The sequence below is a fragment of the Ricinus communis genome, chromosome 6, assembly GCF_019578655.1.
Source record: "Ricinus communis isolate WT05 ecotype wild-type chromosome 6, ASM1957865v1, whole genome shotgun sequence".
In the NCBI taxonomy this organism is placed as follows: domain Eukaryota; kingdom Viridiplantae; phylum Streptophyta; class Magnoliopsida; order Malpighiales; family Euphorbiaceae; genus Ricinus; species Ricinus communis.
Window position 1 is genome coordinate 6,981,566 of NC_063261.1, and position 60,948 is coordinate 7,042,513.

Consider the following 60,948-nt stretch of genomic DNA (forward strand, 5'->3'; position numbering starts at 1 on the left):
TGCATTATTAGTTTTAGGATTTTTTATGTGAAGTTTCTATCTCCTGTTAGTTTATTTCTTTTTCTTTTACTTTTTATGTGTTTTGGCTCTGTTTAATTTAATTTATGTCTTTCTTTTGTTTTATTATATATACTAATCATGTTTGATGTTCTCTATACATGTGAATTGGCTTCTAAGCTATGGAGGATCGAAGATTGTGAGAAATTGACCTGAGGAAGAGTCTAAAGCCGATCGAATCAGTGACCTCGATGAAAATTGGCTTCTTGCCCTAATTTTGAACTTTTTTGGTGATCTTTTGTACTTTGAAACCTAGATTAGTTGTTTTCTTTAAGTTTATTAGTTATAGGAGAGTTGTAATAGTTAGCCTTAATTTCCTGCTTTTATTGTTTTACTTTATTTTAGATGAATGCTAAAAATTAAAATAAAGATATTAGGTCTTAAAATTAGACTTTAGCATGAAAATTATAGTCCATTAGTTAATAAGATGGTAAATTGGGCTTAAATTAAAATCCATATAGACTTAGTGGACCTTTGCCATATCTTTAATTAATTAATTGACCCATTTAGAATAATACCAGCCAACTAGGCCTTGGCATGTAAAAAAGTTAGTCCATTTAGGTTAAAGATCTTATAATCAAAAGCATAATTGTAATTAGGCTATACTAACAATTTAAATGGGGATTGGGCTTAGTAAAAATGGACTAGACCTAGATGGACCTCAGATGTTGTAATGGTTACTTGTAGAAATATAATTGTTGCATTTATATGGAATGACCTGTTAAATAATAAAATTAAAAATGAGGATACATAAATAAGAAAGTTACCTTCCGGATCCATCTCTAGATGTAGTGAAGATTCCTTATGGAATTGAGAAGCGCCCGTCAAGTAGTAAAAGCATTCCGAAGAATTACCTAGGTGGTGACTCCCATTTTCGCACTAGTTTCTATGACTAGTTAGCGTGTTCCCTATTAGGTTGAAGAGCCTTCTAGTGTCATAGTTGCTATAGACACTTGGGTGCATGCCCAAAACCGTCATGTACAGTGGCGACTCCACTAGGGATTAGAGAAGTTGATTCCAATGTATCCTATTTTAAATTTTATTATTTAACAGGTGATTCTTGCATCACTACATAGTGTAGTTTGGTCCCAATTGCCCTGATGGTGTTGGTTAGTAGTTTCTTTGGCTCCATTCGAACCTTGGAATTATGACACTAGCTAACCATCACTCACAAGTAATGAGTAAATTTCCTTCATCGTATGGAACCTTGAGTGGGGAGATGAGTAAAGGAAGGATACTTTTTACTTGTGGGAGCCTTTTATCCTTACCCAAGACTCAACTCATGGTAATGACAGTAGTAATCTCCTTTAGGAATCCATTTGCTTGCTATATGAGATATTTTCCTATGAGTGTTTAAGCCAACATATTGGAAGGCCTTGGCCCAAAACCTTTGGAGTCAGGCATTAGGCCCAAAAATGTGCAGGCTTTACTCTTATTTATCAACTTGTTTACTTTAATCTACTTTGAGAGCTTATGGCATGCGCGTCAAGACTACTATCCCCTCTTGATAAAAATCTCAGGCCTAAAATTCTAGGGAAGAAAGACTCGTCATAAACCATGTCTAGGAGAAATAAGGTTGGAAAGATGCTTGTATAATATCTTTTTGTGTTTGCTAACCTTTAATGCATACCATATATATCATGTATCACAATAACTCTATTTTTTGAAGCCATATAGATTCTCTTTTGCGTTGGAACTCTAAGTGAATTCGAGAAGGCCTCGGAATTCATACCGACAGATGAGCCTATGACATGAGAAGGCCTAGAGCATCAGGAGAACCATCCCTTAATCGCCTCACGAGAAGTAGGAGCCTGGCGAAAGAGCTGTAAATAAATGAACAAAAGAGCAGCCGTACACGAGAAAAAAGAGAACTCTAAGTGAATCCTAGCAAATACTTGAATAATGGCATCATCGCCAAGAGGTAAAGCCCCAATAGTTGAGGGATGAATGAGGTATAGTTCATCAATTGGGATTGAATGGTAAGGTCTTCGAGCTCATCATAACCATTTAAACACTCTACTAGCTCCTCCCTAGCAAGATCCACCATCCAAAACATAGAAAGAGGAGGAGATAATTGGAGTTGGTGCCTACTAGAAGATTGCTCCCAACCATAAGTCCTCTCGCCAACATACCACGCCCGACAGGCAAGCCCTACCAATAGTATCCTTCTCTGCTCGAGGTCAGCCAAAGACAACATATAAGGCTCCCATTGGCTATGCTTTCCTAGCCAATCGCTCTAAATCAACGAACCAGAAAAGGTAAATAATAATATAAATAAAGTTATGGATATGACTAATGAATTGTATCTACCATGTCCCAGGTCAAACTGTTGATCCACATGAGGTGCACGTGAACCTATAACCACTCTCTAGTATGACAGTCGTGCTTGAGCCCTAGCAGCTTAAGCGAGGGAAAGCCCCTGAAGTGTAGATGGGTTATGAGCCCATCAAAAGGCTGATCTTTAAGGCCTAAACTGTAAAATAAAGTGTCAGCATGCATGATATCTATAGAAAAGAGGATCTGAGAAAAAAAAGTCAGAGCATAACTTACATGAATCACGTGCTAAAAATTTCAAATCCTCTTACTACCTCGGACGATAACGTCCATATGAGGTATAGATATGCAAGAGCCGCAGACCACCAGTCATAAAAAGAGACTAGTCCAAGTCCCATAGAGGAGCTAGATAATGAAAGTTCAGCAAGTTCCCTGAGTCACTGAACAAGGTTGTACCAAAGAGGTACACTAGAAAAGCTTGGGCCATCTGGTCAACTTCCTAAGCATTCAGAGGAACAAAGCCCCGATAATGGTGATGGCTGCACTGGTAAACAATACATCTCAAGTTCTTAAATATCGGTAAGAACCCGAGTAAGTCGATGATGAAGCGCTCTCAGGCATTGGAACGCTGATGGTGGATCGCATCATCGAAGGGCACAGGCATGCTAGAGAAATCGATGCAGTAATAGCAGAGAAAGAAAGAGGAGAAAGAGTTAGCTCACCAACCGCTATGTGAAAGGTATGCGTTGTATCCATCCACCTCTCTAGTAGAGCATAGACTGAAGTGTGATCGACACTATATCACCTAGGAAGGTAAAAAAAATAGGTATTTGAACATCACATGCATACAAAAAGACTTCAAAGAGGTAAGTGTACGTCTCTCTAGTGTTATTTTTGTATAAATCCCTAAAAGACCTTTGTCCGGCTTGTGCACAACGATTTGCACTGTGTTGAGCCGATCAGCTCTATATGCTAGGGTTCCAAAATTTTTCTTAATTCTTCATAACTTTTCAAGTATTTTGAGTAAATACCATGCATGCCAAGTTTCTAAGTCACAGAAAATAAAGTTTAAGCCAAGAAGTTACCTCTCCGATAGCTAGAAAAGTACGTTGGGTGCTCAATTTTGGTAGAAGAGGAATCTCCTCTCCCTTCACAACTCCAAGGTCATTTTGGCAAAAAATTCGAGTAAAAAAACTCCTAATTTAGTGTGATTAGGGTGCGTCTAAAGAATCTAGAAGATGAACCTGCCATTTTGAGACTGATTTTACAGAAAACGGTTAAGAATTGAGTGAGAAATCAAAGGAAGAGAAAAAAGAGCTTTAAAGAGAAAAGTTAGGAAAATGGGTAAGGAGAAAAAAGAATATAGATATAAGCCTACTTATATGTCCTAAGGAAGGGGAAAAAACATCAGTTAGGTCCCCGACCTGTCAAAATCGAGTTTTAGTCCAAAAGTTAGTACAAGTTCAAAGAAGACACATGGAAGCCCAATTGATACCCTGAGGGGGAATTTCTAAGAAAATTACAAGTTTGGTCAATGACTCAATTACAACAATAAGCAAAGGTAGAGAAAACCCGATTACACCCTTGGATGAGAGTAAACAGCCCCAAATCCTTTTGCTCCAATTGAATCGATTCTTGTTCCTCTTGCTCGATTTGAAAATCAATCAACGAACCTTGCCCAATCTTCGATCCTTCAAGGAAATCTGATTGAAACCTTGATCCAAGTCTCCTTTTCCCTTGGTTTCAGCTCAGAAAACCCTTAGGGAGAGAAAAATTAGGGTTTTGGGACGTTCTAACCCTAGCCTCCTCTCTTTCTCTTCTTTTCATTCTTTTAATTAATACCCCCTGTCGCCTCCAACACGGCCGTGTTCCTGGCTGTGTTCTCAACATGGGATGGTGTTCCTAGCTGTGTTACTCTCTGTGGCCGTGCTCCCTAAAATCTACTTCTTCTTTGATGTCCAACACGACCGTGTTTTGTCCCCGTGTTGGTAACACGGCCCATGTTTGTGACCGTGTTGAGAACACGGCCAGTGTTGAGATCAACACGGCCATGTTCAGCTTCCTTATGCTCGTACTTAGCTCGTTTCGGCAGCTTTGACGTCCAATTATGCTCCAATTCTTTCCTTTTTCATCCTTTGACCTCTTTTGGACCTAATGCACACAAACATATGTATAAGGTGAGTGTTGAGACCAATTCACATCCAAATGTCCATAAAATCAATCTTAAAAACCCCATTTAGATGTGTGTATTTTACGCACATCAAATAACCCCACACTTAGCTCATTGCTTGTCCTCAAGCAATCAAAAGTAAAATAAGGAAAATAAACCACTAAGGAACAATACTTAAACTGACAGACAAGCTAGAGAGCTCCTACACATATCCTTAACAAGCGTAAGTCAAACAAAAAGAAAAGAAGCAATCAATTCAAGTATCACAACCAAGATGCCATTAATTCACACAATACTGTCTCAACAAAATTATTCAGAACCAACTCCTCACCAGATTCACTCTAAATCACTCAAAGTGTTTAAAGGGTAGTGTTTAATCGCTCAATGCATCAACTACACTTTACTTACTATATTCTTGTTTCTTAAATCCTACTCCTACCACTTATGGAGAGTCAACAACCATGTCAAGAGGTCTTTATAAGGGTTGTAATGGGGATTAGGTAGGGGTAGGTAAATTTGGTCGAGTTGAACTTATTGTGTTCGCGAATGAATTACATGACTGCACACAAGCCACAAAAATTATAAGGGATAAACAATGAACAGTAGTCCAAGGTGGGAAATAGGAATCAAGTCCAAATGTTTGGCTCACTTACTTTCTTTCTTTTCATCACCTTTCCCTCTTATTCTTCTATTTCTATATTTTTTTTCTTTTTTTTTTCATAAGGGAAGAACATTCACATAATAGAGTGAATTTCTTTTTGGATTGAAGTAAGCTGCTACAAGATTCCAAAGCTATTCCCAAGACAAAAATTCCCAATAAAAACAACTCATGTGCAAAATCATAACCCAAAGCAGAATAAAACTAAGTGGCAATGAAATATGATAGAAAATGGTGAAAGAGGGGGTTACCTACAGAATCAATAAACGAATGAAGGCTATTTGGCTAGAATGAAAAACCTAAGTGCCTCTATCATACCAAAGTGTTAAACTCTCCTTGTGGCCCTCATAAGCATTACCGAGCAAGTTCTAAAAGTAAAGACAGTACTTGGCACTCTCAAGAAGAAATAAATACAAGCATATAAAGTGTATGCTTACAATTTAGGCTCAATTTCTCACAAGTGTGCTTTTGAGTAGGTTCCAAACAAAAATCATCAAAACAAAATTAAATAAACCAAAGCAACTTAGTGCAAAAGTCAAACTAATTATCTTACACTCTTCCGCAAAACTCAAAACTATCGGTTTTACCCGATCACATGGACATAAATAGGATTTCAAAATCAAGTCAACAGTAAGAGCATCGAAACAAAGTGAAAAATTTTCAAAATTTTACAAAAAATTGCACAAAGAATAAACAAATAACTAATATGGGATAAATATCACCCACCCCACACTTGAAGGACACACTGTCCTCAGTGTACAAAATATATGAAATGAAAAAGGAAAAAGAAACTAATACTGCCCTGATTATGGCTCCGGAGTGAAAAGAGGTGCATCAACAGGTATATCAGGGGTCTGGCTAGTCTGTGGTGGAGGAGTGGCTGCTCTCTAAGGATCGGAAGTAGTGTCACATGCGAGCCGGTGGATCGCCAGGAGGCCACAATAGGAGGCCTGCCAGTCACTGTGTTGAAAGGTGCGCAGTCGGAGAGGGAGGGCTAGATCATCCGCTAGAGGGATGTCCAAATGGCTCGCTTTGGAACCCGGCTCGTAGGACAGCAGTGCAAAGTCAGAGTAAAAATATCATCGAACATGTCATTGGCCATAGAGGCCTCTAACCTACCTCCCTGCCAATCAGGGCTTGAAGCATCGCCCTCCGCCTCTCAAACCGAGCCATCATCCGGCTCAAACTCACCGACGGCCGTAAAAGGTCCCGTTGAAAAGCCTCTTGTCGAATGAAATGCCGCCGCTGCCTCCTCCGCCAACCTCTGCACTCTAAGCTACAGCTCTCTAAACTCAATTGGGAGACTCCTAAAACAAATTTCAAGAAGACCCGGAAGGAGTCAAGTAGACGGTCTAGAGGAAGACTCTGGAATATCAGAAAAAGGTGGGACATCCTGTGTACCATGGGCTCATGGGGCAGGTTTCTCCTCTCTGAGTGCTGCGAAGAGAGCATTCCTCAGTCTATACTCTGGTCCTAGCGGACCCTGCCTACGAGTCACCATCCCTATACTAACCATCTGGGGAAGTCCCAACGTTTCCATCACCCCCAGCTCTGTCAAATGTGGTATCGCTTCCTCCAAAACTCCTAAGCTCCTAGCCAGTCGAGTAATGTAAGTCCCAAAACAGAAAAATACCTTCTTTGAGTTATTGCAGAAGGCACTGATCTGTTTGGCCAATAAGTACCCCATGTCGACAGACTGGTGCTGGTGCATGCTATAAAGTATAAACAGGTCTGGCTGGGTAACTACACCACCACTATCTCCCCTGCCAGTGGTGGTCCTAGCCAGCAATGCATGCAAGTACCGCAGTCCCTCAGGCAAGTTAGATGCCTTGACCGGGCATCAGAACCCTCAAAGGTCATCAAATCTCACCACATCTATATGACACACCAGCGTGTGTATACAATGACTATAAACCTCTCCAAACTGCATCCTCCTCACCACAAGCCTAAGTGTACCCCAAACTGTTGTACACTCATCGTGAAAGTCTGCCTTGCTAGTCTGAAACTGATCGCATCCGGTTGTTGGAAGTCCCGCAACTGGCTTTGCAGAAAGAAAGTGCTGGCAAACTCCACAGTCAACTCCCTATATGTTGGTTCAACAATGTCAAAGAAATGTTGAAATGGGGGCCTCAAGATATCAGCATGATCGCACCGCAAGTCCGATACTCCAAGGCCGCCGCCTATCCTACGCCTTTCCCAAATCTTTGTGCCTCATCGATTGATATCTCTGCTCAAAGGTGGGCTGCCTTTGGAAAAGTAGGAATCGATGGCGCTGCGGTGGTCTAATTTGGCCTGAACTAGTCGATGCAGCGCCTGATGATCGAGAGGAAGAGGAACCATCGGTCCACGTCCTCTTGTAAATTCCTGATCCTCGTCTGGTGGACATGGTACCTGAAAAGGAAACTTTTAGTACTAAGGATCAACAAAATTATGGCAGCATAACGGCATAAAATGGATAAACCAAATGATTTAACTCGATAAAATTAAACTGCTCAATGTCCTGCAAAGAAAATTTAATCCACAACACTGCCAACCGATGCTAACCAATTAAATTTGCAATTCATCCATATGGAGTTTACTTCGCCATAATCCATAACAAGGCAAACCAACATGCTAATATAAAACAAACACAAACAGAATTGACTATCTATGACAGAGCCTATTGTTTAGCGACCGACAATAATAATAAAGAGAAAAATAAGGAATTAATCACAATCATAAATAATGGTAGAAAAGAAAAACGGAAAGTATGAGCAAGTTAAGTATATAAACTATATTAAAGAAAATAAAAGAAAATTAAGCACAAACATGAATGTAAATGCATACACCAAATAATAAAATAAGGAAATAAAAAAAAATAAAAAAAAATTGAAACACAAAATTCTAACACAAAGAAAATATAAATTCAAACTAATATCAAAATAAAATAATGAAAAATGAAGTTGGAGGGTACTTACTTGACAAACGCAATATCCAAAGCCTTCGAAATGAGAAATAAGAAGTGAAAGAGTAAGAGAGGAGATAATTGCCAAACTAAGGGGAGAGCAAATTTTTTTTTGAAGATTTTGAATGAAGTGGTATATATAAGCAGTGTGCGGAACACGCCCGTGTTCTCCAACAGGGGACGTGTTCATGAACACGGTCAGGATATCGGGCCGTGTTAAGCGAATTAAAACGTGCTGACTTACCACTTCTGAGAACACGCCCATGTCATGGACACGGTCTTGGACACGGGGACGTGTTATGGACATGGCAGGGCATAAATTACCGTGTTAGCTTCTGTGGACATGTTCATCTTAGTTTGATTTTCTTCAATTAGAACACAGGACGTGTTCACGAACATGGTCTTGAACACGCCCGTGTTGCTCTCCAGGAAATGCAAAAGTTGCGATTCTCAGCACTTTCTCACTCATTCTCACCTGCAAAACCAATAAGTCCTCAACTCATACACTCAACATAAATAAAACTTAACAAAAACCAACTATAAACCTAATCAACTAAGTTCACAATGCAAGGGTAAAGTATTCAAATTGAAAAATAGAATTTGGGGTGCCTCCCAAAAGCGCTTCTTTTTGATATGATGAGTCTTCTTAGCTGGACTCATGGTGAAAAGCAAATGGTGGGGATTGACGACCATCCATCCTTCCTCCAAGCAAATGGCTTCAAGTATCCGCTTAGAGGGATAATCATCGATTTCCTCTTCCCGACTATCAAGCAAGCTGCCAGTATGATGGGCAAGACTCGCTCCTCGTATAATTGAATGTAGTCATGATGTTTCAGGGCTCTTCCAATTTGAAAGTCGGAGTTTCAATAATTGGAAGGATCGATGGTTGGGCAATCTCTTCAGGAGTGTCGATGGTTTTCTTCAGTCCCTGGCTTGGTTCACTTGCTAGAAGAAACTCGAGCTCCTCCAAGACTTCATCATTGGATAACTCGTGCTCATCTTCCATCATCGAGGGGACTTGTGGAAAATCTACCAACAATTCCTCTAACTACAACTCAGCATCATCAACTGTACATTCCTGTTGATTTTGTTGTCATGGATATGAATGGTGAGAGTGATGTCCCATTGATCCTAGATAGACCATTTTTAGCTACATCTAAAGCTTTGATAGATGTTAGTAGCAGAAAGCTAGAACTTAGGGTAGATGATGAGAGCATTACATTTAATTTGACTAAATCGTTGAGATACCCATATGAGCATGATGGTACTGTCTGTTCGATTGATTTTATCAATGATATTGTGGAATCTCAATTGCAGGAAATAATGATTGATGATCCTTTGCAAGTGGCAATGCAAGAAAATGAGGATAATTTATCCAATGAACAAGTGTTGGAGCAGCTAGAGCACTTATTAGCTGCTGATGTTGATGATGAAAAGACTGATGGTTTTGTTGATCTTGACAGGTCAGGAGTAATGAAGCTAAAGCCTTCTTTGGAGGAGCCGCCCGTTCTTGAGTTGAAAGAGTTGCCAGCGCACTTAATGTATGCCTACCTAGATGAAGCAAAGCACTTACCGGTTATTATTTCTGCTCATCTCACACCTGAGGAGAGGGAGATGGTGCTGTGTATTTTGAGAAGGTATGCAAAGGCATTTACGTATAAGACGGCAGACATACCAGGAATAAACCTGAGTTACTGCCTTCATAAGATTTTGATGGAGGATGAGTTCAAACCGGTGGTGTAGCCACAAAGGCGGTTGAAACCTCATATGAAAGAGGTGGTTAAAAAAGAGGTAATTAAACTTCTTGATACAGGTTTAATTTACCCTATTTCTGACAGTGCTTGGGTGAGTCCTGTGCAGGTGGTTCCCAAGAAAGGGGGCATGACGGTGGTGAAAAATGAAAAGGAGGAGCTGATCCCTACACGAACGGTAACAGGCTTTCGGGTTTGCATAGACTAGCGACGCTTGAATGACACAACCCGAAAGGACCACTTTTCCCTTCCTTTTATTGATCAAATGCTTGAGAGGCTTTCAGGCCATAAGTATTACTGTTTCCTTGATGGTTTTTCTGGTTATTTTCAGATTCCCATAGCACCAGAAGACCAAGAGAAGACGACATTCACTTGTCCTTATGGCACTTTTGCCTATAGGAGGATTCCGTTTGGCTTGTGTAATGCGCCTGCGACCTTTCAGCGGTGTATGATGGCCATTTTCCATGACATGATAGAGGAGTCGATGGAGGTCTTCATGGATGACTTCTCCAGATTCTAGAACTTTTTTTCCCATTGTTTGCAAAATTTGGAAAGGATGTTAGCTAGGTGTATTGAAGCTAACCTTATGTTGAATTGGGAAAAATGTCATTTTATGGTCCAAGAGGGTATAGTCTTAGGACATAAAGTGTCACATGCAGGGTTGGAAGTAGATAGAGCTAAAGTAGAAGTTATAAGTAAACTACCTCCCCTACTCTTGCCAGGTTAGAAGTTTCTTAGGGCATGCAGGGTTCTATAGAAGGTTCATTAAGGACTTTTCTAAGATTGCTAGGCCTTTAACTCAATTGCTAGTAAAACATATACCTTTTGAATTTGATGATGATTGTTTAAAAGCTTTTGAGTTATTAAAGGAAAACTAACCACGGCTCCCATCATGGTTTCTCCTGATTGCGATCTGCCCTTTGAGCTCATGTGCGATGCTAGTGATTTGTAGTTGAAGCTGTTTTAGGCCAACGCAAGGAGAAGAAATTCCAGCCTATTTACTACGCTAGCAAGACACTTACGGATGCCCAAGAACACTATACAACTACAGAGAAGGAGCTCCTAGCTGTCGTGTTCGCTTTTGACAAATTTCGTTCCTACCTTGTGCTGTCAAAGACAATTGTTTACACGGATCATTCTGCTTTAAGGTATTTATTTTCAAAGCATGATTCTAAGCCAAGATTGATTTGTTGGGTTCTTCTGTTACAGGAATTTGACTTGGAAATTAAGGACAAACGAGGAGCTGAAAATCTTGCAGCAGACCATCTTTCTCAATTAAAGAACCCACACTTGGAGGAGCTTAATGAGAAAGAGATCGATGACTTCTTTCCGGATGAGCACCTATGCTCAATGCAGGTGGCAAATCTTATTCCTTGGTTTTCTGATTATGCAAATTATTTGGCTGCAAGGGTACTCCCAAAGGGTATGACGGGCCAGCAAAAGAAGAAATTCTTTGCTGACTTGAAGTATTACATTTGGGACGACCCCTTCTTGTTTAGAATTTATGCAGATCAAATTATCAGGAGGTGTGTATATGGGGAGGAGATCATTCAAATGCTCAAGCATTGTCATGAGGGACCAGTTGGTGGAGACCAAGCCACAAACCATACGGCCAGGAAGGTTATGGATGCTGGTTTTTATTGGCCGACTATCTTCCAAGATGCACGAGCATATGTCCAGGTTTGTGATGCATGCCAACGGTCAGGTAATATTTCTGCCCAAGATGGAATGCCCCAACATAGTATACAAGTGTTGGAAATTTTTGATGTTTAGGGCATTAATTTTATGGGTCCTTTTCCTTCTACGTATAGATGCAAGTATTTAATGGTGGCTGTTGAATATTTTTCTAAATGGCCTGAGGCACAAGCCTTGCCTACTAATGATGCTAGGGTAGTTGTGAGGTTCCTTAAGAGACTATTCTTTAGGTTTGGAACACCTCGAGCATTAATTAGTGATAGGGGAACCCATTTCTGTAATTCTCAACTTGAGAAAGTGCTTAAAAGATATGGAGTATCTCAACGATTCTCCACGCCTTATCACCCACAAACGAGTGGGCAAGTAGACTTAAGCGCATTTTAGAGAAGACTGTAGGAGCTAGTAGGAAATATTGGACTACAAAGCTAGATGATGCTTTATGGGCATTTAGAACTGCCTATAGGACTTCTACAGGGTTCACTCCCTTTAGGCTGGTGTATGGAAAAGGTTGTCATTTACCTGTGGAGCTAGAACATAAAGCGTTATGGGCACTTAAATCGTTTAACTTTGATTTGGATAGCGCAGGTAGACAAAGGCAGTGGCAAATAAATGAGCTAGAGGAGTGGCATCAACAAGCTTATGAAAATTCAACAATCTATAAGGCGAAGACCAAACAATGGCATGACAAGGGATTGAAAAATTTGAAGGAATTTAACGTAGGAGATAGTGTGTTGTTATTTAACTCTCGTCTCCGTTTATTTCCAGGGAAGCTGAAGAGTCATCTGTCAGGGCCATTTACAGTGATGCAAGTCTTCCCTTATGGTGCGGTTGAAGTGCATCATCCGGAAAAGGGAAAGTTCAAGGTTAATGGGCAGAGGTTGAAGCATTACCTTGGAGGGTCACTGGATGTGGAGGAGCGTGTGAATTGGGCGCTCCATTTCTGATTTAAAGAAAAGAATAAAGTCTAGCTTATGACTTTAAAGAAGCTTGTTTCTTTTATTTTCGTTTTAATTCTTTAGTTTTCATTTTTTTTTCTTTCCATTTTGGGTATTAATTTTTGTTTGAATTATGTGAACTTAGGTGATTAGGTTTTACAGTTGGTTTTTGCTCCTGCATGTGACACTACTTCCGACCCTCAAAGAGCAGCCACTCCTCCACCACGGACCGGCCCAAGACTGATATACTGGCGATGCACCTCTTTTCACTCCCGGAGCCATAATCAGGCGATTAGTTTCTTTTTCCTTTTCATTTCATATATTTTGTACACCGAGGACAAGGTGTCCTTCAAGTGTGGGGTGTGATATCAATATATACTTACTTTCATGTTCTATTATTTTGTATATGAAATTTAGATCCTTTTCTAGTGTATATATCGTATTTCATTTATTCCATCTCAGTTATTTGTTTATTCTTTGTGCAATTTTTTTGTAAAATTTTGAAATTTTTTCACTTTGTTTCGATGCTCTTACTGTTGACTTGCTTTTGAAATCCTGTTTATGTCCATGTGATCGGGTAAAACCGATAGTGTTGAGTCTTGCGGAATAATGTAAGATAATTAGTTTGAGTTTTGCACTAAGTTGCTTTGATTTATTTAATTCTATTTTGATGATTTTTGTTTGGAACCTACTCAAAAAGCATACTTGTGAGAAATTGAGCCTAAATTGTAAGCATACACTTTATATGCTTGTATTTATTTCTTGTTAAGAGTGCCAATTACTGTCTTTACTTTTAGAACTTGCTCGGTAATGCTTATAAGGGCCACAAGGAGAGTTTAACACTTTGGTATGATAGAGGCACTTAGGCTTTTCATTCTAGCCAAATAGCCTTCATTCGTTTATTGATTCTGTAGATAACCCCCTCTTTCACCATTTTTTTTATCATATTTCATTTCCACTTAGTTTTATTCTGCTTTGGGTATGATTTTGCACATGAGTTGTTTTTATTGGGAATATTTATCTTGGGAATAGCGTTGGAATCTTGTAGTAGCTTACTTCAATCCAAAAGAACATGTTCTTCCCTTATGAAAAAAAAGAAAGAAGAAAAAAAAAGAAAAAAAAAACGAAAGTAAGTGAGCTAAACATTTTGACTTGATTCCTATTTCCCACCTTAGACTACTGTCCATTGTTTACCCCTTGTGATCATTGTGGCTTGTGTGCAGGTCATGTATTTCATTACAGAACACCATAGGTTCAACGCTAACAAAATTTACCTACCCATACCTAATCCTCATTACAACCTTTATAAAGACCTCTTGACATGGTTGTTGACTCTCCATAAGTGGTAGGAGTAGGATTTAAGAGCAAGCATATAGTAAGTAAGGCAGTAGTTGATGCATTGAGCGATTAAACACTACCCTTTAAACACTTTGAGTGATTTAGAGTGAATCTGGTGAGGAGTTGGATCTGAATAATTTTATTGAGACAGTGTTTTGCGAATTATTGGCATCTTGGTTGTGATACTTGAATTGATTGCTTCATTTCTTTTTGTTTGACTTGCGCTTGTTAAGGATATGTGTAGCAGCTCCCTAGCTTATCTGTCAGTTCAAATGTTGTTTCTTAATGGTTTATTTTCCTTATTTTACTTTTGATTGCTTGAGGACAAGCAATGAGCTAAGTGTGGGGTTATTTGATGTGCGTAAAATACATACATCTAAATGGGGTTTTTAAGATTGATTTTATGTATATTTAGATGTGAATTGGTCCCAACACTCACCCTATGTGTCTGTTTGTGTGCATTAGGTCCAAAAGAAGCCAAAGTATGATAAAGGGAAGAATTGGAGCATAATTGGATGTCAAAGCTGCCGAAATAAGCTAAGTATGCCCATGAGGAAGGTCAACACGGCCGTGTTGGATTCAACACTGGCCGTGTTCCCAACACAGCCACCAACACGGCCGTGTTGGATGCAACAAACATCAAAGAAAAAAGGTTTTTAGGGAGCACGGCCACAGAGAGTAACACGGGCATCAACACCAGAACATGTTGGGAACACGGGCATCAACACGGCCATGTTCATGGCAGCTGGTCAAATTCATTTAAAAAGAAAGAAAAGAGAAAAAAGGAGGCAGCTAGGGTTAGAACGTCCAAAACTCATCTTTTTCTCTGTCTAAGGGTTTTCTGAGTTGAAACTAAGAGAAAAGGAGACTTGGATCAAGGTTTCACTTGGATTCTCTTCGAAGATCAAAGATTGGCGAGGATTGTCGATTGGTTTCAATCCGAGTAAGAGGAACAAGAATCGATCCAAAATTGGGCACAAGGAATTGGAGCTATTCACTCTCATCCAAGGGTGTATTCGGGTTCCTCTACCTTTACTTATTTTTTGTAATTGAATTCTTATTGGTTGTGATTATGAACATGATTAGCTAAACTTATTAACCCATTGGGGTTCTTTATCTAGGGATTTTTGTACTTCAATTTTGAATTAAATGTATTGATTGTCAATATTGGTTTGCAATGGAAGTATTTATTGATTTGTTCTTCATATCTTGTTGAATGATTTTTGAAATTTAAATGATCTTGAGAAAGACGTTTAGGTTTGGATTGTCCTTTGCAACCTAGAATTGAATTCGCCTAGAGATAGGCTGTTCGTTCTACCGGATTGAGAATTAACAACTCTCAATAGTGTTAAATGGTACATAATGCTAATTTGGGTAATTAGAGTTAGGAAGAGATTTCAACCTAATTAATCTAAGTTAAGATGTTAGTGTCCTTGAGAAAGGCATTAATTATGTAGAGATTTTTTGATGTGCGTAAAACACACACATCTAAATGGGGTTTTTTAAGATTGATTTTATGGACATTTGGATGTGAATTGGTCTCAACACTCACCTTATACATATGTTTGTGTGCATTAGGTCCAAAAGAGGTCAAAGAATGAAAAAGGAAAGAATTGGAGCATAATTGGACGTCAAAGCTGCCGAAACGAGCTAAGTACGAGCATGAGGAAGCTGAACATGGCCGTGTTGATCTCAACACTGGCCGTGTTCTCAACACGGTCACAAACATGGGCCGTGTTATTAACACGGGGACAAACACGGCCGTGTTGGACATCAAAGAAGAAGTAGATTTTAGGGAGCACGACCATAGAGAGTAACACGGCCAGGAACACCATCCCGTGTTGAGAACACGGCCGTGTTGGAAGCGACAAGGGGTATTAATTAAAAGAACAGAAAGAAGAGAAAAAGAGGAGGCTACGGTTAGAACGTCCCAAAAACCCTAATTTTTCTCTCCCTAAGGGTTTTCTGAGCTGAGACCAAGGGAAAAGGAGACTTGGATCAAGGTTTCAATCAGATTTCCTTGAAGGATCGAAGATTAGGCTAGGTTCGTTGATTGATTTTCAAATCGAGCAAGAGGAACAAGAATCGATTCAATTGGAGCAAAAGGATTTAGGGCTGTTTACTCTCATCCAAGGGTGTAATCGGGTTTTCTCTACCTTTGCTTATTATTGTAATTGAATTCTTGTATATTTTGAGAATGAACATGATTAGCTAGATTGATTTAATCCATTGGGATTTCTTTACTATGTTGGCTTGATATTATATTGTTGGATTGTTCGAGTTGGTTTTGTATTCTTCTTGTTTTCAGTATTAATAAGATTATGCATTATTCATGAGACGTTGTGAATTGTGATGTTTAGATTGCTTTATGAGATTGAGAAATCCGTTTGGCAATTGAAATTTTGAATAGCAAGAACTGGTTAATAATCGCTTAGAGATAAGGATAATTAACTAGCCGGATTAAGAATTAACAAAGCTTAATAGAGGCGGATTAAAGCTTAATGCTAATTTAAGAATCAATCGTTAGGAAGATATTCCAACTTTAGGTTATTAGGTTTAGAAATTCGGTTATCTCGAGAGAAACCGAATTTGCTAAGAATTAAATCCACGGGTAGCATAATTAGACTCACCGATCCTTTATCTTTTGTTCGGATGCCAACTAGTTTAGATTCCCTTTGGGTTTTTCTTCTTGTCTTGATTATTTCGTTTATCAATCACTCTTGCATCTCCCTTAGGACTTAGCTTGTAGTTAATAGTTAGTTTAGAATTTATTCATCATCCATTTTAGGTTAATATAACAAAGAACAAAGGAGTAACTCTGGGCTTTTGCTTTCCCGAGGAATACGACCTTGATACTCGCCATTAGTGCTAGGCGACCGATGGGTACACGCCTTAGATTGTAGCTAACACGAGTAGCACCCATCAAGTTTTTGGCACCGTTGCCAGGGAATTGTTTGAAAACTAGAGTGAAATTTGCTATTTGTTAATTTAGCCATTTTTTTTCTTTCTTATTATTTTATGATTTTTATTTTTATTTGTTTATTTATTTTATTTTATTTGTACATATTTATTTAGCTTAAGTTTATGATTCAGATAGTGAATGATAAGGAGGTTCAATGCTAAACTCAAAATCTTTGTATGACGCATTGGAAAATGGGATTAGGAACCAAGAGAGTGCTAAAAATTAGGATACCCGTGCATCTTTAGAAGCTCGAGTGGAATCGTTTTGCAGGGCTACCGATCAACTCTCCACTCCTATCCTTTCATCTCAAGTTTTTTATGAATTTTATTGTGGTTTACATTTGAGTAATGATTGTCCATTGTGCAGTGATTTTACTCCTTATTCTTATAACGTGAGCGAATGTGAATTATACGGGCAATTGGCCAAGTGACTCATATGGAAGCACCTATAATCAAGAGTGGAGTACTCATTCACCCTATGGATGGAGCTTAGATGGCCCGGAACCACCGGAATCTCGAAGAACTACATCAAGAAGCCTACTCTTGCACCTTCGACTCAAGATGAAGAGTGAGTGTCGGAGGAGAGCCGATGATGAGGTTCATTACAAGTCTTGATGATAGATTCCAACAAACAGAGAGGATACTTGAAGATCAACAAGCCTCGATTAATAACATAGAGCATCAAGTAGGCTTAATCTTCAAGTTACTAGCTGAAGAGCAATTGAGAACTCTATCAAACGCTACTGAATTCGAGGAACATTTGAGCGTCGTCACTTTGCGTTCAGGTGAGAATTTTTCTAGTTTATCTATTATGTTTGACGATGATGCTTATGTGCAGGACGACTCTTTGAACATGGAGATAGAACCAGAAAGGAAGAGGCAAACATGATCCTCCGAAAGACTATCAGCGGGAATGTACGATTGATGATGCTGAGTTGCAGTTAGAGGAATTGTTGGTAGATTTTCCACAAGTCCCTTCGATGATGGAAGATGAGCACGAGTTGTCCAATGAAGAAGTCTTGGAGGAGCTCGAGTTTCTCCTAGCAAATGAACCAAGCCAAGGACTGAAGAAAACCATCGACACTCCTGAAGAGATTGCCCAACCGTCGATCCTTCCAATTGTTGAAACTCTAGCTTTCAAATTGGAAGAGCCCCTAGAGCATCATGACTACGTGCAAATATATGAGGAGCGAGTTTTGCCCATCATACTGGCAGCTTGCTTGACTGTCGGGAAGAGGAAGTTGACGATTATCCCTCTAAGCGGATATTTGAAGCCATTTGCTTGGAAGAAGGATGGATGGTCGCCAATCCGCAGCGTTTGCTTTTCACCATGAGTCCAGCTAAGAAGACTCATCACATCAAAAAGAAGCGCTTTTGGGAGGCACCCCAAATTCTATTTTTCAATTTGAATACTTTACCCTTGCATTGTGAACTTAGTTGATTAGGTTTTGTAGTTGGTTTTTGTTAAGTTTTATTTATGTTGAGTGTATGAGTTGAGGATTTATTGGTTTTGCAGGTGAGAAAGAGTGAGAAAGTGCTGAGAATCGCAACTTTTGCATTATCTAGAGATCAACACGGGCGTGTTCAAGACCGTGTTCATTAACACGTCCCGTGTTCTGATTGAAGAAAATCAAACTAAGCTGAACACGTTCACAGAAGCTAACACGGGCATTTATGCCCTGCCGTGTCAACAACACGTTCCCGTGTCAAAGACCGTGTTCGTAACACGGGCGTGTTCTGAGAAGTGGTAAGTCAGCACGTTTTTATTCGCTTAACACGGCCCAATATCCATACCGTGTTCATGAACACGGCCCATGTTGTCGAACACGGGCGTGTTCCGCACACTTGCCTATATATACCACTTCATTCAAAAAAATTTTGCTCTCCCCCATCTCTTACTCTCTCACATCTTATTTCTCATTTCGAAGGCTTTGGATATTGCATTTGTCAAGTAAGTACCCTCCAACTTCATTTTTCATTATTTTGTTTTGATATTAGTTCGAATTTATATTTTCTTTGTGTTGGAATTTTGTGTTTCAATTTTTTTTTACTTTTTTTTATTTCCTTATTTTATTATTTAGTGTATGCATTTACATTCATGTTTGTGCTTAATTTTCTTTTATTTTCTTTAATATAGTTTATATACTTAACTTGCTCATATTTTCCGTTTTTCTTTTCTACCATTATTTATGATTGTGATTAATTCCTTATTTTTCTCTTTATTATTATTTTCGGTCGCTAAACAATAGGCTTTGTCATAGATAGTCAACTCTGTTTGTGTCTGTTTTACATTAGCATGTTGGTTTTCCTTGTGATGGATTATGGCGAAGTAAACTCCATATAGATGAATTGCAAATTTAATTGGTTAGCATCGGTTGGCAGTGTTGTGGATTAAATTTTCTTTACAGGACATTGAGCAGTTTAATTTTATCGAGTTAAATCATTTGGTTTATCCATTTTATGCCGTTATCTTGCCGAATTTTGTTGATCCTTAGTACTAAAAGTTTCCTTTTCAGGTACCATGTCCACCGGACGAGGATCGGGGAGTTTACAAGAGGAGGCGGACCGATGGTTCCTCTTCCTCTCGATCATCAGGCCGCACCGACTAGTTCAGGCCAAATTAGACCACCGCTAGCCATCGATTCCTACTTTTCCAAGGGCACCCACCTTTGAGCGGAGATATCAATCGATGAGGCACAAAGATTTGGGAAAGGGCGTAGGATAGGACCGAGATCGCTTGACTTGCGCGATCACCGATATCTTGAGACGCCCCCATTTCAACATTTCTTTGACATTGTTGAACCAACATATAGGGAGTTGACTGTGGAGTTTGCCGTACTTTCTTTCCGCAAAGCCGGGCCATGGGACTTCCAACAACCGGATGCGATCAGTTTCGGATTAGCAAGGCAAACTTTCACGATGAGTGTATGCAGTTTGGGGTACACTTAGGCTTGTGGAATGAGGAGGATGCGGTTGGAGAGGTTTATAGTCGTTGTATACACACGCTCGGTGTGTCATATCCGCAGATGTGGTACGAGATTTCCCGATGACACTGAGGGTTACATTGCCACGACAGTACAAGGCGTCTAACTTGCACGAGGGACTACGGTACTTGCATGCATTCTTTGGCTAGGACCATCGGCGGGGGAGATAGTGGTGGTGTAGTTACCCGAGCGGACTGTTTATACTTTACAAGATGCACCAGACCACCGGTCGACATGGGGTACTTATTGGCCAGACAGATCAGTGCCTTCTGCAATAACTCAAAGAAGGTATTTTTCTGTTTTGGGACTTACATTACTCGACTGGTTAGGAGCTTAGGAGTTTTGGAGGAAGCGATACCACATTTGACAGAGCTGGGGTGATGGAAACGTTGGGACTTCCCCAGAAGGTTAGTATGGGGATGGTGACTCGTAGGCAGGGTCCGCTAGGACCAGAGTATAGACTGAGGAATGCTCTCTTGGTAGCACTCAGAGAGGAGCGACCTGCCCCACGAGCCCATGGTACACAAGATGTCGCACCTTCTTCTGATATTCCAGAGTCTTCCTCCAGACCGTCTACTTCAGCTCCTTCTGGGTCTTCTTCAGTTGTTTTAGGAGTCTCCCCAATTGAGTTTAGAGAGCTGCAGCTTAGAGTGCAGAGGTTGGGAGAGGAGCAGCAGCAGCATTTCATTCGACAAGAGGCTTTTCAACAGGACCTTTTATAGCGTCAGGCTGAGTTTCAGAGCCAGATGATGGCTCAGTTTGAGAGGCAGAGGGCTATGCTTCAAGCCCTGATTGAGCAGGGAGGTAGGTTAGAGGCCTCTATGGCTAATGACATGTTCGATGATATTTTTGCTACAGACTTTGCACCTGCCTGTCCACAGAGCAGAGCCATTCTGACATCCCTCTAGCGGATGATCCAGCTGGCCCTCCCTCTCCAATTGAGCACCCTTCAACACAGCAGCTTGACGAGCCTCCTATTGACGGCCGCTCCTGGCCGATCCACCGAGCTCCTGCATGTGACACTACTTGATCCTCGGAGAGCGGCCCACTCCTCCACCACGGACGACGGTATACTGGCGATGCACCTCTTTTCACTCCCGGAGCCATAATCGGGCAGATTAGTTTCTTTTTCCTTTTCATTTCATATATTTTGTACACCGAGGACGTTGTGTCCTTCAAGTGTGGGGTGGTGATATCAATATATACTTACTTTCATGTTCTATTATTTTGTATATGAAATTTAGATCCTTTTCTAGTGTATATATCGTATTTCATTTATTCCATCTCAGTTATTTGTTTATTCTTTGTGCAATTTTTTTGTAAAATTTTGAAAATTTTTCACTTTGTTTCGATGCTCTTACTGTTGACTTGCTTTTGAAATCCTGTTTATGTCCATGTGATCGGGTAAAACCGATAGTGTTGAGTCTTGCGGAAGAATGTAAGATAATTAGTTTGAGTTTTGCACTGAGTTGCTTTGGTCTATTTAATTCTGTTTTGATGATTTTTATTTGGAACCTACTCAAAAAGCACACTTGTGAGAAATTGAGCCTAAATTGTAAGCATATACGTTATATGCTTTTATTTATTTCTTATTGAGAGTGCCAATTCGCTTTTTACTTTTAGAACTTGCTCGGTAATGCTTATGAGGGCCACAAGGAGAGTTTAACACTTTGGTATGATAGAGGCACTTAGGTTTTTCATTCTAGCCAAATAGCCTTCATTCGTTTATTGATTCTGTAGATAACCCTTTCTTTCACCATTTTTTTTTATCATATTCTATTACCACTTAGTTTTATTCTGCTTTGGGTTATGATTTTGCACATGAGTTGTTTTTATTGGGAACTTTTATCTTGGGAATAGCTTTAGAATCTTGTAGCAGCTTACTTCAATCCAAAAAGAAATTCACTCTATTATGTGAATGTTCTTCCCTTATGAAAAAAAAAAAGAATAAAAGGGAAAGGTGATGAAAAGAAAGAAAGTAAGTGAGCTAAACATTTTGACTTGATTCCTATTTCCCACCTTGGACTACTATCCATTGTTTACCCCTTGTGATCATTGTGACTTGTGTGCATGTCATGTATTTCATTGCAGAACACCATAGGTTCAACTCTGACCAAATTTACCTACCCTTACCTAATCCCCATTACAACCCTTATAAAGACCTCTTGACATGGTTGTTAACTCTCCATAAGTGGTAGGAGTAGGATTTAAGAGCAAGCATATAGTAAGTAAGGCAGTAGTTGATGCATTGAGTGATTAAACACTACCCTTTAAACACTTTGAGTGATTTAGAGTGAATCTGGTGAGGAGATGGTTCTGAATAATTTCCTTGAGACAATATTTTATGAATTATTAGCATCTTGGTTGTGATACTTGAATTGATTGCTTCGTTTCTTTTTGTTTGACTTGTGCTTGTTAAGGATATGTGCAGGAACCCTCTAGCTTGTTTGTCAGTTTAAGTATTGTTCCTTAGTGGTTTATTTTCCTTATTTTACTTTTGATTGCTTGAGGACAAGCAATGAGCTAAGTGTGGGGTTATTTGATGTGCGTAAAATACACACATCTAAATGGGGTTTTTTAAGATTGATTTTATGGACATTTGGATGTGAATTGGTCTCAACACTCACCTTATACATATGTTTCTGTGCATTAGGTCCAAAAGAGGTCAAAGAATGAAAAAGGAAAGAATTGGAGCATAATTGGACGTCAAAGCTGCCGAAACGAGCTAAGTACGAGCATGAGGAAGTTGAACATGGCCGTGTTGATCTCAACACTGGCCGTGTTCTCAACACGGTCACAAACATGGGCCGTGTTATTAACACGGGGACAAACACGGCCGTGTTGGACATCAAAGAAGAAGTAGATTTTAGGGAGCACGGCCACAGAGAGTAACACGGCCAGGAACACCATCCCGTGTTGAGAACACGGCCAGGAACACGGCCGTATTGGAGGCGACAAGGGGTATTAATTACAAGAATGAAAAAAAGAGAAAAAGAGGAGGTTAGGGTTAGAACGTCCCAAAAACCCTAATTTTTCTCTCCCTAAGGGTTTTCTGAGCTGAGACCAAGGGAAAAGGAGACTTGGATCAAGGTTTCAATCAGATTTCCTTGAAGGATCGAAGATTAGGCTAGGTTCATTGATTGATTTTCAAATCGAGCAAGAGGAACAAGAATCGATTCAATTGGAGCAAAAGGATTTGGGGCTGTTTACTCTCATCCAAGGGTGTAATCGGGTTTTCTCTACCTTTGCTTATTGTTGTAATTGAATTCTTGTATATTTTGAGAATGAACATGATTAGCTAGATTGATTTAATCCATTGGGATTTCTTTACTATGTTGGCTTGATATTATATTGTTGGATTGTTCGAGTTGGTTTTGTATTCTTCTTGTTTTCAGTATTAATAAGATTATGCATTATTCATGAGACATTGTGAATTGTGATGTTTAGATTGCTTTATGAGATTGAGAAATCCGTTTGGCAATTGGAATTTTGAATAGCAAGAACTGGTTAATAATCGCTTAGAGATAAGGATAATTAACTAGCCGGATTAAGAATTAACAAAGCTTAATAGAGGCGGATTAAAGCTTAATGCTAATTTAAGAATCAATCGTTAGGAAGAGATTCCAACTTTAGGTTATTAGGTTTAGGAATTCGGTTATCTCGAGAGAGAAACCGAATTCGGTTAAGAATTCATCCACGGGTAGCATAATTAGACTCACCGATCCTTTATCTTTTGTTCGGATGTCAACTAGTTTAGATTCCCTTTGGGTTTTTCTTCTTGTCTTGATTATTTCGTTTATCAATCACTCTTGCATCTCCCTTTGGACTTAGCTTGTAGTTAATAGTTAGTTTAGAATTTATTCATCATCCATTTTGGGTTAATATAACAAAGAACAAAGGAGTAACTCTGAGCTTTCGCTTTCCCGAGGAATACGACCTTGATACTCGCCATTAGTGCTAGACTGCATCGATAGGTACACTGCCTTAGATTGTAGCTAACACGAGTAGCACCCATCATTTTTCCACGGAAATTGGATTCAATCAATCAATTCCACCCTTAGTTTCCATTCCTTAAAGATAAGAATTCCCAAAGGGTTATTCCTTTACTTGAATTAATCATTCCCTAGTATACATAGTTCAACAACAATTAGAGTAGCTATTAGTTAATTTAGAAATTATTCATTAACACCAATTATTTTTTGTGATTAGATAACAGAGAAGATTGAGTAGATTTAGGTTCACACGTTCTTTAGGGAATACGACACTTGGTACTCACCGTTAGCTATACTCCACTGATAGGTACACTGCCTTAGTCATAGTCTTGCTTGACTTAGCACACATCAGTTAATTAAATTTGTGTTATATGGTTGATTAATTAAAATGGGCTATATAGACTTAGGGTTAAAATTGGATCCAATATGAATCTATTAGTCTAATAGGCTAATCAATATAAACTAGGCCTAAAACCCTAAAATTTAAGTAGACTTAGCGAGCTTTGGCATGCTTAGTTAGGGCTTGGACTTGATTAGAATTAGGATCACAATGAATGGACCTTCTCATAATAAGTAGTCCGTTAGGTTTAAAGGCTGGAACTCAAGGGCATAACATGTAATTAGGCTAGATTAGGTGGGGCTACATGCATAATTGACTAGTACACTAGGCTAACTATTCTAATATGGGTTACATTGAATAAAATAGATTAGACTTAGGTGAATTATATGTGTTGTTTTTGCATGCTTGTATATAAATTGCTTGCATTTATAGGGAATAAATTCTTAAAGAATAAAATTAAAGACTAATATACACAAATAAGGAAGTTGGCTTCCGGATCCATCTTCTGTGGCTTAAGCTGCCTTATGGAATCTGAGAAACGTCACACACTAGTAAAAATGTCCCGGTGATTACCTAGGTGGCGACTCCCATCTCTGCGCTAGTCTCAATGACTAATTAGCGTGTCCCCGATTAGGTTGAAAAGCCTTACAGTGTCGTAGTCGCTAAAGACATTTATGTACGCACCTGAAACCTTCACCTAAAGTGTTCATATCAAAGATTGCTTTAACCTCATTCAGTGAGGTAAATCTCGGTCTAGGAAAAAAAGAAGTGTTCTTTGAAAGAGATGGGGGCATTGAAGTGCTTGATGGAAACCAACTTGGTGAGCACAAATATTGATATAATAAGCTTCTACCCCACACTTATTGTTGACTAAATTATCAACAGAAATCCCATAATGTAGATCTCAGGATAGAGTTATGCTAGACCAACTTTAGATAGAGATCTTTAGTTTATCTTATTATGGTCATCATCAGTATTACATTTTGGCCTAATTATGATCATACTAAGAAGGATATAAGGGAATGATTAAGAGCGCATGAGCGGTCGATACTCAGATGAGGTACTAAGCAGAAAAAATATATGATGTCTTGGACATGGTGGAATTTTAGAATTAAGCTAGCTGTCTATTCTCCATGACATATAGCAGTATCAAAGTATAGGAGGATCTTGGACTAGCTCAAGGAAATAGCTCATTGACCATAACTGAACAATCTAAAAAGGACTGTGATTTTATAAAAAGATCGGTCTTTCCCAAAAGTTAATAATTCATGTAGACCACGATAAATGTATGCAAGAATTGAAGGGCCTAAGCCAAGGATGTGACCATTGGCCAAGGCAGATGCAAGTTTGAAGAATTCTTTGGTTACTTTAATGGAGGCTAAGTAGTTTACAAATTTGCAAAGAAATAAGTTAGAAGATTCATATTTTCAAAATGGTCAGAGACAAGGGTGTCTTTTCGAGAAAATTGGATAAAATTATTGTAGTTAGAGTCATTTTTGGTTCATGAGTAATTTTGAGAGAACCTCAAATTGAAGATTGAGAGTAATTTCCTGACTAGAAAAGGAAAGGCCTAGGAGAATGGTTAGATAAAAAAAAAAAATGGTCATGGGAGAAATCTTAAACAAAATGAGTTAATATGCCTTGATCAAAATATACTTGCTCCTAGAAGATAGTATTTATAGAAGGGAATTTTCTTGGTCGAAAGACTAATCATAGGGATAATTCCTATAGCTTCCCAAATTTAGCTTTTTGAGAATGGGGCCAACAACATATGATGGTTGATCAGAAAAAGAGCCAAAAGGGACTAATACCTACAATTAAGCTTCAGACTTTTTAGACCGAACTTCATTATGAAGGTCGAGAAGGCTAGGAGCACTTGATGTATTTTTTTTCTTTTTGACATTAATGTGGTTGATCAAATAATTAGTAGAAGATGTCAAGGGAATTGGAAGATTTGAGTGTTGAAAGCGTGCAAAGGAATGGAGTGATGAGGAATATACAATTTATAAACAAAATTTAAATTGTCTTTGCCGCTTGGAAGTCCCTCAAAAGAGGAATAAGTGAATGTGTGACACGCATTTGTTAAAGATAAAAGTTAACCAACTTTTGGCCAACTAGAATTTTATGACCTTTTAATTATTCGATCGTAGTTTATAAAAGGGGGCATTATTGACATTGACCCAAAAAGAGTTACGGGCTTGAATTGGTGGATTGAAAGAAAAGCCAATAAGGCTAATCATTAAGAAGCATCGGTCATAGTTGTAGATTAGTTAGGATTATAATTAAAGAAGTATAGACGACGTATAGTTGTAAAGGATAAAGTTGTATGTCATTAGAACTCCTTACTTAATGAGGACTCTGTAATTATAAATAGTGGCAGAAGGTTTATTGTAAAAGACCCATTCTTATATATCAATTTAATATAAATTTTTTTGTTCAATCTCTCTATGTGTATTTCAATTCTTATAATTAGTAATTCTTTGATTATACTAGATTTTTCTGTGAAATCAAAGACTCTAGTGCGAATTCACTTCTTTAAAGTGATTTGGCGATTTATTTCCGTGATATATCTTCTATCGATTATTGATATGTTCTTGGTCGACAAAATTATCCATGTTACTTATCACTTGTTAATTAGATTTTATAGCTGGCTGCAGAACCTCGTTTAAAACAATATTTGAGATGTTGTCCAGCTGAATCTCATAGATTTTTGGCCATGAATAGAAACAGAGAGCAATTTGATAATTTGATTAAGATATAGGTACAAACAGTAATATTCATAAAATAATCACAGAAATATACAGTACATGCTAGAAAGATTAGATGATTAAACAGACGCATGGCAAAATCTGGCAGCCTCACCGTACCCGCAAGCTCCAAAGAGAACTGTACGTGCATACTGCATAACAGATATATCCTCTAATCCAACTACAGAAAGAAGGGGAATTTTTTTTCAAGAAACACAAGCTCACATGCAGGTCTTCATGTCTACGCAATACATGATTTATAGTACTATCTGCTCAAAAGGGGAAACCAACGTTCTTGAAAGGAAGACTGGTAAGAAATCATGAAAAATAGAAACACAAGAAGGAACCCAACTCCCCATGGAGTTCCTCCAGCTTTATGAAGAGAGCCTTGTTCTGGCAAAGGAATGAAGTAGGCGATCCCTCCATTTCTATCATTGGGAAGCCAGCGAACAGCCATCAGTAGCAGCAAAGGAGACACCATGAGAACTAGCTTCACTTGGTCGAACATGCTTTCTAGCACAGGCTCATAATTTGTGTACCATGACAAAGTTAATAACAGAAGCAGTATCATGAGGAAGAAGCAGAGATGTATAGGCAATGGTTGTTGAAATTGTGATGATGAATTGTAACTACTTGCCATCTTTCTTGAATACTTGATGAGGGTTCCAAGGCTTATAATTAATCCATAAAATGGTTTGACCTTATTTATAGAGGGGTAAGTGTGGTGTATTTTTGCATGATCAAGGAAAGGTAAGAGCTTTATTACTTGAAAGAAAAAAAGATTAAAGATTCCTGCTTCTGTCATTCCAAGTTGGATACCTCCAAGGGGACGGTGATAGTTTATTATATGGCTGAGATTTATGTTATAAAGTGGACTAATGAAGGATTGCCACGTACCACCGACCATAGACTATATGTTAGGCAACCATGGGTTTGAAAAAGGAAAAAAGGAATATATCAAGAAAAAAAAGTTGAAGACTTGACATATAAAGGGCATCAATACAGTGTTCTTTTTTCTTTATTATTATTATTATTAGGGATGGCAACCCGTATCTGTTTTTCAAGTTCCTTTGAGTACTTGTCATTGTAGTGTTCCCTTGCATTGTTTTATGCATAAATATTATATCATTGTACAAAGCTTTGGGATCCGGAGTTATTTGGAATGTTGTTGCTTATAAAAATTAGTAAATTAGTGTCTATATAACCTTTACAATCTGACATTCTTAAATCAATATTAAACAATTCATGACTTCTATTATTTAGTAAGATTTTATGAAATCGTGCATTTTATAGTTATAATTCAATATATTTTGTTAACCGATACTACATCAAAATATTCAAAAATTAATTCGTAAAGTTATATTAATTATCGATTTAAAATAGTTGTTATCTTAATCTCAAACTAAATCTCAAAATATCCGATAACATATAATATGATTGTGATTTAAAAGATTAAAAAGAGAAATGTATGAGTAATCCTTTTTTACTGAAAAAATATACAAAATCCGTTGGTAACTTACAAATAATAAATATGTAAGATGAACTTTCAAATTACCTAAAAATACATAGGGACAGTAGTAAACATTTATAAAGTATCTTTTATTTTTAAGTGAATTTTCTACAAAATCAAGAACTTGCACTAATTAATAATTTTTTATGCAACGGGATGTTTAAATTTGGAGGTCAGACTATAACCTGCTATATAATCTGGTGAAATATAAATGTTCATGTGAATTGATTATATGGAACTATTTATATTTTTTTGAAATCATGTAACTATTTATATTAGCTCCTAGTAAAAGTAAAAGTTATCATCTACCTATTTTATGAGTGAAGACTATATTAGTTAGTTATTCAACCGTTTAGAAATAAATTGCAGATTCATTTAGAAAAACAAAATAATTTCATAAACTTTCTCCTTTAATAATTGATGTTGGGTTTGTTCTGCATTTAGAGTCCAAACCTTAAGAGATCCCTTAATGAAAGTGGGATAGCACTGGGCATCTCATAGTTGATATGAATCAAGGCTGCCATGAGATTCCATTGCAAAGGCATGCACCAAAAGGTCCAAAATGGAAATGCAACTCATATATGAAAACAAGAGTCCAACATTATAATGAACCTTATAATGAAGCATTCAGTCCATTTTGAAGAATAAAAGCCATTTGGCTATGATTAGGCCTTTGGGCTTAATTCATATTTATATAGGTTCTTATCTTTTGGGTTTTAGCTTAAGTAATTATTTTAGTTTATTTTTATTTAATTAATGATTATTTTATTAGGTGTGAGTTATATGTGTGTTGTGTGGAGTTACAAATGAGTGCACATGTTTAGTTGTCATTTGGGAGTTATAAAATGAGTGCTATCAATGTAAAAAAACCGCCATTTTAATAAGTTTTAAGGGGAATTAAAGGGAGAAACGTGGGGAAGCTCAAAAGACATCCATTTAGGTTTCTTTGTCTTGTTTTGGCTATAAATATCAAAGCCAAATCCATTTGTAAACATAGAATTTTGAATGATAATCTTTGTTTGCTCTTTGTGAGTGTTTTTGCTTAAGTTCTTGCATGAACTTTGAACTTATTAAACTATTTTTAGTTTGTGGCGTTCTCTAACCAAAATCTTGTGTTTGATTCTTAACTTATCAAATCATACTTGGTTTATGGCGTTTGGAGTTGAATTCAAGTGCTAGTTTCATTGTTGGAACTAGTTTTTCCTAACTTCACTTGATGAGATCATTGGGTTTTGGAATCATCTTGATTGGAGGGTGTTTTCTTGCATTCCATATGTATCATAACTTATTAGTTATTGGGGTGTGTGGTTGCTAAGATGATGATTTCCTATCATTTGTGCTATCATTGTGTTCATCTTATATTTTGCACCTTTTGCCATCTATTGTTCTTGTTATTATTTTTTTTATCTTTATTCTTTTTATCTCAAGATTTTGTTTGCATATATCAAAAAAAAAAAAAAAAGAAATTCGTCCATAAAAAAAAAATCTTTGATATTGATAGGAAATCATCATCTTAGCAACCACACACCTCAATAACTAATGAGTTATGATACATATGGAATGCAAGAACACACCCTCCAATCAAGATGATTCCAAAACCCAAGGATCTCCTCAAGTGAAGTTAGGAAAAACTAGTTCCAACAATGAAACTAGCACTTGAATTCAACCCCAAACGCCACAAACCAAGTATGATTTGATAAGTTATGAATCAAACACAAGATTTTGGTTAGAGAACGCCACAAACTAAAAATAGTTTGATAAGTTCAAAGTTCATGCAAGAACTTAAGCAAAAACACTCACAAAGAGCAAACAAAGATTATCATTCAAAATTCTATATTTACAAATGAATTTGGCTTTGATATTTATAGCCAAAACAAGACAAAGAAAACCTAAATAGATGTCTTTTGAGCTTTCCCACGTTTTCTCTTTAATTCCCCTTAAAACTCATTAAAAAGGGCTGTTTTTTACATTGATGGCCCTCATTTTGTAACTCCCAAATGACAACTAAACATGTGCACTCATTTGTAACTCCACACAACACACATATAACTCACACCTAATAAAATAATTCTTAATTAAATAAAAAAAAAACTAAAAAAAATTACTTAAGCTAAAACCCAAAATATAAGAACCCATATAAATATGAAATAAGCCCAAAGGCCTAATCATAGCCGAATGGATTTTATTCTTCAAAATGGATTGGATGCTTCATTATAAGGTTGGACTCTTGTTTTCATGCATGAGTTGCATTTCCATTTTGGACCTTTTGGTGCATGTCTTTGCAATGGAATCTCATGGCAGCCTTGATTCATATCATTTGGTTCCGTTGCCGGGAAAAATTGTGTTGTTCATAGTTTCTTTTCACTTGTGTTATTATCATTAAAAAAAAAAGAATCAGAAGATCAAAAAAAAAAAAAAAAAAGTTTGGGGCGGCATAGAAATCCTATTCTATTATTTTATTTTATTGCTTTCTTGTGTCTAGCTACTTTAAATTTGGCCTGACCTAACAACTTAATCTAGACCAACCTTTTTTTTAAAATGATAGGAAATCATCATCTTAGCAACCACACAACCCAATAACTAATGAGTTATGATACATATGGAATGCAAGAAAATACCCTCCAATCAAGATGATTCCAAAATCCAAGGATCTCATCAAGTGAAGTTAGGAAAAACTAGTTCCAACAATGAAACTAGCACTTGAATTCAACTCCAAACGCCATAAACCAAGTATGATTTGATAAGTTAAGAATCAAACACAAGATTTTGGTTAGAGAACGCCACAAACTAAAAATAGTTTGATAAGTTCAAAGTTCATGTAAGAACTTAAGCAAAAACACTCACAAAGAGCAAACAAAGATTATCATTCAAAATTCTATGTTTATAAATAGATTTGGCTTTGATATTTATAGCCAAAACAAGACAAAGAAACCTAAATGGATGTCTTTTGAGCTTCCCCACGTTTCTCCCTTTAATTCCCCTTAAAACTTATTAAAATGGCGGTTTTTTTACATTGATAGCACTCATTTTATAACTCCCAAATGACAACTAAACATGTGCACTCATTTGTAACTCCACACAACACACATATAACTCACACCTAATAAAATAATCATTAATTAAATAAAAATAAACTAAAATAATTACTTTAGCTAAAACCCAAAAGATAAGAACCCATATAAATATGAATTAAGCCCAAAGGCCTAATCATAGCCAAATGGCTTTTATTCTTCAAAATGGACTGAATGCTTCATTATAAGGTTGGACTCTTGTTTTCATCATGAGTTGCATTTCCATTTTGGACCTTTTGGTGCATGCCTTTGTAATGGAATCTCATGGCAGCCTTGATTCATATCATTCCCCCTTTCTTGAAAGAAAATTCATCCTCGAATTTTGCCCAAATATTGCGAAAGAAATAAACATATAATTTCAAACGATAATAGAATGCCATCATCAACTTGAAATTCCTTTGCAATAGTGATTAGAGGATCTTTAAAACTAATAATATTTTTAGTACCAATAAATCCAACATGCTCAAAAGGTTTAACAGTTTCATTATTCACTAATTGAATCTTTGCTTCTTCATTAACAATAAACTCTTCATTGTTGAATTTATTTAGAGGTAGCAAATCATTGTCTTCCTCGCCATCTTCAATTATCACGTCTTCATAATCTATATTGACTTCAGTAGAGCAATTTACCTCATCTACTCCATTGATGTTAGTCTTCAATGATGACTTAGAATCTTCTTTATCTTTGAGATGCTTAAGAAAGGTGTTAGTCAACATATTGAACTCTTCAAGCCCATGCTTAAATGCTTCAAAACTGATTCTTAAAGATTTGTTCTCCTTTGAAAATTCATCAATAAAAACTTGACTTAGTTGTCTATCTAACCTCTTAGGTTTAGGCTTAGAAGAATAAAAATTTTGTCTACACTCTTCATAATGATTATTTCTTTGACCCCACATCTTATCATAAGATTGATAACGAAGATTTCGACATTGTCTAATGAACTCAGCTTCATGAAACATTCTTTTTTTTTGTGTCTATGGATGAAATAAAGATAAAAATAAAGAACCACAAAGAAGTTTGAAGGAAAGAACAAAAGATATAATACGAAATTCGAAGGAAAAGAAAAGAAAAAACTACATAAAGAGATTGACAAGAAGGGAAAACAAAAATTTATTTAGTGAACACAAAGGTGTAAACTTTAAAACAGAGAGTAATTAAAAGGAAAAATTGAAATAAGAAGAATTCGGCACTAAAAAAAAGCAAAGAAGATGAGAAACTCCAATAACACATAAAACACAAAGATAAGCAAACCTCAACTTGAAGCAAGCTGTGATACTAAATGATAGGAAATCATCATCTTAGCGGTGTCATCATCCATCGCCATAAAAGGTGTCATTACACATATAGCGATGCCTACAGTATCCGTCAGTAGATATGGTGACAACATGTATCATCGCCATAGCCTAACGCTGCTGTTGCTAAAGGCATAACTAATGACGCATTGTATCTTTGTTTACCGATGGATATAATAGTCGCTAAAGTGTTGGAAAAAGGAGCTGCTACTATCCTGTTGCTAAATGGTAAAAATAAATAAATATTTATTTTTAATCCCGTCAGTAAACATTGTTATATTTATTTTTTTAATAGAGTCCGTCCATAATCCATCGTTATTGTTTTCTATTTAAAAAAATATTTTTTCATAGCCATCGCTAAAAGTAAGTATTAATTTTAAAAAAAAATTAATTAGAATTTTTAAGTTATTAAATTAATTAGCATATAACATAAATAGAAATATAAATAGAAATAAGATTTATGGAATTGGAAAATATAAATAATTATATACAAAAATGCATAGTCAAAATACTATATAAAAATTATAAAGTAAAGTATAAATAGAAAAGTCTTTAATCGGAGCTAGTGGACGAGGAAGAGTCGCCATGGTCTTGAGCTAGAGGATCTAGGGTAGCAGTCGCAGACGCACCAGTTGGAGGAGTAGGCGCAGTTGGTAGAACGAAGCCAACACCAAACATGTGAACCATGTGCTGCATTATTCACTCGAGATCTGCTATGTGGGTGTCATACTCCTAATCCAGCTTCGCTCGTATCTCGCATTTGAGTGTCTCCCACAAGTGATTAGAGGTAGTGTTGTTGGAGCTACTGGAGCTATGAGGCTAGGAAAAGGTGGGCGCCTTTGAACCCAACCTTTATATGTGCTACTTCTTCTCTCCACTGACAACGTCGATGAACAGCTGCGACATGTCAACCAATGGAGGATCATAAGAAGCCTTAGTAGGTTGAGATGTAGCAGCTGCTTGTCCCTCAACAATATCCTGTAATAGATAGAAATTAAAATTAATTATTGTATTAAATTGGAATAGTAGAAATATTAATTGAAATTCTTATAAGTAATTTATAGCGATATAGTGGGACTTGCTGTCGATGAACTAGCAGTCGATTTTGTTGTTCAACCGGTGAAACAGCTCAAAGGTGGTAGGCTCACGACCTAACTCCATTGCCTAAACATAAGAAGATGGTTAGATTAAAGATCATTATCTATTATAAACTTATTAAACTTGTAAATATATTACAGAAATTTATTAATTTTTACTAGTGTCTGCCTATGGTCGAAGGCCGACCTCAACCCAATAGTGCGACAAGCAGGGTCTATACTAGGTCCAGCAACCTCATTGAGACGGTTCTTGTTGTAGGTCTCAAAGGCTGCCTTCAACTCCAGCCTTTTCAAGTAGTCTGTCCAGTGGGCCTAAGTGTCCTCTGCGACATATCGAGACCGCTTTCCGCTCCTCTTCCAGCCGGATACCTTCTCGTGGTATCTCTTGGCTGCCTGCCTATCCTAAGCTGGTAGGAGCTAGTCCTCGTACCTCGAATCCCAGGTGAAAAGTTTCTACAAAAATAAAAAAATAAAGAAAATATTAATCTTAATCAGTTGTAAATAATAAATTATTGAATAATCATAATATTTATTATCTCTCACTCCGTGAAGTACGAGTCCTTTGTCGCCTTAGGCATGAATCGACACGAGTACCCTCGTGCTCTATGGTGTTCTTGAAGATCCTTGTGGCCCTCGCCGAACACAAATGAAAGGGTACTAGACTATATACAAGAAATTTAATGCATTTAGTTTCGACAAGAATATTGAATGTATTTATAGTAGTTATCAATAATAAAGAAATAATAAATTTATTGCCTATCATTCTCAATCTATATATAGGGCTTCGAACTCTTCGATGATGATCCAAATATATACATCCATAAAAAAATTTCCAAATATATCCACAAGCCTAATTAGCATGAATATCTCCATCCACAACACATATCATGTATGTCAAACACAGTCTTATTTAATATGCCACCTAAAAATACAGTCTTATTTAACATACTACCTAAAAACACACTCTTAATTCAAAATTTATTCATCTCAAGTTTGTTAACATGTCTGTCATATCAATATATTTTATTAATCATTGCTTAATAAATAACCAATAAATCTCAATTATATAGCCACAAATAGAATTGTTAAATTCAATTTGCTTACTAATGTATTTATTAACTTATTCAATAAATTAAAACATATACACATACCGCTTGCTAATCTGCATACGCATCTTCACACTACTTCTATCGCAAAAAAGAATTATTTGAAAATGTAAATAAAAATAAAAATTATCATTAAAAAATAATAAAAATTATAATAACTACAATAACATAAATTTAACTTAATAAATATAAATTATATTACACAATATAAAAATATAATAACATAATGTTTTTACTTAGATTTTAATAAAATATAACATAAATTTTATAATTAACTTAACCTATTTTTCATACTTAATTTTGTAACATAGTTAAATTTATTAATTTTTTTAACCTAAATTTTTAAAATTTAACTTAATCAAGTATAATTAAATTAAGGTAAATATAACATAAATTTTATTTAATAAATTTAACCTAATTTCTTTTAACTTTTACTTAATTTTTTAACCTAATTTTTAAAATATAAATCAACAAAATATAATTAAATTCAATATGACATAATTTTTAATTAATAAATTTTACCTAATTTTGTATACTAAATTGTTTAACCTAATATTTCAAAATATAACTTCATAAACTTAATGAAATTAAATATTAATGGAAATTAAATATTAACTTTTATACTTCATTTTTAACCTCATTTTTTTAACAAAAAATTACAGGTAATATAACTTTATATTAAATTAAATAACTAAAAGAAAAACTAAGTTACATAATTTAAGAAAAAAAAAATATTTATACCTATCACTGGAGAGAGGGGAGGACATTGAAGGAGCTAAATTTTCATTGAAAAGAATAAATAAAAATGCAAAAATGAAATTACAAAAACAAAAATAAAAACTGGTCATACATGGGCGACAGTGACGGCGGCGAGGAATGGGGAGGAGCAGGTGGAGGGGGAAGAGAGAGGGAGTGGAAGGAGAGAGTAGGGAGGGGGAGAGAGGGAGAGGAGAGGAAAAGAGGAAAATGGAGGGGACTGTAGGATGTTAAAACCTTAAAATTTAGCGACATATGACATCCATTGCTAAATTGTAGGTTATTAGAAAAATTATACTGAAATGCCATTATTTTAATAAACCCTTTTAATGATGGACACCATTCATCGCTAAAATATAGGATGGCATATAAAAGTTTTTAGGCTCCTTTTAGCGACGAATGGTGTTTGTAGCTATTTGTTGCCTCTAGCGATGAACTTTCTGCCCGTTGCTAGATGAACCAGCTTTTCGATGGCATATGCCGTCACTAACAAAAAGGAAAGGCGCTAAACTTTGGAGCCTTTTTTACGCTAATATTTAGCGACGACGTGCCTGCTGTTGCTAAATAACCGTCGCAACCTCGTCACTAATTCGCCGCTATTGTATGTGACAAAATTTGGCACCATCACTTGCGACAGAAACTTTTCCATTGCTAGGTCGTCACTACATTGTCGCCATTTTAATATCAACACACTATGTTGCTAAGTCATTGTTATGTCGTCGCCAGATAATGACGGATACCATCCATCGCTAAATGAAGAAATTCTTGTAGTGCATTTTCATATCGCAAATGGAAAATAAAGTTTGTTTTGGTATCTTTAAGTGAACTTGAGTTATTTTGTTGGATTCTAATACGATGATTGCCACTTTTTTCAATGGTTTGATCTTAAGCTTCCTCCATTCTAGAAAGCCTCTTTGTGAAGTTAAAGGCTCAAAAGGAGAAGCTAAAGGAACGATTAAGAAGCAAAGTTGAGTTGGAGAATCTTTTGGCTGAGAAGGATAAACTGAAGAAAGCGGAAGTGGTGAAAAAGATTGAGAAACTCCAGTTGAGGAAGCATAAGCTTAAGGATGAGAACAAACATTTGAAAGACAAGCTTGTAGCATTGAAACTTATTTCAACTAGCATGATGGTGTTGGTTATTGTGTTAATGATAGTTGCATTATCATGTTCCTTCTATCATACGAGTAGTCTTCATGGTGTTAAGATGATGTTGAAGTGGTTGTAATAGGTTGTAGGTCTTTCAATTATAAATGTTAAACCCTTATTTTGTTATGCCTCTATATGTAATTGGAAATCTCTATTTAATTTAATGAAATGTGTTGGTTTGAGCTAGTAACATGATTGGTAAGGTTTATGGATAAATTTTATATCAATTAACTCTTATTTCTAATCCTTAAATGAGAATAACATTACATAAAGTTATTAATAAAAAGAAGGTTTACAATATTTATATTTCACCTTTTAGCAAACATTTTTGCCAAAAAAGACAGTGTATCACAAAATGAGCTATCTCAAAACGATAATGTACACCAAAATGATATCTTTCTTAAAAGACAAAGCATTTCAAAATGAGCTAATTCAACAAAATAACATTAGCATCAATGGCATCAATGGATCTATTTTGCATTACTCTCCTAAGATGTTGAATGTCTTTCATTTCCATTTGAAGCAGTCTATGACAAATGAATTGCATAAGACCTCCCACCTCTTCAGTTCTTGCCCCCTACCAATGCTACCTCTTCCGTTACTAAACAACATTTACTCTAATATTTTCTAGCATCCGCAAAGACAAAACTAAATTAAGTTAATATTGGAAAAACACATGTAGTGACACAACGGAAGCTTTAAACATTTCACATCTCATGGAAATTAAAGTTACAAGTTGTAATTGAGGATTTAAGTTGAGAAAAGAAAATAACTTTTCTTTTATGAACGTGAACAATACAAGAAAAAGACTATAACCTTTGAAGAGCAGAATTCAATTCTTGATTGTTGATTACATTTCTGTTAGAGAATCAAATAGAGATTTGCAATTGTAAATTCTCTAGATTATCTCACATAACCAATCTCAAGTAAAGCTATTAAATCTTTGAAGATGAAGAACTCCTTCTCCTTTTTCAAGTTTCCTACTATGATAATCTTCTTATTATAGTAAGTATATTGAATTGTCACTCTTATGATAATAGGAGTAAGAAACTTTCTCTTATATAGTGTTAAGGATTCATAATTCTTAACACAGTTGTACAAACACATGTCATTACAATTGTGATGACAGTGTGCTAAGCAGTATTGACACATGTCATCATAAAACTCTTTTGTGATGACACGTGTCAAGCTATATCAAAACCACGTGTCAAGCTGCTTTCTTAACATATGTGATTATAAAACCCTTTTGGTGATGACACGTGTCAAGCTACTTTCCTAACACATGTCATCATAAAACCATCTTGTGATGACACATGTCCAAATGCTTTCTCTATACATGTCATCATAAACACTTTTATGATGACACGTGTCAAGCTACTTTCATGACACGTCATTATAAAACCCTTTTGTACACATATCAATCTGCTATAAAAATACAAGTCATTACAAACTCTTTTGTGATGACATGTGTCAAGCTCCTTCAATATATAACACCTATATCTTATACATTATCATTAGTTAGACATTTACGGACTTTAACTTTGAAAAATGCTAGTATTCCTACTCGAGGTACAATCAAGTCCATCGCTGTGCTTGAGTTGATCTTAACATGTGTGACTTTCTAGGTTCATTATTAATTAGCAATGAAAATTTAATATTAAAGTCTTTAATATTAATTAAAATACTTTAATCAACTAAGGGAACAATTAAATAATTGTCCCTCAATCGTTCTCATAAATTATAAGTGACATCTAGCAACATATTATAATTACCCAATTAATAATAAACGCATTGATCATCCATGAACCCTTTATTTATGATTACCATGTAATTAAATCCTTCCATGAACAATATCCCAATCAAGTGAGGATCATGGAATGTAATTACATCCACTAACTTGATTCTATAACCAAATCCAGGATACATATCGGCTAAATATGATTAATGCAAAAACTCCTTTTCCATTAATCATAATTACATCAGCTAAGGATTTCTTAGTCAAGATGTTATTGAATCGCATAGGATAGTCTCCTTTTTTTATTCAAGGGAATGGATTCCTTGTTGATGAACACCTGCCTCCATGCATATGCAACTGGAGCCATTATCTGCAAGTACCCATTCTAGGTATGAACGGATACCTAAAGCATAAGTAAATCCCAATTACATATTCATGAGACAACTCTGTCACTTCAGGTATGAGGATTAGTTACACCATCATAACTTAATAATGAATCAGTGACTTAAGTAAATCATCCATGTGATTCATTATTTCTTCAAGTCATGTTCAATCCACTCATCTCACAAGTGAACCATAATTATTAACTTAGTAACTCATACTAAATGACATGAGACTCACCATCCTATATATATTAGTATCTCATACTAATCATAGGGTTAAACACATTATGTTGGTCTTCTGGATTAAAGATGTCCAATATTTAATCCTACAACCAAGAACTATTTTATAATATTTATTCTAAAGATCATCTGTCACTCATATTCTCAACTCTTGAGAATGAAGTCTTTAATAAATATTATTGGACTCATAAATAATTATATTACTATAAAAATGAATGATAGACTACTGCCATTAATAAAATGATATTCATTACATAATAACATCAATGTATGAACCAAAAATAAGAAAGTCCAATTGGCTTTTAGGACATACATCTAACAGTTAAAATTATAGAACTAATGATTTCATATTGACACTAAGCTAGAGTATGAACTTTACCCTCAAGTAACATTTCTTATTTCTTCAAACACCCTAACTCCATATCCATGTTTAACCTACATGTGACAACAAAAAAGCATTACTCAAACACACATATCTCTGCTAAAAATATCAATAAAGAAACCACACATGTAAATTTACTAATGCCTTTTCCCTTGAGATAATTGCTTTGGAATGAGGATCTATCACATTTGTTCTATACGAGGTTTGGCTTCCACTTGTTATGCTTTTATTTCAAGTTGCCCCTTGAGTTTTCTTTGTTTGAAAGCCACCACTTATATTGAACTGATGGGCTCTTTATGCAACCTACACCTAAGGCAGTGAACCTACCGATGCAGCCTAGCACTAGTGAGTATCAAGGTCGTATCCCTGGAGATCAGGTGAACCTAGAGTTACTACTGTTTGCTATATTATCTAGTCTGAAATAGGGTGTGAAAGTTCTAACGTACTAGCTAATGGTTATGAGTGCAAATAAGTAAATAAAGAACAATGGATAATCAAAAGACAATTGCAAAGAGAGAAACAAACCCAAAAGGGAGCCTAAGTGATGGAATTCTAAAGATGGATTTTATGGATTGCCGATCTTGCTTACCCGTGCCTAAATCCTGAATTGAATCCCTGTTCCTCTCTCGAGCTTACCGGATTCCTAACCCTGCACTAACCTAATGGAATCTCTTCCTATCGGATTACTACAGATTAGCATTAAGTATGATTTAAAACTATTAAGAGTTATTAGTTCTTAATCCGGCGAGTAAATCAACCTTATCTCTAAGTGTTAACTACCAGTTCTTACTATTCAATGTCCAGTTGTAACAAGCATTTCTCAATGTCAAGAAACAACCTAATAAACAATTAATCCAACGTCTCAAATTAACTGAATCAAACTTTTATTACTGAATAGCAAGAAGATTACAAGAATGACAATTATAAAAACTAACAATTAAGCATAATCCATCAACAAAGGTGAACCCTAAAGGATTCAAAAGATCTAGCTACTCATGTTCATGGTTAAAGAAATTAGGGAACAAAATAAGGAAAAATAAATTAAAGGCATGTACACCCTTCTCTTTCAAGCTGAATGAGAAACCCTAAATTTGCAAATTCGAAATCTCAAACCCTAGTTGCCTCTTGAATGCTCCCAAAGTTTGTCTTGATCTTCAATTCGATGTTGGAACAAGTGAAATCCCTCCTTCAATTGATGCAATTGATCTCTCAAGGTCTACAATTGAGGTATAGGAAACAATTGATTAAGTGTGTGTCTTGGAATTGAGTCCAAAATTCGTCTCCCTTCAAAAAGAATTCAAAATCGCCTATATAGTTGATTCAGCATGGCCGGGAGTCGGTACGAGTCCAGTGTCAATCGGAGTCTATCAGGCCGACTCCTTCCGGTGCCATGCCCAAGCTGTCTTGATCCATCACAGTCATGGCCGGAGGCCGTAGTGGCTACCAAGTCGTCTTTGAAAGGGCACAATTGGGGATAGCCTCTTGGTAATTCAGCACGAGTCCAGCCGTGCTCAACCCTCTAGGTGCTACTCCTCGCCCAATCTGATGGATTTTGGTCCGTAATCACACGTATGTCCCTCGATTACTGATGATGTCCTTCAAAAATGACCTGAAATGAGAAAGGAAATAAAAGACAGGTGATTCTAGCATAAAACGGGATAAGCATGCATAAAAAATGTAAACAATCAGGCATGAAAACATGTGTATTATGATGCTTATCAAATTACCCCATACTTAAACTTTTGCTTGTCCTCAAGCAATTTACAACTCACTCCTCAAACAGATACCAAATAACTCGATCAAATGCATTGCAGGAGGTTAGCTCAAAATAAATTTCAAAACTCCGTAATGATTTTTCCCAAAATCCCCAAATCACTAAATCCTTAAGAGAGAGAACAAACTTAATAAAGTTGCTAAAGTTAAAATGATAAACCATATAAATTGAGAAATTAAGAACCATGCCTCACAAGATGTCACTCAAAACACACAAGTGTATATAGGTGAAAGAAGATCGCCAAGCTCTCAACGCAAAAATACAGAAAAAGTGCTTACTATAGGCTTGCTTATGGATTCAATCTCCACTACTACGAAATAATTAATAATCATGATCAAAGGGTCTTGAGCCAGGTTGTAATGGGGTTAAGGTAAGGTACGTATAAATATGGAAAGTAGGCTACAAGTTGTTGGAAGTTAAGCAAGTAATGCAAGAAAGTAACGAAGGATCAAGTGCTGTACCAAAATGACACATACAATAATTGAAGGGAGCATCTATGAAAAATCTAGCAACTTAGTGAAATATATGAATGCAGATTGATCCAAAGTAAAATGCAGCATAACTTATATAATTTCCAGCAACAATGGTAGAAAGAATGGTCAAATGAATAGAAGTGATACAATGAGTGTCACCAAGTATTATTGTCACGAAAGGAATGGCTAAGGCTCAAAATTGGTTCACTAAGGGAAAAACAGGGTTAGGCTTTTGGCCAAATTGTGTAAATCCTAAGTGCCCAAATCATCTCACGATTATTGACAATTCATGTAATCTCAATGATATCGTAAAGCAAGTTCTAAACAGAGATTCCGAAATGCTCACTAATGAAAGAAAAGGAAGCATAATAGTGATGCACCAATTGGCTCAAAATCTCACCATTTGAGTGGGTTAAAATTGCATGAATTCTCAACCCAAAGTTTAAACAATCACAATAATAAGCGTAATATTAATGTTGTTCTATATCTAAGATAAAGTAATATGGAAGAATTAAGGAAAAATACCGGTTTTACTCGGGCCGGATTGTAGTTAAGAGATTTATTCATTGCCTTCTTCCCAACAAGGTTCGATAAAAGCTATAAGGGAATCCATTCAAAGGAGAAAAAGTCATCAACTACTTAATTAAAACAAAACTCAAGATAGGCACAACATCGGTAGGTACCTACCCCACATTTTAGTATAACACTGTCCACAGTGTTAGAGAGATGAAGACTGAGGAAGCATATGATTCACACATTATGGTTATGGAAGATCATGCTGATTTTTTTTTAATTAAAAAGGCATAGTGTTCTACTTAACATAAACAGACAAGTGCAAGGAAATAACATAAAATTAAGCAAGCTACAAGCAAGAAAGTAAAAGGAGATAATAAATTGAAAGAAAATAAATAAAAATAAAAAGAAATAAAGAAAAAGGAAAGAGGAAAATATCACAAATTTTTTTTTCGCTAGGAGTCTCACTGATGGTGTATCCTCACCGGGTTGGATCCTACTTTGGAAGTTGGGGGGGCAGGGAAATTTGCTGAGGAAGGTGGCGGTGGTGGATCAGGGTCCGTGAAGCATGTTGCCAAATCGAACTCCATATCATCAATGAGTCACTGATTTTGTGCTCCAGCCTCTGCCATCTTTTGAATCTGCACTACTATGAAGTCTGTCTGGGTGGCCTGTCTTTTTAGACCACTCAGGAACTGTTGAAGTATCGCTCAAACCGCCTAACTGGCCTTCGCTTCTTCTTGAAACCGCACAAACTCAGTATACCGCTGTTGTTGTAGATCGCAGACTCGATCTAGACGGTCGGCCATAGCACTGATCTGAATGCTCGATGGCCCTGCCGAATGAGAGGATGCGGCTCTAGATGAGGGCATAAACACTCTAGCTGGGTTAGGAATCCTAACATCCGGGATCCCAGCCGACGGATGTTGGGCTCCTCTGGCCATTGCCTCTAGCTTCCCCCGACTATTGTGCTCATGAGCCTATATTCAATACCATGTGGATGTCTAGTGGCCGTGATCATCTGCATGTTGATCATCTGTCTGATCCCTAGTGGTGTCATGTCACCAATATTTGATAGTTCCGAGAGACAGTCATCCAATACATCCAGTCTCTTGGCTAACCTAGTCACATACGGACCAAAACAACAATGCATCTTCTTCTGGGCGTCTACTATAAATGAACGGACTTGGCGAGTCAATAAATATCCCAAGTCTAGCTTCTTCTGATGTTGCATAGCCTAGAGAATAAAGACATCAGTCAGGATCGCCCCAAACCGCCCCTACCGGCTGTAATGGTGTAAGCTAGTAGGGTATGAATGTAGCGGAGATGGTCCGGTAGGCTAGAGGCCTTAGACCTGCTTGGGTAGTATGTTTCCGGCCTCATTACCAATGAGTCCCACATGGCGTCATATGAAATTGGGTGGATGTAGAGACATCCCTGATACTCCTCCCCCGAGATTTCTTGTTCACTCCATAATCCCAAATGCATGCCAAATTGTGGGACCGACATCGAGAACTCCCTTCCCCAAGCCTCGAAATAAATTGCATCAGTCGATGCCAGCCAGGATCCGCTGTCGCAGGAAGAAGGTGCTGAGGAACTCGATCGTAAGCTCACGGTAGGTTGGCTCAATGATGTCAAAGAATCTCGCATATGGCGAGTCTCGGGCAGTGTGTGCATATCTTGAGCCAATCCCACTCTCTCTAGGGATGTGAAGTCTATGCAACGGCCCGCCATCACTTGCTTCCATCTCATGACTTGGAATCTACTTTCATTGTCTGCATTAGGGAATGTCCACAATGGATGACGGCCAGTGTGGATGGATTCACAGTAGGTGCTTTCCGAGGTCGGACTATTTGTTGTGGTGGAGGTGGAAGTCGCGTCGGGTTCGCGCTCGGAGGAAGACGTTCCTTCACCACGCGATCGCTTCGGTAGCGGCGTTTGAGCTTGCTTTCTACGAGATTTATCGCGATCATATCACCTAATGCAACGAATTATTAGTTTTTGTAAGAATTCAAGTTAATGAAAGAAATAATCTACCGAATCAACAACATAATGATTATACTTAGACTAACCAAAAACTTGTATAAACTAATAAACCGATACATACTAATCTAATTTATCATGAACCAGCAATTGCAATTTAAGTCTAAACATTATTCATGCTTTGCATGTCAGAGGCACATTTTATTTCCACCAAAACCCCACACTTATCATTTTCATAACCGACTACACCACAAACACAACAACTAATGTAAATTAACCTAACCAAGGTCATATGGTTACAATATAAAGCCACCAAGATATCCTAGCATGTCCTAATAGAGTATATGTATAAAATAGAAGTCAAATCATAATAAAAAAATATATATATATATATATATAAGGCAACAAATGAAGGGACTTACCTGAGTTCGCTGAGGAAAGTGAGAAGGGTGAGATAAGGGTATAAGAACAACACCTTTGAGCTAAGAAAAACAAAAGGGAAGCAAAATTTTCGGAGGCCTCCCCTTCTTATAGGCACGTGTTCAGCACGGGTGAGGGTAAGGCCGTGCTGACCAGCATGGCTAGGACTCAGCCCGTGCTGAGCCTTTAGCCTTCTTGTGATGCACCTTGGCACGGGCAATGGCACGGCCGTGCTAATGAGCACGGCATGGGGTTTTATCCTGTGATGCCTTCGGAAGCCGTGACAAATTATTCTTTATCCTTCAACACGGTCTTGACTCTAGCCGTGCTCCTCAGCATGGCCTGGTGTTCTAGCCCGTGATGGCCACGGAAACCGTGGTGAAATGGAGTGTTTCTAGGCTTTCCTTTGCCATCTCGAGTCGCCTTGCCCCCTACCTGTAATTAACACATATATGCATGTAATTAGATCATAAAACAAGTAGATATGGTCAAACGGAAGAGTCCGTCCTCTCCGATTATATAAGTCCAAAAAATTAAAAACCCTAATTACTGTTAAGCAACTATAATAAAGTGAAATGAAAATGATGAAACAATCACAACTAATTAAAAACATAAAAGTATAATCCAAGTCGAATGTACAGAAGTGCTTATTTGCAGAGTCTTAAGCTTGACTTATTCGGATCACCTTTCCTGTGCATACAAAGCCAGGTCAACTCGTTGCTCACTATCCAACGAGTTACAATGGTATCGCTTTAGCCGATGGCCGTTCACTTTGAAGTTTCCCTTCTCTGGATGATGCAACTCTGCCACTCCATATGGAAAGACTTGTCCGATCCGAAATGGTCCGGACCAACGAGTCTGCGACTTTCCGGAAATGACGAAGGCAAGAGTTGTAAAGCAACACTCGATCCCCAACCTGAAACTCCTTAGGCTCACGAATCCTTTGATCATGCCATTTCTTAGTCCTTGCTTTGTAAGTTGAGGAGTTTTTGTACGCCTGCTGGCGCCACTCATCTAGCTCACTCACCGCCATTGCCGCTCCTTACCCTGCGAATCAATATCAAAGTTACAAGTTCTAAGGGCCAAAGTGCCCTATGCTCTAACTCAACAGGCAAATGACATGACTTTCCATAAACAAGGCGATAGGGCGTAAAACCTATAGATGTCCTTAAAGCAGTCCTAAACGCCCATAATGCATCATCTAACTTAAGAGTCCAGTCCTTCCTACTGGTACTAACAGTTCTCTCTAAAATACGTTTAATACCCCTATTAGTTACCTCAACCTGCCCACTAGTCTGGGGGTGATAGGGAGTAGAGAATCGATGAGTAACTCCGTACCGCTTAAGTACTTTCTCTAATTGGGCGTTGCAGAAATGTGTTCCTCCATCACTAATAAGCGCCCTAGGTATGCCAAACCTAGCAAACAATCGCTTAAGGAACCTGCAGACAACCCTGGCATTGTCAGTGGCTACAGCCTGAGCTTCAGGCCACTTAGAGAAATATTCAACAGCAACCAGAATGTACTTATTACCATACGAAGAGGGAAAGGGTCCCATAAAGTCGATGCCCTAAACATCAAAAATCTCAACGACTTGCACACCAGTTTGGGGCATCTCATCACGAGAAGAGATATTACCTGCGCTGGCAAGGGTCACAAACCTGAACAAATTTCCGTGCATCTTGGATGAGCGTAGGCCAATAGAATCCTGCCTCTAACACCTTCCTCGCTGTATAGTTTGCTGCTTGATGACCTCCAGTGGGTCCCTCATGGCAGTGCTTCAATATTTGGAGAGTCTCCTTGCCATATACACAACGGCGAATCACCTGATTTGCACATACTTTAAACAAAAAGGGATCTTCCCAAATATAGTATTTCAAATCAGCGAAGAATTTCTTCTTTTGCTGATAAGTCATACCCTTAGGTAGAACCCTAGCAACCAAATAGTTAGCGTAATCTGAAAACCAGGGAGTATCAGTGTATACCTGAGTGACATATAAATGTTCTTCTAGAAATCGATCGTCTATGGCCGTCTCATCAAGTGCATCCAAGTGAGGATTTTCCAATCTTGATAAATGGTCCGCTGCCAGATTCTCCGCGCCCTTCTTATCCTTGATCTCGACATCAAATTCCTGTAACAAAAGAATCCACTGAATCAATCTCGGTTTCGCATCATTTTTCAGGAATAAGTACCTCAATGCCGAGTGGTCCGTGAACAATAGCCAATAACTCCTTCTCTATGGTGGTGTAGTGTTCCTAGGCTCCCGTCAAAGTCTTGCTAGCGTAGTAAATGGGTTGGAACTTCTTTTCATTCCTCTGTCCAAGCACAGCTCCAACTGCATAATCACTAGCATCGCACATCGGGTTCAAAGGCGGCCCCCCAATCGGGGAGAAACCATGATCAATGAGTTAGAAGTTTCTTAAGTAACTCAAAAGTTGCTAAGCATGCATCATCAAAAATAAAAGGTACATCTTTAACTAACAATTGAGTGAGAGGCCTAGCAATCTTAGAGGAATCTATAATAAATCTCCTATAAAACCCTGCATGGCCCAGAAAACTCCTAACAGCCTTAACAGAACTAGGAGGAGGTAGCTTAGATATTACTTCTACTTTAGCTCTATCCACCTCCATCCCAGCCTGAGAGATCTTATGCCCCAAAACAATCCCCTCTCTCACCATGAAATGGCATTTTTCCCAGTTTAGTACCAAGTTAGCCTCAATACACCTAGCTAACATGCGCTCAAGGTTTGCCAAACAAAGAGAGAAAGAATTACCAAAAACAGAGAAGTCATCCATAAATACCTCCATAGACTCCTCAATCATGTCCTCAAAAATAGCCATCATGCACAGCTGAAATGTAGCCGGTGCATTGCACAATCCGAATGGCATCCGTCTATAAGCAAACATCCCATAAGGGCAGGTGAAGGTAGTCTTCTCTTGGTCCTCGGTGCAATAGGAATCCGAAAGTAACTTTGAAAAGCCATCAAGAAAATAATAAAACATGTGACTGCTAAAGCGTTCAATCATCCCGATCAATAAAAGGAAGAGGGAAATGGTCCTTCCGAGTTGCATCATTAAGCCTACGGTAATCAATGCAAACTCGGAAGCACATTCGTCGAGTCGGGATCAGCTCATCCTTCTCATTCCTTACCACTGTGATGCCTCCCTTCTTGGGTACAACTGCAGGACTAACCCACGAATCGTTAGAAATGGGATATATTAAACTGCATCAAGAAGTTTAATTACCTCCTTCTTTACTACTTCTTTCATGTTCGGATTGAGTCGTCTTTGAGGGCTGAACAACCGACTGGCTGTCCTCCAATGAAATCTTATGAGAGCGAAACTTGGATTTATGCCCGGGATATCTGCTATATTGAAAGCAAAGGCCTTCTTGTACTTCCTTAGAACTTCCAACATGGCTTTTTCTTCGGGGAGTTAGACCTACCGCTATGATTACTCGTAAGCGCTTCCCTTCATCCAGGAAGGCATAAACCAAGTGGCTCGGTGAACTCCTTCCGATTCTAAGACCGGTGGGTCCTCGAATGAAGTCTTTACTTCGCACCCCGCACTGGCCAAGAAAAAGATAGGGATCAGTTGACAAGCTCGGCTCAGAAGCCAATAAAACAGCGAGTTGCTCCAACACTTGCTCGTTGGACAACTCCTCCTCATCCTCAGCTATTGCTACTTGCAAAGGGTCAGAACATAAAATTTCTTGCAAATGGGACTCAACCACATCATCAATCACATCAATAGAATATACGATTATCATAGTCCAAAGGATCGCCCCATGGAAGTGGCTAGGTCAAAGGTAATGGTCTCATCATCAACTCTAAGCTTAAGCTATCCATCGCTTACATCGATACTTGACCCTCGATGTAGCTAGGAAAGGCCTACCAGGGATAAGAGGCACAGTGCTCTCACCCTCCATATCCATTACCACAAAATCCACAGGAAAGATAAATTTATCTACCTTTACAAGTACATCTTCAACAATACCTCTAGGAATTTTAACAGTTCTATCTGCTAACTGAACACTCATCCTAGTAGGCTTAGGTTCATGCAACCCTAATTTGGCAAATAAACTAGTGGGCATTAAGTTAATGCTAGCTCCTAAATCAGCCAATGCACCACTAATTGATAAATCACCAATCATACAAGGGATAGTAAAACTCCCTAGATCTCGGCCGCTTGAGTGGCGTTTGTTCGGAGAATACTGAACACTCCTCATTAAGCACCACCCTGACCAAGATCCTCCAACTTCCTCTTGTTGCTCAAAATCTCCTTTAAAAACTTGGTGTACTTGACATCCTGTGAAATTGCCTCAACAAAAGGTAAGTTAATTTTCAATTTGCTTAAATAAGTCAAGAAACTTACATCAGATTGCTTGTCCACCTTATCCCGCCTCAACCTTGCAGGGATATGGAACCGGGGGGTCGATGCTCCCACACAGGGCTCTTTGCCTGTATTCTTTCATTCTCTCATTCTCTACCACCTCAAGGTCCGGTCCTTCCTTAGGCCGGCTCGACTCGCACGATTATATTATCCTTATCACCAAAGGCGAAGAACCGGTCAATTTCTTACACCGAACGCAAGGTGATAGCCTTGCAATGCTCCCTCGGGTTTGACTCTATAGTGCTAGGGAGCGATCCTGGAGGTCTCTCCGAAAGCATCTTAGAAATTTGGCCAATTTGAGTCTCCAAGTTCCGAATCGAGGCTTACTTTGATTCCTAAGTTCACTATCGGTCTACTGGAATCTCATTTCAGTAGGACGTCACAAACTTCATCATAAGCTCCTCTAAACTTGACTTCTTTTCTTGTGGAGGAGGAGCTTGTGACCAGTGGTTGTTCTTTGTGGTACGTTGATGAAGTCTTTGAAAACCGCGACCCTAGGCATTATTGTTCCTCCAACCGAAATTGGGATGATTCGCCATACGAGGGTTGTATGTATTACTTTGTAAGGGTTATTCTACTGCCTTGGGGCATTCCCCATATAATCAACTGTTCAACATCGGAAGATATAGCGAATTAGATGGAAAACTAGTAGAAGATGAAGCAGAATATACCTCCCGCATGATGCGATTCGCACTGTAATGCGGGCCACCACAAAACTCGCAGCCAACATTCGCTGCATGAACCGGTATCTAGAGTTAGTCGATCTTCTTGGCTAGAAGCTCCACTTGAGCTACCAAGGCTGCTATAGAATCCATTTGGTTGACCACTCCCTGTCTTCCTGGTCGGCTCCTAGAGGATTGCCACTGATAGTTGTTCATGGCCATTTCCTCTATCAAGTTCTGAGCCTGCTCAGCGTCTTATCGCTTAGCGCCCACCCATCGCGAAAGATCCACCATCTCGCCTTCGTTGCAAGGTTCAACCCGCTGTAGAAGGTCTGAACCTGTATCCACACTGGCAATCCGTGATGTGGGCAGCATCTTAAAATATCTTTAAATCTCTCCCATGCATCGTACATGCTTTCATCATCAAACTGCACAAAAGAAGATATGTCATTTCTAAGTTTAGCAGTTTTAGTGGGAGGAAAATACTTATATAAAAATTTTTCGGCCAACGCCTTCCAGGTAGTGATCGTCTGTTGTGGAAGAGATTGCAGCCATCTCTTTGCTCTGTCTCTCAAGGAAAATGGAAACAATCTCAGCCGAATGGCATCATCGGTTGTTCCATTTATTTTGAATGTGTCACAAATCTCCAAAAAGTTAGAGATATGTGTATTGGGATCCTCGCTGGGCAATCCTCCAAACTGCACGCTTTGTTGTATCATCTGGATAACATTGGCCTTTATGTCAAAATTGTTGGCCGCTATAGCAAGTCTGACTATACTCGTTTTCGTCCCATCTAAAGAGGGTCGAGCAAAATCGTACATAGTCCTTTGATCATCATCGGCCTGGGGGTCATGGTTTTCCATCGTGTCTAGTCTATCCACAGGTACCTTAACCTCAATCTCCTCCTCTTCTAATTGCAACCTCTTCCTTAAGAGTCTGAGGGATCGCTCTGGATCAGATAGAGGCTCTATAAGATTTGAGTTTGAGCTCCTAGTCATAAACTACTTGAAACCGAAAGTCCACACAACCATCAATCAACAAAAACAATATAATAATAAATAATAAATAATAAAAAAAATAAAAAAATAAATAAAGAATAAATGAATAAGCAAATAATGACTAAATTAACACAAAAACAATTCACTCTAGTTCACCGTTACTGTGTTTCCCCGGCAACGGCGCCAAAAACTTGATGGGCTCTTTATCCAACCTACACCTAAGGGAGTGAACCTACCGATGCAGCCTAGCACTAGTGAGTATCAAGGTCGTATCCCTGGAGATCGGGTGAACCTAGAGTTACTACTGTTTGCTATGTTATCTAGTCTGAAATAGGGTGTGAAAGTTCTAACGTACTAGCTAATGGTTATGAGTGCAAATAAGTAAATGAAGAACAATGGATAATCAAAAGACAATTGCAAAGAGAGAAACAAACCCAAAAGGGAGCCTAAGTGATGGAATTCTAAAGATGGATTTTATAGATTGCCGATCTTGCTTACCCGTGCCTGAATCCTGAATTGAATCCCGGTTCCTCTCTCGAGCTTACCGGATTCCTAACCCTGCACTAACCTAATGGAATCTCTTCCTATCGGATTACTACAGATTAGCATTAAGTATGATTTAAAACTATTAAGAGTTATTAGTTCTTAATCCGGCGAGTAAATCAACCTTATCTCTAAGTGTTAACTACCAATTCTTACTATTCAATGTCCAGTTGTAACAAGCATTTCTCAATGTCAAGAAACAACCTAATAAACAATTAATCCAATGTATCAAATTAACTGAATCAAACTTTTATTACTGAATAGCAAGAAGATTGCAAGAATGACAATTATAAAAACTAACAATTAAGCATAATCCATCAACAAAGGTGAACCCTAATGGATTCAAAAGATCTAGCTACTCATGTTCATGGTTAAAGCAATTAGGGAACAAAATAAGGAAAAATAAATTAAAGGCATGTACACCCTTCTCTTTCAAGCTGAATGAGAAACCCTAAATTTGCAAGTTCGAAATCTCAAACCCTAGTTGCCTCTTGAATGCTCCCAAAGTTTGTCTTGATCTTCAATTCGATGTTGGAACAAGTGAAATCCCTCCTTCAATTGATGAAATTGATCTCTCAAGGTCTACAATTGAGGTATAGGAAACAATTGATTAAGTGTGTGTCTTGGAATTGAGTCCAAAATTCGTCTCCCTTCAAAAAGAATTCAAAATCGCCTATATAGTTGATTCAGCATGGCCGGAGTCCAGGCTGTGATGATTCAGCACGGCCGGAGTCCAGGCTGTGTTGAATCTGTGGAGTCTGTTGTGCTGACTCCTTCCAGGCTGTGCCCAAGCTTGTGCCGATCCATCACAGGCCGTGCTGGAGGCCGTGGTGGCTACGGAAGTCGTGCTGAAACGGCACAATTGGGGATAGCCTCTTGGTAATTCAGCACGGTCGGAGTCCAGGCCGTGCTCAACCCTGTGGGTGCTACTCCTCGCCTAATCTTATGGATTTTGGTCCGTAATCACACGTATGTCCCTCGATTACTGATGATGTCCTTCGAAAATGACCTGAAATGAGAAAGGAAACAAAAGACAGGTGATTCTAGCATAAAACGGGATAAGCATGCGTAAAAAATGTAAACAATCGGGCATGAAAACATGTGTATTATGATGCTTATCATGAACCTATATGCTATTTCATCCATAGTTATATATCTTTTGCATTTTTCATTGTTATGTCTTACTTGAGTGTATTCTTCATCATCCGATGCTAGCTCATGGTTAGAAAGGTCATTGTCTATATCACTATGATGTGCATAGTTCTACATATGTTTGCTTGCATACTATTATGCATATTCTTAGCATTTATTATGTTTTTATTCTAAGATCACCTGTGTTTTGTGTCCTTTCATATTCCATGAGATTTTATAGGTCCATCATCAGTGTTCGAGCAATTTTAGACTAATCCTGGCCGAAAATGGACATAATCAGAGGCGTTTGACATTGGGTTGACTTTTGGAAAGTGAACACGGCCCATGTCGGAGCCCGTGTAGATATTCCAAGGCTGTGTAGCTTAAGCACCTTGAAGCAACATGGTTCTCTAGGGTAATACGCCCTAGAGCACGGCCCGTGTTGGTTAACACGAGCTAGAACACGCCCTTGCTCGATTCAATTCATTCTGTCATTTGGAAACCAACACGGCCCGGGCACGGCCTGTGTTGAGGGACACGGGCTGAGAACACACCTGTATTTGCACATAGTATAAATTGAACGAGCCAAAAAGAGAAAGGAGATTGGCAATTTTGACTTTTCATCTTCCCCTTTAATTTTGCTATATGCGTTTCAGACATTTCAAGGTGGATTCAAAGAGACTGATCCTACCTTTTTACATCAAATTCGTGACTCTTGGGATTGGATTAAAGATTGAAGAAGAGTTTTGGATGCAGATCAAGAGGCAATTTTGGAGATCATTTGCAGTGCAGATCAAGGCTTTGAGATGTTCATCCAATTCTAGGAGAAGGGTGTATATGTTTCAATTTCTTTATTCTTTCATTATAATTGAATTCCTAGTTGTTTTAGACATGAACATGTGTAGCTAGATTGATTGAACCCATTAGGGTTCCTTGCTATGTTGGCTTTGTACTGAATTATTAATATTGTTTTAGTTTCTTTTCTTGTATTATTTTTGCAATTAATAATGAAATTCTGGTTTTCGTTACATTGAATGTATTGATTACCATTCATAGAATTCTTTTGGCAATTGAGAAATTCTAATTGAGTTTGGAAATTTGGTTGCAGGAACAAGTTAATTTTCACTTAGAGATTAGGTTAATTAATTTGCCGGATTAAGAATTAACAAAGCTTAATAGAGGTAGATTAAAGCTTAAGGCTAACTTAATAATCAATTGTTAGGAAGAGATTCCAAATTTAGGTTCTTAGGTTTAGGAATTCAGTTGTCTCGAGAGGGAAACCGAATTCAGTTCAGAATCCGTCCACAGGTAGCATAATCGGACTCAACAATCTGTTATCTTTTGTTTGGTTGCTAACTAGTCTAGGTCCTCTTTGGATTTGCTTTCTTATCTTGATTATTCTTTTTGCTCATTCATGCTCGCATTACACTTAGAATTTTAGTTTTTAGTCATTAGTAAATTTAGAAACCTCCTTTATTAATTTTAGGCTAGATAAAAAGGAATGAAGTGGTAACTCTAGGATTTCACTTTCTCGAAGGATATGATAATTTTAATACTTGCCATTGTGCTAGGCTGCATCGATAAGTTCACTACCTTAGTTGTAGTTGCATAAGCAACCCATCAAGTTTTTGGCACCGTTGCCGGGGACTGTTTGAAAACTAGAGCGAAATTTGCTATTTGTTACTTTGACCATTTTTCTTTTCTATTTTTATTGTCATTTCTTTTATTCATTTACTCTTTCATTTATTTATTTGGGTTGTTGCTGCCTTATTCGTTCCAAGTAGTTTATGACCAGGAGTTCTAATCCTGCATCAGTAAACCCTCTGCCCAGACTAAAGCGATCCCTCAAGCAGCTGAGGAAGCAATTAGACGTGGAGGAGGAGGAGCAAATTGAAATTTATGTCCATACACCAGTAAATATGGGAGATGGCAACAACAATGTCGCTGAAGCAAACATGATGATGTACGAGTTTGCTAGACCTCTCCTAGAGGGGGCGTACACTAGCATATTGAGGCCATCTATTGTAGCGAATAATTTTGAAATTAAGCCAAATGTCACTCAATTGGTGTAGCAGAGTGTACAGTTTCGGGGCTTGCCCATTGAAGATCCTAACGCCCACATCACGAACTTCTTGGAGATTTGTGATACCTTCAAGATAAATAGAACTACCGATGATGCCATTCGGCTTAGGCTGTTTCCATTTTCCTTGAGGGATAGAGCGAAGAGATGGCTATAATCCCTACCAGCCAACACCATCGCCACCTAGAATCTTTGGTTGAGAAGTTTCTTTATAAGTACTTTCCTCCTACTAAGACTATAAAAATGCTTAAAGATATTTCTTCTTTTGTGCAGTTTAATGATGAGAGCATGTATGATGTATGGGAGAGGTACAAGGACTTGCTGAGATGTTCCCCACACCACGGTTTGCCATTATAGTGTAGGTGCAGACTTTTTACAGTGGCTTGAACTCAACCACGAGGCAGCTGGTAGATGCAGCTGCAAGTGGGGCTATCAATAGTAAGACGCCCGAGCAGGCCCAGAACTTAATTGAGGAGATGATCATGAACACATATCAGTGGAAGTCTTCTAGGAGTAGGCCAAGACGACAAGGAATGGTGAACCAAGTAGATTCTACATCAGCCTTGGCAGCTCAGGTGGAGCTTTTGGTCAAAAAGATCGACCAGCTCTAGATACTAGTCCATGCAGCACAGCTCAACTATGAGTTTTGTGGTGGCTCGCACTACAGTGCAAACTGTAATGCAGGAGGTATGTTTGCTTCTTCTTCATCTTCTTCTACTGACCATGAACAGGTTGATTATATGGGAAATGCGCCTAGGCAGCAGAATAACCCGTACAGCAACATATACAACCTAAGATGGAGAAACCGTCCTAATTTTAGGTGGTGAAATAACAGCACCTAGGGTCCATCAGGATTTCAGTGGTTGCATTAGCAGCAACCCCAACAACAGACTATTCTCCCTCAATGACCTCAGAACCAAGAGAAGAAGCCCAATTTAGAGGAGTTCATTATGATGTTCGTGTCCCCTTCAGAGAACAGGTTTCAGCAGACAAATATAGCTCTTAGAAATCAGCAGGCCTCCATACAGAATTTGGAGAATCAGATAGGCCAGATTTCTAAGATGCTGGCTGAGAGACAGTCAGGGATGCTTCCCAGTACCATAGAGTCAAACCCGAGGGAGCATGTCAAGGCTATCACCTTGAGATCAGGTAAGCAGTTAGCTAGTTCTTTACCTATAGCTGATGATGACGTTATTGTGCAGGATGAGCCAGCTAGGAAGGAGCCAGAGCCTGAGATCATAGAGCTTGTGCGAATTGAGGACAAGATGAAGAGTCTTGTGAGGAAATACCAGCCTCCAATTCCATATCCTGCCAGGTTGAAGCAAGAAAAGGTTGATTAGCAGTTTGGTAAGTTTTTGGATTTATTTAAGCAGCTGAGGATTAACCTACCTTTTATTGAGGCTATATCGCAGATGCCTAGGTATGCGAGGTTCCTGAAAGAGATTCTAAGCAACAAGAGGAAGTTGGAGGACTTGGGACTTGTGGCATTAAATGAGGAGTGCTCAGCCATTTTTCAAAACAAGCTGCCAGTAAAGAGGTGTGATCTAGAGAGTTTCACTGTTCCCTGTATTATTAGTGATTTGCATGTTAGTGATGCTTTAGCTGATTTAGGAGCTAGCATCAATCTAATGCCTAGCAGTTTGTTTAAGAAATTAGGTTTGAGTGAGCCTAAACCTACTAGAATGAACATACAGTTAGCATATAGGACTGTGAAATATCATAGGGAATAGTTGAAGATGTACTTGTTAAGGTAGACAAGTTTATATTTCCTATTGATTTTGTTGTTATGGATATGGAGGATGAGAGTAGCATGCCTTTAATTCTAGGTAGACCTTTCCTTGCAACATCTAGGGCTATTATTGATATGTGTGATGAGAAGTTACAGCTTAGAGTAGGTGATGAGACTATTACCTTTGACCTTAGCACTTATATGAGACATTCACTTGACCATGATGATACTGTATATTCTTTGGATGTTTTGGATGATATTATAGAGTCTCAATTGCAGGAGATATTACTTGATGATCCTTTGCAGATAGCATTACAGGCTAAAGATGAGGAGGAGTTTTCCAACGAGGATGTATTAGAACAACTTGCTTGTTTGCTAGCTAGTGAGCCCAACAGGTCTGCTGACCATTTTGTTGATATTGACAGGTCAGTATAAATTAAGACCTTCACTTGAGGAGCCACCAGCCTTAGATTTGAAAGAGTTGCCTAAGCACTTGACCTATGCCTATTTGTATGAGGTAGAGAAGCTGCCGGTGATCATTGCTGATTCGACTCTTGAGGAGAGGGAGATGACTTTGGCTTCTCTCAAGAAGTATCTCGAGGCCTTTGCATACAAGATTGCAGACATTCCTAGAATCAACTCCAACTATTATTCACATAAGATCCTGATGGAGGATAATTACAGGCCAGTGGTACAGCCACAATGACGGTTGAACCCAAATATGAAAGAAGTAGTCAAGAAAGAGGTAATTAAACTTCTAGATGCAGGTTTAGTTTACCCTATTTCTGATAGCTCTTAGGTTAGTCCTGTGCAGGTTGTGCCCAAGAAGGAGGAATGACGGTGGTCAAGAACGAGAAGGATGAGCTGATATCGACTACGACGGTAACTGGTCTTCGAGTTTGCATTGATTTCAAGAGGCTCAATGATGCAACACAGATGGACCATTTTCCCCTTCTTTTTATTAACCAAATGTTAGAGCGCTTATCAGGGCATATGTGTTATTGCTTTCTTGATTGGTTTTCAAGTTATTTTCATATTTCTATTGCACCTGAGGACCAAGAGAAAACTACTTTCACTTGCCCCTATGGTACGTTCGCTTACAGGAGGATGGCATTCGGTTTGTGCAATGCACTTGCTACTTTCCAAAGGTGTATGATGGTGATCTTCCATGACATGATTGAAGAGTCCATGTAGGTGTTCATGGATGGTTTCTCAGTATTTGGTAACTCTTTCTCCTATTGTTTGATTAAATTAGAGAATATGCTTGCACGCTGTGTAGAAGCTAACCTTGTGCTGAATTGGAAAAAGTGTCATTTTATGGTGAGAGAGGGTATTGTGCTAGGGCATAAGATTTCACATGTAGGGATGGAGGTAGATAGAGCTAAGGTAGAGACCATTCCTTAGTCATGCAGGTTTTTGTAGAAGGTTCATTAAGGACTTTTCTAAGATTGCTAGACCTTTGACTCAATTGCTTGTAAAAAATGTTCCATTTATATTTTCTGATGACTATTTGCAGCTTTTGAGTTACTTAAGGAGAAGCTAACTACAGCCCCTATTATGGTTTTGCTTAATTGGGGGCTCCCTTTTAAGCTAATGTGTGATGATAGTGATTTTACAGTTGGAGATGTTTTAGGATAGAGGATTGACAATAAATTTCAAGCAATTTATTATGCTAGCAAGATATTGACAGATGTCCAGGAGCACTATACCACTATTGAGAAGGAGTTGCTTGCTGTGGTATTCGCTTTCAACAAGTTTCGCTCATATTTGTTGCTATCCAAGACCGTGGTCTACACGGATCATCCGATGTTGAGGTACTTGTTTGGAAAGCATGATGCTAAGCCGATACTCATTCATTGGATTTTGCTTTTGTAGGAATTCGACATTAAGATCAAGGATAAGAAGGGTGCGGAGAACTTGGCCGCAGATCACCTTTCGAGATTAAAGAACCCGAGCCTAGATGCACTTGATAAGAGGGCTATTGATGACAGTTTTTTGGATGAGTACTTGTGCTCTATTCAAGTATCTTCGAATATCCCTTAGTTTTTCAATTTTGTAAATCACTTGGTTGCAAAGGTCCTACCAAAGGGTATGACATTTCAGCAAAAGAAGAAACTATTTGCTGATTTGAAGTATTACATTTAGGAAGATCCATTTTTGTTTCGAGTTTATGCAAACCAGGTGATTCAGCGATGCGTGTATGGGGAGGAGATCCTCCAGATTTTGAGGCATTGCTATGAGGGACCAACGTGGGGTCATCAAGCAGCTAACCATACTGCTAGGAAGGTTCTTGATGCTAGATTCTATTAGCTGACTGATGAGCATAGTTTTACACATATTTGCTTGTATATTATTGCGTATGTTCTTAGCAATTATTGTGCTTTTATTCCCAGATCACCCGTGTTTTATGTTCTTTTGCATTTCAGGAACATTTATAGGACCATCATCGTTGTTTAAGAAATTATAGATCAATACGTGCGGAAACGGATGAGAATTCATCAAGATCGGACAAGAGCCCGCAATGCATACATTGAGCACGGCCTGGACTCTGGCCGTGCTCAACCATTGGCTTTGATTCTTGAAATTGGCACTTTGGGCACGGTTTCCGTAGCCACCACGGCCTTCAGCACGGCCCGTGGTGGCCAACACAGGGAGAAACACGGCCCGTGGTGGCCAACACGGGGAGAAACACGGACGTGGTGAAACCCTACTTGGTGAGATCCACAGTTTCAGCACGGCCTGGACTTCGCCCGTGCTAACCAGCACGGCCTTGAACACGGCCGTGCTGAGTTAAATATATAAGAAAAATGAATTTTTCTTAGAAAAGAGAGAGAGAGGGGGAAGAGGTGACATTGAGCCCTAGTGGCTGGTTCGGTTTTTGCACAATACTGAGTGCGAGAGAGAGTTGCAGTGAGTAAGAATCCCGGAATCGTAAGATTCCGAGTGCAAAACAGTAGTGGAGCAATTCAAGAGGCAGTTTGGGAGATTAATCAAAGTGTAGATCTAGATTTGGAGCTGTTCATCCAATTCGAGAGAAAAGGGTGTACATGTTTTATTTTCGTTATTCTTTCATTGTAATTGATTTCCTAGATTGTTTTAAACATGAACATGTTTAGCTAAATTGATTAAATCCATTGGGATTTCTTTGCTATGTTGGTTTGATATTATATTGTTGGATTGTTTGAGTTGGTTTTGTATTCTTCTTGTTTTCAGTGTTAATAAGATTATGCATTATTTATGAGACGTTGTGAATTATGATGTTTAGATTGCTTTATGAGATTGAGAAATCCGTTTGGCAATTGGAACTTTGAATAACAAGAACTGGTTAATAATCGCTTAGAGATAAGGATAATTAACTAGCCGGATTAAGAATTAACAAAGCTTAATAGAGGCGGATTAAAGCTTAATGCTAATTTAAGAATCAATCGTTAGGAAGAGATTCCAACTTTAGGTTATTAGGTTTAGGAATTCGGTTATCTCGAGAGAGAAACCGAATTGAGTTAAGAATTCACGGGTAGCATAATTAGACTCACCGATCCTTTATCTTTTGTTTGATTGCCAACTAGTTTAGATTTCCTTTGGGTTTGTCTTCTTGTCTTGATTATTTCACTTATCAATTACTCCTGCATCTCCCTTAGAACTTAGCTTGTAGTTAATAGTTAGTTTAGAATTTATTCATCATCCATTTTAGGTTAATATTACAAAGAACAAAGGAGTAACTCTGGGCTTTCGCTTTCCCGAGGAATACGACCTTGATACTCGCCATTAGTGCTAGACTGCATCGATAGGTACACTGCCTTAGATTGTAGCTAACACGAGTAGCACCCATCACTGACCATCTTTTAGGATGCTAGAGCATTCATGTAGGTTTGTGATGCATGCTAGAGGTCAGGTAACATCTCTGCTCGTGATGAGATGCCCCAAACGAGCATTCAAGCGATTGAGATTTTTGATATTTGGAGCATTGACTTCATAGGGCCCTTTCCTTCTTCTTTTAGAAATAAGTATATCCTTGTTGTTGTTGAGTATTTTTCTAAGTAGCCGGAAGCGCAAGCTTTCCAAACTAATGATGCTAGAGTCATTACTAAATTCCTTAAGCGATTATTTGCTAGGTTTGGCATACCTAGGGTACTGATTAGTGATAGAGGGACTCATTTTTGTAATGCTCAACTGGAGAGAGTACTTCAGTGATATGGAGTGACCCAAAGGTTTTCTACACCCTATCACCCGATGACTAGTAGGCAAGTAGAGGTTACCAATAGGAGTTTGAAACACATCTTAGAGAAAACTGTGGGGGTGAGTAGGAAGGATTGGGTGAATAAGTTAGATGATGCACTTTGGGCATTCAGGATAGACTATCGTACTTCTACAGGTTTTACACCTTATAGGCTTATGTATGGGAAAGCTTGCCATTTACCTATTTAGTTAGAGCATAGAGCCCTTTGGGCCTTAAGAATTTGTAATTTTGATGTTGATTTTATAGGTAAACAGAGATAGTGGCAGCTCAATGAGTTGGATGAGTGGCGCCAGTAAGCTTATGGCAACTCATTCATCTATAAGGAGCGGACTAAGAAGTGGCACGACAAGCAACTAAGGGGCTCCAATGAGTTTCAAGTTGCGGATTGAGTTTTGTCTACAATTCATGTCTTTGTTTGTTCCCAAAGAAGCTCAGGAGTCGTTGGTCAG

General features: G+C 38.1%; 2 protein-coding genes and 2 non-coding genes across 4 annotated transcripts; 2 read left to right on the top strand and 2 right to left on the bottom strand.

Moving 5' to 3' along the window:
- Positions 1-26,820: 26,820 nt before the first annotated feature.
- On the bottom strand, positions 26,821-27,651 carry LOC8289329. The gene has a single exon (XM_002512158.4). The coding sequence runs from the start codon at positions 27,649-27,651 to the stop codon at positions 27,112-27,114; it is 540 nt and encodes a 179-aa protein (XP_002512204.2). The 3' UTR covers positions 26,821-27,111.
- Positions 27,652-50,135: 22,484 nt separating this feature from the next.
- On the top strand, positions 50,136-50,242 carry LOC112533740. Its single transcript, XR_003078074.1, has one exon. It is a non-coding gene; the product is annotated as a small nucleolar RNA R71 (small nucleolar RNA).
- A 4,534-nt stretch (positions 50,243-54,776) lies between these two features.
- Positions 54,777-54,880, bottom strand: LOC112533738. Its single transcript, XR_003078072.1, has one exon. It is a non-coding gene; the product is annotated as a small nucleolar RNA R71 (small nucleolar RNA).
- A 603-nt stretch (positions 54,881-55,483) lies between these two features.
- Positions 55,484-56,263, top strand: LOC125370269. The gene is made up of 2 exons (XM_048375268.1): positions 55,484-55,864; positions 55,907-56,263. The coding sequence occupies exons 1-2, from the start codon at positions 55,484-55,486 to the stop codon at positions 56,261-56,263; spliced, it is 738 nt and encodes a 245-aa protein (XP_048231225.1).
- The last annotated feature ends 4,685 nt before the right edge of the window (positions 56,264-60,948 follow it).

What these genes read in the sequence shown, in the direction of transcription:
- LOC125370269 (XM_048375268.1), top strand. Translation starts at nt 55,484, where the DNA reads ATGATGTTCGTGTCCCCTTCAGAGAACAGGTTTCAGCAGACAAATATA. An exon ending in CCAGGTTGAAGCAAGAAAAG is followed by an intron (nt 55,865 to 55,906) that starts GTTGATTAGCAG and finishes TTATTTAAGCAG; the next exon opens with CTGAGGATTAACCTACCTTT.
- LOC8289329 (XM_002512158.4), bottom strand. Translation starts at nt 27,651, where the DNA reads ATGACAGAAGCAGGAATCTTTAATCTTTTTTTCTTTCAAGTAATAAAG.